The following is a 72,089-nucleotide window of genomic DNA, read 5'->3' as shown; positions in this document are numbered from 1 at the left end:
ATATATATATATATATATATATATATATATATATATATATATATATATATATATATATATATATATATATATATATATATATATATATATATGATAATAATAATACTAATACTAATACTAATAATAATAATGAGGACTTTGTATAGCGCTTTACAACATTAGGCAATACCTATAAGATAAAAACATATAATAATATTATTACAAAAACAAACACCATGAAATTAGAAAAACATTAAAAAATAAAAAACATGCTGAGAATATTTCAGGTAGGAAACATTAGGTCTTTAAGTTTGTTCTTGCAGTCGAAATAAGTGAGTTTTGAGAGCCTTCTTGAATGTGATCACTGTGTCTTTGTGTCTAAGTTCAGTGGGCAATTCATTCTACGTTGCCGGGCCCTGGTCTGCAAAAGAATGACTTTGTTTTCATAGTGGAAATAATGAGTATACGATTGTCAGAAGAGGAGTGTATGTGTCTTGCTGGTGTCTTCACATGGGTGAAGTTAGATAGATATGTTGGACTAGAGTCCGACAGTGAAACGTAGCACAGAGAACAAATTTTGTGTTTGATTCTGGATCGAATGGATAGCCAGTGTAGGGTACAGAGTAGCGGGGAGGTGTGCTCTGATCGTGGTACTCTAAGTATGATCCGAGCAGCTGTGTTTTAAACTTTTGGAAGTTTCTGGAGTAGATATTGAGATGAACCAGACAGAATTGAGTTACAATAGTCCAGTCTTGAAAGTACTAATGAAAACACAAGTGCTTTAGTGGTATCAACTGAAAGATATTTGCGAACTAAGCTGATGCGTCTCAGCTCAAGATATGCAGCCTTGCATATGTTCATGACATGTTGGTGCAATGTGAGAGTAATGTCCAGAGTAACTTCTAGGTTTCGTACTGATGGTGTGAATTTAATGTTGGCGTTGCTGATATTTACTGTCTGAGGTAAAGGATGTGAATGAGAAAGTTTTTTAGTTGTGATCAGAATGGCCTCAGTTTGATCATCATTCATCTGCAGCTTGTTACATGTCATCCATGATTTCACATCAGAAATGCACCTCTCGACACCTTGGATGGTAGCATCAACTTCATTTGGGTGGCTAGACTTGTATATTAGGGTGTCATCAGCGTACAGTTGGTGAGACACTTGATGATGATCTATGACACTTGAGAGCGACTGAGTGTACAGAACGAAGAGAACAGGTCCAAGAACAGACCCCTGTGGAACACCACATCATACATCAACTGGGCTGGAGTGTAATCCATTTGCAGCTACAATTTGTGTCCTGTTGACCTAGTAGGACTTGAACCACAGTACGGCTGTATCATGAATGCCAAATACATGCTGGAGACGGTGAAGTAATATATCATGGTCTATTGTGTCAAATGCTGCAGACAAATCAAGGAGGGTGAGGACTGTAATTTTTGAGCTATCCATTTATATATATATATATATATATATATATATATATATATATATATATATATATATATATATATATATATATATATATATATGTTGTTTTTCGTTATTCATAAAGCTGTATATATGAAAAAGGAATTAAATCAACCGCTCCGGTGGCCTAGTGGTTAGAGCGTTAGCCTTGGATGCGGGAGGTCGTGGGTTCGATCCCCGGCCGATCATACCAAAAACTTACAAAAATGGTACTAACAACTACCTCGCTTTGTGCGCAGCATCAAAAGGTTAGTGTTAGGACTTAGTCGGCCTGGTGTCAGGATAATGTGACAGGGTGGGACATCATGCTATATGTCTGCGGCATGATGCCCCAGTGCTTGACCACTATAAACTGCAACACTGCATACATTGTAGCGATATGACTGAACAATTGTTAAAGCTAAGTTTAAAAGTCCGGATCACACACACACACACACACACAGGAATTAAATCAGCACCTATTTTTTTTTAGTCATGTGTACCACATGTTAAGTCTAATACATGGTTTGACTCAATTGTAAGGTTTCTTTAGAGACATCTGTCAGTCAGATATAACCTTTTGCAGAAATAACTCTGGTAACTATGAAATGCGACCCTATGGAGCAATAGCAAAAAAAAAAACAAAAAAAAAAAACTTTGGACCCTTAGTATCGTCCAAATTATTCATTTTATGCAACAAGTCCCTTCAAGACCTTCCAACCTTTACAATAGTCTCTTAAGGAGTACATTCTGAAAACAGTGGCAGGTAGACTGCAAGCAACAACTTGGAATAAGCTTCAAAATAATGTATGACTCTCTGAGGCAATATTAATAATCCTTTCGACTTTTAATATCTGATAATATTCATTGTATTCATTTTATGTAGCAACTCCCTTCAAAAACCTATCTACCTTTAAAATAATCTTTTAAACACTGAATAAAAACTGGCATTCAGTCATGAAGCAACAACTTGGAATAAATATAATAACTTTGAAACATGACTATGTGGAGTGATTCTTACAGTCCTTTTAAGATCTTTAATATCTTCCACGTATTCTTTTCATGCAACAACTATCTTGAAGATCTTACCTACCTATAAAATGGTCTTTACTAGACTAAATTCCAACGATGACATAATGGCATTATGCCACAGCGTGGAATAACCATCATAATTTTGAAATATAATTCTAAGGGAATAGCAACAGTCCCCTTTAGTCCTTGAAGACTTTTCTTACCTTACAGAGTAGTCCTCTACGGATACAATCCTGATAATGGCATGCTGGAAGCACGAATAACTTAGAAACAACCTAATAACTGTGAAATATGGCTGTATGGGGTGATACATATTGGTCCCTTTGGATCCTGAATACCTTAAAATATATTTTTGTGTTGCTGATATTACTAATAAAATGGTATGAATTGATCAAGCAATAGCATGGAAAAAAACTTCATGACTGTGAATCATGGCTCTACGTACTGATAATAGCAATCTTTTAGCACCGAATAAATAATACCAAGAAAGAGATATGTACACTATATCTTTAACATAGTTCTTTTAGGTCACGCTTTCCAAAAAATGATAAGCAAACATAATGTAACAATTTGTTGTAGGTTTCATAACCGTGAAGCTTTAATTCCACGAGGAGAGAATAATAGCCCCTTTATATCTTCTATGCCTATAAACTATTCTTTTAAGGCGAAATTCCCTTGAAGTAGCATTCATATACTGTCAAATATGCCCTTGTCATCAGTAAACGTTTCTTCAGTGGTTGTCTATATATCAAAAATGGTTGTATGCAAAATTCTAAAACAATATGATTGATTATGTCTTTACCATAAACATTTTCAGACCGAAGTATATTTCAATAAACACAATAATAATGGATAAATATAACTAAGTAAATCAATCAATCAATCAATCAATCAATCAATCAATCAATCAATCAATCAAGACATATGTTATCTATCTGGCACTGCGGTCAACTTAGGAATTCCAACCCAATAATCAGCAGCTCAGCATGAAGGTATCCACAATGTCATTAGGTTTATAAAGCAACTCAGTAGAAGGTGTTCCATGCCAAAACAGATACATCAACAAGAAAATTACGTTATGCAATCTCATTGTTTATGTTCGGCGATAAGGTTATTATTTTTATAAATGCTTACATGTGGATTAAACTTCGAAGTGCCATATTTTCAAGGAATTCTTCAATTGATAGTAAACACAATGTTATAATAACTCATGGGACATACTTTAAACGACTTGTTCAAACAAGTTGCAATTTGTGCCCTATGAAAGGAGAAACAAGATCGTTTCCTGACAGTATGCGACAACATTGGTTTCCAATGGCAGACAATGAAACCCTTCCCCACAAAAATTATTTAAAAACAAGAATGTAATGCATTCATACAATCTAGTATTTGATTACAATCAACATCACCTTTAACAGTTAAAATACATTGCAGGTTCACTTGACTTGGTGACCTTTCTAATCTGTTTGAAGGATACATCGTTCTTCCTGCTAGATAATTAGATGACTTCGGAGTCAGAAGTCATCCAGTTTTTTAGCAGGAAAAACGATGTATCTGTGCGTTGTTGCCCTCGGCTGTGTGGATTGCAGTACAGTTGTAGGTTCATATAATTGTGTGGACTTTCGAATCTGACCTGGACATATATAAATAGCACGCTTCTGCAATTCTACCCAATCATTCTACAAGTTGAACTTGGTGGAGAACGCTTGCATCAATTGTCACAACATCAACCAAACCTTAGTTGAAATCGTAAACAGCAATATTCCAGAAAAATAAAATCATGCACCTGATTCGGAAATTTACACTTTCCTTCTCTTAAGTTAATCCCATATCTTGTTCAAGTTTACACAGCAAACTCGCCGATGCCATTTCTCGCCAACACTTTTTTCTAGGTTCAAGAATATGGTACCCTACCTGCAGTCACACAAAATTTAACTCTTCCAAACTTGCAAGGATAGAAAATCGAGTCGTAAACTAGGTTAGAAACATGCTAAACTCAGAAATACAGAGCACATCTAAATCGGACTGTACACTATACAAGGAGTTCACTTTAGATACCTCCACTGTTTTCTCTCTCTCAATTTGAGTAACCAAGCTGGTCATCTTCATACCTCACTTATTCAACAACAAATATTCAACTTCGTCTATTTCTACTTTTGTTGCCGCACTTGGCCATATGCATAAACTAAATAACCGTTCTTCCCATTTTCGAAGTGACTACATATCCATTCTCCCGTCGCTCATGCGTGTGAAAATGTCATTATGAGATAAGTTGCAAACATCGATAGGAAAATATGTTAGGAATACATTAAATGGATCATTAATAATCCAGAGTTGATTGTTAACTGTTTTGAGATGGGTATGTTTCTCTCATGTCAACTTACATTAAAACATTTTTCATACGTTGGAAGTATCTGGGTCAATTGGATCTGTTTTAATGTATGATATTTGTTTCTGTCATCGTTGTTTTCGATTTATTTCCTTCTTTCCTGTGATGTAGTTCTTTCTTACACTGTTAACGCAGAATCGTCAGCTTTAAAGATAACAGCTTTTGTTCGAATATGTATTCCGATAAGCAACATTGGGCTCAGGCATACGCATCATACCTTGAATGCCTACGGTTCGGACTATCTAAAGTATTTACGAAACAAGGATTGGCTACAAAGCTGGCGAAACATTGAACTTATTCAATCATAACTAGTCTGTGAATCCTACAACCAGAGTTATTGCAGAAATATTCGATTTAGTCTGTATAAATTGGGGTTTCTATTTTGCTGAGAAAATTTCTGCGATGAAATAAATCCGAAGCATATTTTTTTGTCTTGAAGAAAAAGCCGAGAATGTTTCGAATGCAGATTCCATGTGTACTATTTACTGAACTCGAAAACTACGTCGCCATTCTCTAATCTGAAAGTTTGATTTCGATTATCTATTTAAGCCCAAATATTTTACTTACAAGTTATAGGTCTGATACTTTTGCTTTTGCATGAACAACATTATCTTACAAGTCTTTTGAAATTTAGAGTAGAGCTATTTTAACATTGCATTTCCCTATGTCCCTCTACGTTTTTCAACATGGATGCTTAATATTAAATTCCCATTTTCCGTGTTGTGACCTATATGTCCCTAAAATTATGGGGACAATGAAATGTGGCATGCTGAGCACTAATATTACATTTCCCAAAAAGATGTAATGCATGTCAGACTAATGTTAATTTCCCATTAAGACCATAACGATCCATTGCATGGCAGAAAGTTTCACTGTCCCTGTATCGACACATTAAACTTGGCGGCTTAATGTTAAACTCCCATTTTCGCCATATCAGGCAACACTACTATTAGCGGGCATATATTTACAAATGGTCTTACAAAACTACAGGTTACTGAAGGTGTATATGCTTTCATCTTAATTATGTTTTTTTTAAAAAAAATGGAGCTTCCCTTATATCCTCTGGCTTTTGTGTAGTCACCCGTGGTGATATATATAACCGTTTGTTAAAATAAAAAATACTTCTTGTAAGTTAGTTTTATCTACATTTTTTATTAGGTATTTTTTCGTTTGCTTCTTGCCAGTATGCATTGATAATTAAGACATATGAACATCTCTCCATGCTGATTTAACCATTAAAACGGAGAAAAGACTCTTTTCCAATTAATACAAAAAGCTAATGAGCGACTTGTCTAACATTCGGACTATTTGAGAAAGTTACTACGTAACATATATGCCGTTCGATGAGTATTATTTGTTGCAACATTGCTCAGATTCCGTGCACATGCAGTTTTAGTAGGAAAGTATTTTAAATATGAAAATTGGAAAATGACTAAATGAAACCTTTACAAGATTATTAACTCTTTAAACAATAACACGTATGCAACACTTAGCATTACTCTTGAAAGTGTCCTTGCATAGGCTGATTTATACGGAGCAAATGTTATAACTTCAGTAGTAGTTAAGTGGGATACTATAGGGACAATGGGACTTATCATTAAAAACACCCCTGGGACAACATAGGGACTATGTAAATTTAACATGGGGAAAAATCGTGGGACAATATAGGGACAAGGGGAATTAACATGGGGAATAAATCGTGGGACTGTCTAGGGACAAGGGAAATTTAACATGGGAGAAAAAAACAATTCTAGGGACAAGGGGAATTGAACATGGGAATAGAGTTTGGGCTTGTCTAGGGACAAGGGGAATTTAACATGGGAGAAAAAGCTACTTTAGGGACAAGGGGGACTTAACATGGGATTTTCTTTTTAAAAAAATGAAATAAAAAAAGGGGTTGGCAATTAAAAGTCGATCTCTTTTCGAGAAATTGTAGTGGCCCTGAAAAGGGCCTTTGGATTTCTTCTTCTAATTTCTGCTATTTCTCCACCAACTTCTTATTTTCTGTCCTACACTTTTTCTCTTCTTTTCTTTCTTTTCTTCCTCCTTTTTCTCTTCTTTTGGCTTTTCCTCCTCTTCTTTCTTCCTCTTCTCATTTTCTTCTTCTTTTTCAATTTTTTCGTTCCATTCTCTCATCCTTATCCTTTCCTCTTCATCCTCCTTCTCCTCCTTTATTTCTTTCATCAGAGCACTGATCATGTCCTTTACTTTTCTTAAATTGTTGATCTCCATCTTCACTCGATGGGGACTATAAGAATAGTGATCCTCGTTTGGCCTCACTAACATTTGCTCCATCATACCCAAATTGTCCATGACGTCTTGCAATGTTTTCATTTTATCAAGTTGGTTTGAAGCCATCTTCTTTTTTATTCTCTGTAGAATGGTTTGAACGACGAATACTGTGGGTTCTTATAGTGAAAGCGCGGACGTGATGGAAAACGTCCCCCAAAAACAAAATTGATCTTACCTAGATCATGACCAAACAACACGCGAACGTGAAGGAAAACATCCCCTACTTTTCTCATTTCATATCATCTACTATCCACATACGTGAAGCAGCAATAAACAAACCAAAATCTACCATTCACACAAGCCAAGCATCAAAATCAAATCCTATTCAAATCCTAATCTACTATCCACACAATCGTACGTGAGCGGTTACAAAGCCCAAACTATACTCTCCACATACGCTAAGAAACAATAAACAAACCCATAATCTACTATTCACACAAACGTACGTGAGCACTTACAAACACAAACACACAAACACAAACACAAACACATACCCTCACACTAGGAAAGAAAAGAGTCAGTGTTTATATTCACACTAGTCTACATACACACATTGGCAAATAGATTACTATATCTTTTCTAGAGATTGGGGTAGCCCTGAAAAGGGCTGTTTGTTTTTTTTGAACTCCATGACACCTGGTTAATGATGGCACCTTCCAGGCCTGGCACTACACACACATCTTCTTCCCCAGTCTCTTTTCACTCTTTTTGGGGGGAGAGCAGAGGCGGGATAAGTGGCTTCAGAATCCCAATTTTCTGTCTCTGGGATTCTGAAATTTCCTCTCTCCTCTTCTTTGTTTCTTCTCTCCTCCTCTTTCATCCTTCCCTCTTCTACGATGGCCTCTGCAGCCAGCTCATTCACTATACGCCTGGCATATTCCAGGTGTACATGAAGTTCAAGCAGTTTAGCTAGTCTGGTGTTCATTCTGGTGGTGTTGATCAATCAACAAGGGTAGCTAGACTGCCGAACGATTTTTAATTTATACTGAAAGCGCGGACGTGATGGAAAACATACCCCTAAGACCAAAGTTATATTACCTAGATCATAACCAAACAAACGCGCGGACCTAAAAGAAACACTCACTCACTTTTTTATACTGCCCATCACTATTCTAAACAATTTTCATTAATCACTTCAATATACTATTCACATACGCAAAGCAATCCAATCAAACCAAAAATCTACTCTCCCCACATCTCAAACAGCAAAAAAAAAAAAACATCATCATAATCTACTATCCACACAAACGTACGTGAGTACTTACAAACACACAATCATATACACAAACACATACACTCACACTATAAAAAAAGAGTCAGTGTTTATATTCACACTACTCTGCATACACACATTGGCAAATGGATTACTATTTCTTTTCTAGAGTATTGGGTAGCCCTGAAAAGGGCTGTTTTTTTGTTTGCTATGGCAATCTTTTAGTTTCTAAGAATGCGATGTCCTCTGACGATAGACTTTCTGACGATAGGTCTGCTTCTTCGGAAAGAGAAGAAGAACTCTTTGGTGTCGATACGACAATCGACAAAGCCTCTGTCAGGTTCAGGTTGCTGCTGCTGTTGCTGCGCACTCTGCTGTTTCTGAAGTCTGTACTTCTCTGTCCATTCTTCTTTCTCCCTGTTCACTTCTTCGTTGAAGAGCTCTTCTATCAGGTCTTCAGTGACTTTTAACATTCTCACATTCTCTAACTCTTCTGGCTTCGGTATCAGACTGTGTCTGACCCAATGCAAATTCACGTAGGCTTCGTTTAGCTTAGCTAGTTTGGAGCACATCTTCGTAGGAGGATGACTCGACAATGGATGGTTAGACTGTAAACTACCCCGGCTTTAAAGTCAAAGCGCGGACGTGAAGGAAAACATCCCTCTACGGTTTTTGAGCCGCAACGTTCAATGAGTGTCATGAGAGGGATAGTAAGAAGTCAAAGAGCATGAATCAAGATTCCTATAGCCAAACAAAAGACAAAGGCATTTTTTTTCAAAACACAACATTTTTTTATTCAAAATCACTTAACACTAACAAACAACTATAACATTTTTAACAATAATCCAACAATATAACATCAAACATTTTTTTCAAATCACAAACATTTTTTCAATTAACACTCTACTTTAAACAGGGTTGACAATGTTGTGAATGAAATTGTGATTTCCACTGTTGGAAATCATTAGGCCATTGATGGACACTACGTTTCCTAGCTTGAGACAAAATATAAGCATATGGTCACCAAACCATTGATCTACTTTCACAACGTTTCTTGAAGAAGAACGAGGATCAAAATGAGTCACTAAATGTTCTAAGGAATAGCCCAGGCTGCGATGATGCAGAAAATACACACAGTACTGTCCACACACCAAAGAATATGTGCCTTGTAATTTCACATTATTGAATCGGGTGGTCTGAGCATTTCTTCTCATAAAGTCAATGATATCGTCTTCCAAAGGGGGCTATCCGTACGAATCGAAATATTCCACACATCCTTCTTGAGGAAAGTAGACGGCTACCCAGTGGGTTCCTGGGAGATGACTGTCGTCCGTGTTGATCACATAAGCTAGATGGTCTTGAGGTTTGCGATGAGGGAGTTCATCTTTAGCACATACGACAGGATTCCAAGAAGCCGTGTACGGACTGTGGTTCAAAAGATAATAAAGTTCCCAGGTATCCATGTTTTGTGTGGTTTTTTTTCTTCACAGGTAATAATAAGTCATCAATTCGATCCTGACTTTTTGCTTGAAAATGTCTGACAAATAACCGTTTCTTCGCTTCGTCTCCCCACTCTGATTCAGGAGAGCTTCGATACGATCGATCTCTTGAGTGTTAATGGTGGACAAGAATGTTCACGCAAGTCTTTATACCACTGATGCAACACGACTTCGTCCGAGATGAGACTCCAAGCTTCGTCCAGATATTCGTCCAATTTTTCTTCTTGACTCAGCATTAGGCATTTATCGTGTTGAATTTGACTGGGATGATCGTTTTGACATCCATAGCAATCTTTCTTGATCAATTCCGTCATTTTTTCGACCAAGTGTTTGGCAAAACAGGAGACTAAATAGGCTTCTTGTTCTGGCCATCTCGACTTCATCATGACAACTTCTACGTCTTTGTCTTGGGATTCTTCCACGGTCTCCTCACATTCCATGTCCAAAGTTTCTCAACTAGGTAAAGAGGGATAACAGTCTTCCATAGCTTCTAATAATCTAGAATGACTTCTCTCAAACTGTTGATTTCTATAGTATTATCAAATTCTGCATACGGGAGGACGTTCACCGTCTCTGTTAGATTTGTAATAAACTGAATTTCCACACGAATCTGGCCAGATTTTATAGGGTGGAAATGTCCCTCGTCACTGCCTTGGTCTGGAGTGAAATCAAAAGGCCACAAAGCGTAGCCTCCTGCATAATCCTCGTACGTAATCCCGTGACTGGTGTTGGTTCCTAACTGTCCGGTGGCTTCGTACAGGGACAAGTAAGATCTCAAGTAATTCTTCTTGTCAAAGTTAGGTTCGAAAGGTCGGGTACACAATGTCTTGCCATCGCGACTGACTTCGATCTTGGACATGCCAAAGGGTTCAAAGTAGAAAGGATTTTTAGCCAAAGCTCCGTTGAAGGCTGCATTCTCGACGATATCAAGGATCAAACGTTTGGGTAGCTGTCCTTGGAACAGATGATCTTCGATCATGGATCGTTGCCCCGTAGGAATGGTGAAGGTTTTCACTTCCACGCGTCGTATCGGATACTTAGCGGTCGTTCTGCTCAACGTCTGACTGATGTCGTTACCCACTTTAGGTAACACTTCCACGCGTCGTACGTAGAGCCTGGCTTCCTCGATGACAGTTTTGCAAGCAGTAGTACCTATCAAATGGAAAGCGGCACTGCTACGATTCAGTCTCAGGCGAACATTCACCCCATTCAGCAAATATTTCTCTTGCAACCACATGTCGAAATGCAAACGATCCATCAGTTCTAAACTCTGTCCGCCTTTGATTTTGTTTCTTCGTTCTACAAATCCCGCATTGTGTGTTTTTTTTGTATCAGTTTCGAATGTTTCAAATTCGCCCGCATCGTCAGCTTCCCATACCACACAGGCATTGAGATGGGTGTTCTTGGTGTCTATTCTGTACGTCAAGAGATTTTCCAGGTAGGTACGATAAGGGTAAGTATCCATGCTGCTACTGACTAGTTTGTTATTCAAGTACAAGTCCACTGCACTGAACAAGGAATGCATGAAATTGTTGACGGGAGCTATTACCTCATCGCCATCTAGGGGCGAATTGTCCTCATCGACAACTTTGACTTTCAGGTACAAGTAACTGCTATTCAGATCGATGTAATCTTCGGGCTGTCCTTTGATTTCAAACTCGATGGGAGCTGAGGCTGTAAAAGAGGAGACGGGGTGAAATTCCACCCACTGGGATTCTTGCATGGTCATCATGGTGGGGGGCATGGCAAACAGATCCAGTTCCGACTTGGAACAAGCGCAAGATTCTCGGTGCATCATTTTTTCTGTGTCTCAATACTTTAATAATCGAAAACGTTTAAGTCTCGAACGGTTCTTCTTTTCTTTGTCTTTCTAGCTTTAGAAGTGTGAAGTCAGGTGAAAGGGTGTTTTCTTCGTCGTCTCTTTCTGCCTTGTCCTTGCTGAATGCCTGACTCGGTAGCGTGCAGGGCATTAATAGGTGTTTCTCGTCGGCCCAAACGGTCTTTGCCCGTTTGCAGCAAGACATTTTGCCAGCCCTCATGAAGGCTTCTTTAGGGTTTTGTTTGTCGATGATGACATTTTGGAGAAATTCTTTGCCTTGCGTCAATGCCGCATCTTTCAATACGTGCAATCCGCGTGTCACCATCGGTTTCAAGACTGGGGCCACCGAACGAATGGCCGATTTTAACATATCTCCTAAACCGTGTCCTCGCTGTCGAGCAACCCCTCGGTACACTGGATACATGACTTACGAGTCGTGAGAGAACCGTTTTCGAAAATGGAGTTTCACCGTGACTTTTCCTTTGGTGAATGGAATATTTTGTCCCAAATCTCCTTTTATAGCAATGTTGACCGTGTCCAAATAAGACTTACTGACAGGCAGATAGTGAGGATTTACAAATTCGCGGTGGACGTGATAAGTGTTTCCACCTTCCTCGTCAGCGGTCGTGGCAGAATCCACTTTGAAAGGAATGACACGCAGTAACGGTACGGAGGTGTGTCCCACCACGTTGTACTCCACCACATCGGAGTACACAAACATCAAATTCAGTCCTTGGTTCAGTTCTACCGGGGTACGAAATAACTTGCTAAAAGACTCGTTGTCGTAAATGATTGGTAATTCGTTTTTCTTGATCATGGCCATTCCCATGTCCATGTCTCCGCCCAACATGTTAAACAATTCAGGACAAAATAAAATGGACAGGATTTTACTCCGTTCAAATTTCATCAAGAAGCGACGAGCTGCTTTGTGGTATTCCATAGTGACATTTTTTGATACTTTCCAAAGCTTTCAGAAACACGACATTAAAACTGGAGGCAATGGTGCTCACCAAATGTTGACCACTAAAATAATAGCCTGGGGGAATGAACAAGTGATAGGTGGTCCACTTTTGATTTTTTGTGCCAGGGGTTTTCTTGTCATATTTGCCATGGGTATCCAAGTACTGTTGCATTTGCTCGTCATAAACTTCCACATCAAAAAAGTTTTGATTGGGAAGGACATTGAGGACTTGGATCGCGTGAATGATTTCTACTAAAGCCACTTCCCAATGGGCTTCCTGATCTAATGGGATGGCCTGAGGTAATTTGGCCGTGTAACAGCACAACGTGTTCTTGGGAAACACCTCCATGGAACTGTCGCTTGGTAAGGTTAAGTAAAATTGGTTTTGGTGACTCATGATTCCAGAGTTCTGTGGATGTCCGATGGGTTACTGGACGTCAGAGGTGTGTCTCCGCCCAAAATGGGGTTGTTGTTGTTGTTATTGGAGTGGTGACTGGCACTGGCACTGGACACAAGGTTCCCGTTCGAGGAGAATTTCAGGGATTGATTGGGAAGCAGGTAACCGATGCAACTGCTCAATAAAATGGTCCACAATTGTTTGTCTCCATGTTGCAAACTCAAATTGGCGATGGCTGCCCCGATGACACAATACACCACGAAGATTTGGCAGAAAAAGACGATTTGCGTTTTAGGCACACGTTCTCCACACCACACCCACAAGGGTTGTTTTTGTAAATCTTGCACAGAAGAACTAGGTGAAGAAGGAGTGGTCGACGTAGCTGCGTCTGCTGTGTGAAAGGGCATGATGGTCACTTCTTTTTATAGTTGATGACTTGCGAAGCGTCGATCCAAGAATCAAAACTGGGCGGATATCCTTTCCAACGTACTTTGACTTCTTTGACACGTCGTTTGCCCACTTTACGGGTTCTGCGTTCGAGAATGCTTTCGATGTCGTACACGTCGTCTTCTTTTTTGGTGACACGTTGTAACTCGGGCAAATAAAACGTTCCTTTGAGCACTTCTCCGTTCATGTCTTCCAATTTATAGACGGCAGGATGACGGCCATGCACTCGTCCAGTGACGCGAAACAATTCGGTCGTCCAGTTAGGTAAGTAACCTTTGTCAAAAGTGCGTTTGGTTTTGCCAATGCGCACCCAATCTCCTAGGGCCAACTCTCCACTTTTCTTGAGGACAGACCTCGTCGGGGACGTACCAAACAGACGCTCAAACACCAGCACTTCGTTGTCGGGAGTCACGTCTTGCGGGGCACGTCCGATGCTTCGATGGTAAGATTGGTTGTACGCTTGCACCAGGTGCGGTAAGATGTCGATGTACTTCAGAGTGTGGTGATGCGTAAAATATTTCCACATGCGTTCTTTCAAAGTGCGTTGAAAACGTTCCACGATGCTGGCTTTGGTTTCGGGATTCTCGGTGGTAAAAAAAATGAATGTCACGTTTCTTTAATTCTTTTTGGAAAGCTTGGTTCAGAAATTCGGTGCCTTTGTCCGTTTGCCATCGAAGAGGGTGACGACCGCTTTTTTTCAACACCCGTTGCAGGGCTCGCACTAACTCGCTGCTGGATTTGGAAGTCAAGGGCACGACCCAGGCAAATTTGGAAAAGACGTCGATGACACAAAACAAATATTTGTAGCCACGATTGTAGCTGGCCAAATGAGAGACATCGGCTAAATCGGCTTGCCATTGATGATCGATGCCTTCCACTCGGGTGCGACTTCTGGCAAACTTGCGTCGAATGGGTTTGTGTAAAGTGTAGGTAGCTTGTTCTTGTAACCATCGTTGCACTTGAGGTAAACGGAGACTTTTCAGTCGCGTTTTGGCAGCACGATACAATTTTTGAACTCCTGCGTAACCTGCAGGATGCGAGGTATCGTAGTAAATGCTGGCTAAGACTTTTTCCATTTTTTTGTGTTTGTCTGTTAATAAGGCACCCACTCTTGGAGGATGCTATTCTTTTTCTCTTGGGGTATTTTCTTGGATTGCAATGCTTTGCGTGTGCGACCGGCAATAGGTGTTGAAGAGGAGGATGTCTGAGCGGGGGATATCGGTTCTTGTTTCACTTCTGTCTTCACTTTCTTTTTCTCTTGTGATGAAGAAGGGGTGACCATCATCTTTTTAATCCATCCAGTTCTGGAGGTAGGTGGTGTTGTTAACTTGCGTACTTTTTCTGGTGGAGTTTGAAACCCTTCTTCTTCTTCTTCTCCTTTTTCTGTCTTGGTCACTGGTACTGGTGGTACTGGTACTGGTACTGGTGATGGTGCTGGACTTTTCATCAAGGTCTTAAAATCTTTCAGAGCGGGTAGAGCTGTTTCGTCTAAAGCTTTCTGGTGAAAGAGTTGCAGTCGTTGCAAGAGTTGACCGTACTTTTGCGATTTTTCTGTTTCGGACAAATCTTGGCGATCCATCAAGGACTGCAATTCGTGTTGTAACTGGGACATCTCGCTCAAATGGGGATTGGGAGGTAAATGCGGGGTGCGTTGTTCTTGCCACCGATGGTATTCCATCCATCGTTTGTAAGGCACTAAAGCTAGTTTTCGTCCTTCCATGGGGTTGTCAGGGGTCGATTCTGAGATCTTGGGACTTCCGAGGGCCTTTTTATCTTGCTCCCACCAGTCCTCCCAACATGGTCCCCAAGACTCCTTTCAGTATGGGGCCTAACAAGAGAGGTAAAATACCTCCACGTTGCACTAACATCTTCTTTTTTTGACGAATGGGAATTTTCTTTTGAACCATTTGGCGAAGAACGTGACGATGTTTGCCTAAGCATTGTTTCTGGTGTTTGGACAAAGGGATCGTGCCTTTCAAAACGTTCAAACAACATTCGCACACGGTATCGATGACCTCTTTGGAGGCCGTTTGAATGAGTTTTATTCGTAGGGGTGGAGAAGCTTTGGACAGGACAGATAACATCTCCCCATGTTTGGCTAAACGTGGTGGCAGTCCTTTCCTTTTCTTTCCTTGGGGTTTTCTGGAGGGTGACATCTTTGAGTCTTCAGGAGCACCAAAAAAACACTGATACCCTACTTGGTCACAGGCCTTTTTTATACCGGAACGCGTCGCCACTGATTGTCTTTACGTCGTATCAGTTTGGGACAGGCATGACACGTCGTGCAAGGGTATGTAACGGACTAAATCGAGCCAGTTCTTGCTTGGACAAATCCAGTAAACTTTGTAACATGCCCGATCTTTCTTGGACTTTGATTTTGGGAGAAGGTACTTTGTGAGCAGCAGCCACTGCCACTAAATTGGAGGGTCCTGCCACTGGGGATGTTCTTTTGGGGGTCATCAACGGAGAAGTTTTTGGTGTGATCAACGTCTCCAAGTACTCTTCAGTTCTGGGTGTCATTAACGGAGAAGCAGATAAACGTGAGGCTGACGGAGACGCAGTCACCTCTGTGGCAGGTCGTGGTTTGCGAGTGTAAGGTTGCGTCCTGGCCGAAGTACCTCTCTTGCGACTAGTTTTCTTCTGTGGACTTTTCTTTTTCTGGGGACTTTTTTCTGTTTCTTTTTCTGGGGGCTTCTTTTCTTTTTCCGGGGTGGTGTCTGGTCAGAGGAGGGTCCTGCTACTGGAGAAGTTCTCCTTGGGGACCTGGTCTTTTTCTTCTTCTTGGGGCTTCGTTGGACTTTTTTCTTGGGTATAACTTTGGGGGCATTAAGATCCCATCTTAAGAGTGAGCGAATGATGACCCCTCCTAGAGTTCTGCTCCCTCCAGGTTTCAAAATGATTTGTTTTTTGGTTTGAGTGTCGATGCGGGGATCGGCCAGTTGGACCAAAGCGACTTTGTTTCGATCGAAAAAGCGTTTGGTTTGATGAGGAATCCGAATGATTCCTTGAAGTATTTGACGTGCCGTCACCGTGAACCATCGTAAGACTTCTTTGAGACTAGCTTCTAAGACACGGGCTCGTGTTTGTGGATTCTTTTCTCGACTGATGCCATACAAGGCACGAATCAATTTGACCGGAAGATGCGACTGAAGGGACGTCATGTTCACAATGTGTGAGACAGACGAGAAAGGGTCTGAGGTTTTTATAGATTTTTTTTATGGGGAGTGAAATGAAGTCGAGGACGGAGACGTGTACTTTCAATTGAATCAATCCTTGTATAGCCTTCAGGTACCAGTGGTTCAAACACCGGTGACGTAACGGATGCAATTGTTCTTTACGTTTCACATGTATTTTGACCAGCTCTCGGTAAATGCGTTCTCTCAACTCCACAGGCAAAGCACGAATGTTCTCTTGTAAAGTACCCATGAACAGATTATGGTAAGTTACTTCAATGTATCGGTCCCACTAAGGGTAAGTAATGACAATTCGGTGACCATCGAGCATGTTCTACGTAGGCCGAATCTTGCGGTTCCCAGTGGTGAAGTGACACACCGCAACTGAAGCACTTGACTTTATCTCCTTCGCCCAAGTAGAAGTCCTCCCAGATACTTAGGCCATTTTCCTTTGAACGATTGAAGACGATTTTCAAAGTCGCAGTATTCCGACAAACGCACAGGGAACGAATATTCGTCTTTCACAGGTTCGTTTCGATGAGGGTTGAGTGACATGGACAGGAGTTTGCTCAGGGCTGGATGACATCCGTAGGGGGGTAGACGTGAAGGTGAACATTCCCCTTTAAACCCAGTAAAGTGTCCAAGAGGACGAGCGGCATCACTTTCGCATCCCACAGGTTTGACACGCACAGCATCCCTTTCCATGATAGGGGTAGTGACACTATTGTTCCCATGATGCTTTACGGCATCGCTCAGGTCACAGCGTACAGCATCGTACCCATCGCAAGGCTCACAATCGCATTCCACTTCCGAAGCCTCACACTTGAATTGTGCCTTTCTAAACACCTTGTTCTGTGTTTCTCTGAAAGTAATCATCTTGTTCGCTCGGTCTTGGTAGTCACAATGAACTATCGATCTTGACCATAGCCCCTTTTTATACTAGTCGCAATGCAGTCTCTAGCTTGTACATCTTTCCTTTTTTACGTTTTTTTATGTCCTGTTCTGGAAGGTACCGTCTCTAAGGTACCGTCAACATTGTACCGTAGTGTGATGGGTGGGAAGGCCATAGAAAGGTAAGGGCAGTGCGGAGACCATCGAGTATGTTCCAGAATAGCTGAATCTTTATAGATACATAGATCCATTCGTAAGTTCAGTCCGCAAGCGAAACACTGTACCTCGTATCCCAATCCTGACTCAGGTCCCAAGTAGACAAATCCTGTTCTAGCTAAAACATCCTTCCCTATCCGTAGGCCATTTCTGAAACGTGTCCAATCGACGGGCACAATCACAATAGTCAGGTAAGAAGACTGGAAAATGGTAGGGTTTGAACTTGGAGTTCTCATCGGGTTTCTCACTCGATTCTTGCTGTGGCAAATTCATCTTTCTGGTGGGGTAACTATCCTCTTATAACCAATGTTTTATACCAACGTGTCCATACGGTAAGGTGAAATGATTGGGAAGTCGCACTCGCTTCTGGTACACGATTTGATAGACTTTTTCCAAGGGCCGACTGACGATGTGGTGAGTGGGTAAACGTACAATCTTGTTCGGTTGATAGGTGGTCACTTTAAAGTTTCCATCCTCTCCCGATTGCAAGGCTTCTTTCAATACCCCAAAGTTGACCACTCGACTGGTACGATAATTCAGAGTCAGTCCTTTCACTTTGCACGTCGTGTGCACTTCTCCTTGTTTGTCCCGGTATTCGTAGCCGTAATTTTTGGGACCACCACTGACGAAACTTAGAATCTTGTCGTCGGGATGCTCGTCTGTCCAGGCTCCTAAATGGTCTCCTTCGATGTTAGGGTGCTGTTGACTCGGGTGATGGATGTAAATGCAACTGTCCGTGTCAAAGTACAGGACGCGTTCCCCTAACAGTTCTAAAGCTTCGTACAATTTTAAGCGAGCATGAGCTGTCACGTAAGCCGCAATGATGACATTTCCAAAAGGGTGGTCTTGTACAAAGTCCAGATCTTCTTCGTAATTGACCAAGATCAAATTCTCTCGAACGACGTCCACGTGTTTCATGTATTTGGTTTTGTCGTGAATCATCTGGAAGTAGCGGGAAGGTTCTGTCAAATATTCCGTCTTGGGTAAACACGGTCGTTGTGCCATTTTACCCCATAAGCAATTTAACATCACTTTGGCAAACGATCGCCTGCCTTCGTTTTTCTCGATGTGGTCTAAAGTGATGTCTTCTTGTTCGTAGTATTTCTCTTTGAATTGTATTTGGTCTTCGGGAGTGTGACACCAGGAAGGATAGCCGCTGGCTTCTTGCTTCAGTTTCAAAAAGGTATCCACGTAGTCAGCGAAAATGCCTTTCTGACTGGGATCACCCTTGTGGTATTGTTGTGTCTTGGGAAAGTGGCAAATGTCGTACACTTCTAACAGTTGGTATCCCATGTCCAGAGCTTTGAACAATTCTACGCTGACCCAGGTTCCCGTCAAGACACGTTCTTCCTGGGTGTGCTGACAAGGCTGGTCCTAGTTGCACGTTTCGGCACAAGTACGGCACAAGGGAAACATCAGTTTGCCTTGACAATGGTGAGGTAAGACGGGATGGTATAGGTTCGTGGGAGGCAAAACTTTACACTTGATCAAGCCTTCGTATTGTCGAATGTTTTTCAGGTCGATGTGTTCCGTGAACAATTGCGGGTGCCCTACAGGAAAGCGACAATATTTGCACACGTAGGGATACAGCGAACACACGTCCAAGTATTTGATTTCTTCTCCTTTCTCTTCGTCGGCTTGGTACAGCAAACAGGTGGCATTGGTCCTTCCTCCGTACAAACTATCCCTCGGGTTCAGCGGGTCCATGAACTGGTAACTTTCCACGAGGCGTTTAAACTCGGGATCGGTTTTCATACGGTGATCGTACTCGTGTTCCCACATTTCCACCACTTGGTATCCTTGCTGTTCTAACTTTAGGCGCCGCTGACAAGTGTCCTGGTACAAGTCTTCCATGGTTCGTTGCAAAAACTGATTTCTAGTGCCACGGTCAGGGTAACAGACGGGACATCCGTGAAATAAGCAGCCGTTAAACTCGTAACCAGCGTAGGGCTTTGACCGAGTATTGACGCTTGACATAGTGGGTCGTTTGTGGACTGATGACAGCTACGGTGTTTTCAGGCATGAATCGTTGTCGGTACACTAAGGAACACGCTTTGGCAATGGTGCAAGCTTCTTTCAAAGGATCGACCCCTCCGTGTTCCATGAACAGTTCTCGAAATTTTCCACAGCAACGTCGTAAAATGTCCACGTCGGAACGACAATACTTTAGCATTTCTTCCTGAAAGTCGAAAGGGTCGGAGGCGTGAGCCTGGTACCAAGCGTAGAAAGCTTCTCGTTGTTCGGTACGCATGTTGTCGGGGTCGTAATAGTGAGCCTCAGGCAAATGGGGTAGAACGGCGTGTTGATTGGCTTCCGTATTGAAAAAGTGTGGAAAGTACCCTTTAGCCATTTCTGTCATTCCAAACGTTTTAAGCATTCGACTCAAAGGCATGGCCAAATAGCTCATCGAATCTTTAAACTGCACTTGTCCCACTTGCATGAAAATGATTTTGGCTCCGTTCAAAGTCACTTTAGGACGTTCGGTGCCTTGTTCCGTATAGTATCTCAAAAGAAACTGTCCATCGTATCCGGAGAAATTGTGAGCCATCACCGTGGCATGACGATGACAATCTCCGTAACGTTCGATGTCCTCTTGGCTCCACGTCTTGTCGATGGGGTCTAAGACCCATCGAGCGAAATCGGCTAGCGTGTTCGGTCCCCGAAAGATTTGTTCACGCCCTCCAGGAATCTTGCTGCAGTGAGGGCAATGACTGAAGATAGGTTCTTGAATGCACTTCTCGCACGCTCGATGAGCCACGCAGAAATTAGGAATGGGAATGCCGGTCTCTTGCATGCATTCGAAATCCAAAAAGATGAAATTGCCTTTCTTCTTGTGACCGTCCTTTTTCTCTGGTGGGGGTTGGTATTTTTGCACGTAGCATTGGTGTTCCAAGTCCACGATGTGGTGACAAATGTGACATTTTTTCTTTCCTCGACATACGTGTGCCTTCGCAGTATTGGTACATATGCTTTGTCCACAGGTAGGGCACAATCTCAGGAGTTGACAAGTACATTTCTTCTGTGAACCTTGCGATTTCAAATGTTGTTGGTAACAGGTAGGGCTGACAAACGTGCGCAGACAAGTTGAACAAGGCACTGGTTCTTCGCTCAGACAGGGTGGAGAGGCCAAACATCCTGGGCATTTCATTCCACAATGCTTGTGTTGTTCTCGATTGTTATAACCATAATCACATTTCTCACAGTAATATCTGTATCCCAGGAATCCAGTGATGGTGGTAATGGTATCGAAATGGTCATCGTGATAATAAACATGAATGTATTTTCCGTCCTTAAAATCTTGGCCACGAAACAACAGAGGCCCGCGCATTTCTTGAGGGTGCACTTTCAAGGTGTAGCGTGGAGCTAGGACATCTTGCAATGTTTGCATCTCAGGAATGCCACAGGGTGCGTCTTTAGACAGGCCAGTTTGTTGCAACAGGAGTTCTGCTTCGTTTCGTTGTTTGGCTCGATGGGAACGTTGAATAGTGTTCCAGGTTCTTTTCCATTCTACCGTGTCGTTCTTGTTGGCATAGGTTCGTCCCAAAACGATGGCACGAGCTAAACACATCTGGTCATGAGTGTTGTTAATTCGGACGAGACTCGTTTTGGTGTTGCGAAGGTCGTCCACCAATAACATCTTTTTGCGTCCAGTTCCTTGAGGAGGAGAGACGTGGGTCATGTCCAGTGTGGCTTTTCCATCGGTGATGTCAAACTGATCATTAGATTGTTGTACGTGCTGAATCTTGTCCATGACTTTGGAAGCAGTCAATTCTGCAGGGGTGCTAAACTCGATCCAAACAGGGGATTTCAAACCGTCGTGTTGTATGGAAAGTCTCAAGCGATCGTCTTCTTTGGGTTGACATTGTCGCTTGAGTGTAGTGAGCAAAGAATCCCACACCCCAGTGATAAACACTTCTGCTTTCTCTAACGGCACTTCAGCCTTGAAATCTTTAAACTTCACCGTGTATTTGTAAGCCGTGGTTCTAAATTTTCTAGAGGAGCGCTTTTCCGTCTCTCGAATGGAATAGTACTTTTCAGGGTTGACTAAGGGTGGTGAACTTGGTTTAGAGGTTTCAAATTCTGGTTCACTCATGCCCTCTTCAAAATCACTGGCATGAATTTGTGCCAAGATTTCAGCCCTGGTACGAGACGATAGATCACGTTTCTGCCTCTTACTTTCTTCTTCTTTCTTCTCGAATGAATAGGATCGTTTCATCTTGAGTGCAAAACGTCAAATGACTCGAGTTTAAACACCATAGACTAATTTATAGTCATGGCAGACCAGCGTATATAAAAGGGTGTGTGTCTTGTCCTTTCACTATTCATTTCACTCTCAAGCCGAGTACAACGATGGAAGAGACTAACCAAATCGAACGTTTCGTCAGAGCTTTGCGAGGGGTCATTAGAAAATTCTCTTCAGACCAGCCGACGGACTACTCTCCTTCCTTTCGAGATAAAAGTCAAGATACTTGCTATATCTGTCAGAAGAAAGGGTATTGGTCTTCAGAGTGTCCAGACCGTCAAAAAAGAAAAAAAACAGGGGCTAAAAAAGACAAATGTCAAGATACCTGTTATTATTGTAAAGAAAAAGGACATTGGTCTCCAGATTGCCCAAAAAAGAAACAAGAGGAATCAGAAGAAAAGAGGAATTCTTCAGAAGAAGAGAGGGATTCTTCAGAGGAAGAGAGGGACTCTTCTGAGGAAGAAAGAAGACAGGTGAAGAAAAAGAAACAGGAGAAGAAAAGAAGAAGGGAAGAAAGCGAGGAGGAAGAAGAGGAAAAGAGTGTGACGGTGAAGAAATTCAAAAAACAGAGAGACTAAAAAAGGAGAAAGAAAAAGTCAATGAACTTTTAATTAAAGTGTTCTGTTGTGAATTGTGAATTGGATTGTAAAAAAATGGAGAAAAGAATAAATTAATTATACAAGGTAAGTGTCTTTGAGTTTTGATTTTAAAATAAGAAGCTACACTCACGCACTCATACACAGACACGTACTATAAGGGTAAAATGAGTGGGGTTTTTGAGTTATTGGCAAATTGAAATTGTATTTCTTTTCGAGAAATGTGGGTGTCCCTGAAAAAGGCCTTTTTATTTTGGTGTAGGGGTGAGTTTAACCAATCAACGTTAACTGCCTTAAGCCTTTGCCACGACCAAGGCCTACTTCTGGACTGCGTCATGTTGATGATGATGATGATTGGGTTGAAATCACTAAGGGTGGTACGGTAGGCTTAGTCACAGGGTTAACGTGTTTAGCTCGGGAAGGTCGTATTCTCTTCGGTCGTAATAAAGAAGTCTGATACATTTGTTTCAGACTTCTTAACTCCGCTAAAATGTCCAACAGTACCGTGACCGTTTGATTTTCACCCTCTTGTTTCTTTGCTGATACTTCTTCTTGCTGTTGTTGCTGTTGTTTTTTTCTTACCTCTTCTTCTTGCTGCTGTTGCTGTAGGAGAAAAGCTTGTTCCGCTTCCTTTTGTCGTTGTATAAATTTCTCCAATTCTTCTTTCTGTCTCTGTCTAAAATTCTCCACTTGCGGTAATGAAGAAGGTAACGAAGGTTCCGGAACAAATTCTTGCGAGGAGAGAAAATCCACAAAATCCCATTTCACCTCTTCTGAAAGTAAGTCCGGGTTCCCTTGTTCAGTCTCCCCTGCTGGTGCACCCCAATGGATCGTTTTCTGAGTTTCCGTCATGTTGAATCACTGTCGCATAGATTGACTGCACACAAGCGCTAACGAATCTATATAGACCACGTGACGTCACAGACTGTTCTCTTCGGATTGGATGCGAGCTGACTGAATTTTGTAACGCGTGTTTGGATTGGTGAATGAACTCAATCCGTTTCAATCCTACCTCTACCTATAAATAAGCGCAGTTCACTGCATTGATTCACCTGTTCTCGTCGCTTCAAGATGTGGACCACAGTTGAGTCATCCACCCTTGTGTCTTCCATGATGTTTAGGACGGACATGCTCATGTATGTCCGATCCAAGTGGACCGTTGTCCACAGGACAAACACCAGTCTGTGGATACGTAGGATCTACGTTGAAAGACAAGGATGCCTGAAAAGAGTGCTGATTTACGGGCCAACAGTGAGACGCAGCCTAAGAACAAGAAGAAGACCAATGCGGTGCCATTTATGTTAATGAATACATTAACATAAACCCAAAGGCCCTTTTCAGGGCCAGCCATATTTCTCGAAAAGAGAATGACTTTTCAATTGCCTACCCTTTTAAAAAAAAAATCCCATGTTAAATTCCCCTTGTACGTAAAATGACCCACAATTTATTCCCATGTTAATTCCCCTTGTACGTAAAGTGGCACACGATTTTTCGCCATGTTAAATTTCCATTGTACGTAAAGTGGCCCAGGGGTCTCTGTAATGTTATTTTGCATTGTACGTAAGGTGGCCCTATTCACTACTTACAGCACTGTTCAGTATACAGGAGAATGAGAAACAGTCTGCTGAATTGAATTGTGAGCGACATATTTACTTCTTGCAAGGCCTTTGAAATCCCTCATCCATTGTTCGTTACCTCTGTCATATACTAGTAAGCTTTACAAATTATCTCTACTTATCATTTGTTTTTAAATAATTACACTTCATTGAAATATTCTCAGTACATTCTCTCATTTAGCGAATACAGCATAACTATCTAAATATGCTACAAAAAGAAGGCATGTAAGCAGTCGTTACGGACGCATTGTATGCGGCAGAAATTACGAATGTAAATAGCGGATGTAAATATCAACACTAAACGGTAATAGACTCATTTATGGCTCAACCCACACCGGAACGATTATCCTATGACACTAAGAAAAAGATACGGTTTAGTGCAAGCCAAAGAATGACGACATTATCTGTGTGCGTTTCTATTTTTTTCTTTGGCCGTATTTATGTTCGTGTTTCAGATTGAAACATTTCTTTTTTCTCTTAAGAAGAGTCGAGTTATACATTGTCGTAAATTTTTCTGATAGATGATAACGCGCTAAACTACATTGCTACCTCAAACTATATAGGTGCGATAGCTAAAATTCATGAAAGTCACTGTACACCGCTTTTATGACAATTTGCGTGTGAGAATAGCTTTACATTCAGTAAGTAAATGTTATATTATAAATTTGTAAGTTATACAATCTTTTATTTTAACAAAGAACTATTTTTTAAACAAGTTACAGGCTGGGTTTATAAATATCTGGTTTAGATAGAATACCGCCTAGTAACTTGTTCAAAGAGTTAACGTTTGAGCAATGATAAATGGTAACTCAATACTAAATTGTTTATCTATATGAGAAATTGAAGCACTATATGACCTATATCTCCTAAAACATGATCATCGGTTCAATATAGTGATCATCAATTCAATATAGTAATCACAATGTGCACACGTAATGTGTCATTGTTTTAATATGGATGTGGATGACATATGCAGGATTATAGAAAAATAATTATTTCAAACGGCCAATCCTGAAAGTAAAAGAAATATGCAAATGAAAAGCATCTGCGATATGCTCAAACCTTGCTAAGGATAATTACTTTTTAGAAAGGGCTTGATAGAGACTGAACCGCTATAAAATCTACCAAACTTTATATTAATCAAACCATTTACAACATTTCATCCAACATATCTGAATAGGTTGATTAACAGTCTTACATGTCGACGGACTTTGAAAATAGACGAGTAAGAGTGATAAGTTTGCTACTCCGTTATTTTGGTTTTGAACCTAATTTTGCCGTCTATTTCTATGATATGCATGAAACAGTCTACTGATAAAATGCATTGTGAAACATTTTATTTAATTTTTATCTGATTCACATTTTACTGCCAGACAGAGTTTGGACTCATTCAGTCTAAGATGAAAAGCAGGGATCACACATCCTGTCTTTCAATACCGTATCGAAAACAATCGGCAAGTATTGAAAGCAACCTTCCTGATTAGCCATTGAACTAAATAAGGCCTTTCCAGAAACCAACTACGGATACTTACGCAAATAACGAAGATCGAAGATGTTATTAATAAATTACAGTATCAGTTCGTAGACGACAGAACAAATCCCAGTTATCGCGTGAAGGAACACTAAATCGTTACAATTAGGATCGATTACTGTAAATAATACGGCCTGTAGTTATTGCGTTTGTGTGGTTTGTTTCCAAAATGTTATTATTATATTTTATATTCAAAAGTCTTCTTGAATGATTATGTTTTGTGTCGCTGCTAGATCACTCTACAACAGCTATGCCTAAAATGCAAAAGTGTATCCGAATAATACAATTTCAGTTGACTTCTTCGGATGAGTGATAATTTTTCAAACATTATAACGCAATTATGTCTGACTAATAGAGAAGATGAGAAAGTTAACACAGGTACCTGATTGGTAAACGTGTGACCATCTTTTGCTTGAGGAAAGAGAACACCTCAACATCTCTTACATGAGTGACTGGCAGCAATATATTTCACACATTCCCTCCCCCTTTCTCTCTCTCTCTCTCTCTCTCTCTCTCTCTCTCTCTCTCTGTATATTCTTAAAGAAATTAAGGACTTCAAACTATTTCCAGATAATATTGGTGTGTGTGTGTGTGTGTGTGTGTGTGTGTGTGCGATAAAGAGAGAGAGAGAGAGAGAGAGAGAGAGAGAGAGAGAGAAGTCGTATGTTGATTGAGAAAGGTAAGATGTTAACAACCAGATTTATAAAAAATGACTAACGAAAATGAAATGATTCAAATTATTCGGTACCTTCTGAGTAAACTGAATATGATACAAACGCCACCGTAAGTTCTCTGTGGATCGTAACAACCACCACAATAGTCGTTACTCTGATAAAAAGGAAGCGAGTAAAGCCGACATATCAGCTAATTTTTGAAACGCATGTACGTCAGTCTTTCTAAAACTACCAAAGATTCTGCCTCTGCACCAAAAGACACAAGTTATATCATTTTTAATACCATTGACTTCGTCGGTGTTTTTATATATTTACTAGAAAATGTTTGGATGGAAACTCAAGGTTTTCCGATTAATTTACACTGAGGCTGGACAAATTGTAGCAATGTATAAGAAAGGCTACCATGCAGTGGAGAAGCGACCGACTTACCTTGCACATACTTTTCTAGGGAAACGAACTCTGGAACTTAATCTAGCAAACCAGGTATTTAGTCTTTCTGTTTGGACGCATGAACTTCGCGGTCATGAAATCAGCAGTGTACAATACTTGCACACTATTATTGTGATACCATCTCCTCCTCAGTGAAGAGAAGGCTGGGCGATTTTACAAAATATGTTGATATACACTTTCTCTGAACTATTGAGTAGAATATATAGTATGATACCATCTTTTGAAAGAGATTTGCTCAAGACCAGATGCTTGGATAACTACCAAAGCCACGTTTACATAAAACAAAGTATGTAAATAGTTTGACTAACTGTTTTACATGCCTACAATGAGTGTTTGGGCATTCGACGCGGAAAACACGTAGAAGTGATTCCACAGGTATGTCAGATCTGGATCCTTGGTAGGACTTTATCATCTGCTGCTAGACTAGACTGTATGTCAATAATCCACTGGAAGCAGTAAAGTTAACTTTATCAGTGTTACATTTTACTGCCATAGTGTGTTTCCAATGATTTTGCAGAAGATAGTGCACACTTTACGTACTGCTTATATATGAGTATAGCAGCAATGATCTTGATAAATATCAGAAAGGACTTCAAAAGACAGCGAGAAATGAAAGTAGATTATTGTTTATCTTCCTAAGTAAAATATCTGGCATTATGTGTGATCCCATAACAATTCCCAGCCCTTGAGTCACCAGGTGTATAATGATCATTACTTTATATCTACCTACACGGATTTCGGTTATCAACAGCTACTTTTATCTACCTTGATATATAGACTCGGACAAAGACTACGACATAATGTATAGAGATATTGATTTTGGATAATGCATGAATTGTTAAGAGCGTACCTGCACGTTTGTCACTGTCATTCAAGGAGACATTTTTAAGTGACAATAGCGTGTTCTTTTAGTACATGCATGCTGGATAAACATTGGTAAGTATTTAAAAATATTATCTCAATTTGAAATTCATATATTCAAAAGAATAACATAATGCTACGCATCATAAGTTATTCCATCAAACAATGACTTACATAGTTCTTAAGAGTCTCGTGATTGAACACATGAGGCAAATTTGTGCTATATAAGTTGAAATATTCATTGATCTTTTGCTGTACACCCGCTTTTCTATACATTTTCTCTTGGAAACCATAAGACCATCCGTTGAACATTTTCGTTTCTGATACTAAGAGACCCGATGTGCAGTCGACAACAGCGGGATTGTATATAGTATGTACTCGCTTTTCATATGGAAAATACATGTATGTTGTTTTTATAATGTATAATATCAGTATTACATGGAATATAGAATCAAGTGTATGTCTAAATATTATCTGAAATATTCAAATATCATTTTTATAGATCTGCTTTCAAGTAATAATCAGAAAAATGATGCGAAATTTAGCAATTTTAAGGTTTGGATCCTTTTAATGTCACAATGACATTTGAAGTCTGCATCATAATCCATTAACTTATTACACACATAATAAAACACACAACCTCAACCATCGTAAGCATACAAAATGATGCGATACAAGATGATAATTATAAACTGTTGCATTTGTGTTGGTTTCACTGTTTCAGTTGTTGATAATGTTCTTCCTTTATCCTTTTCTTTCTAATGTGATTGTATGTATTATTTCTTTGGTTTATTTTGTCATCTCAGTGTTGCTTGTCATTTATTCTGTTGTAATAAAAAAACAAAGAGTCTGATGCATACGTCGAAGATTTTGAATGATTATTAATTTATGTTGTTTATTGTTTAATATTCGTCTGTCATTACTTCGTTCTGGTATTAACTACTTTGCATATTTATATTTGTAAATGTCTATAGGAGAAAATGCAATACAGTTTCTTTGCGATTATAATTGCTATTTTGTAATCACCTTGTAACACCGTGTGGGTAGTGGCGGCGCAATCGGAGTCGGTTCGGTGGGAGGGGGCAATTGCCCCCATGCGCTAGGCGAAAGGGACGCCGTAGTGAGTTTTGTTTTTCCTGTTCTATTTTGCGGGTGAAATATTCATAGTATTTCACTTTCACCTTAGTCAAACCGGGTCAATTTATCACAAATCCTATATTGATGGGTTGACTTTCGCAGCTGAAATAAAAACTGTTCTCCGAGTGCAAAGTGGGGGGCTACTAAAGAACACACCCCTCCCGACGACTCGATAAGGGTGCAACCAAAAACTTGACCCCCAGATGGCCTGAACACTTGCGCCGCCACTGTGCGTGGGTCGTACGTGACAGCCCTCCTTCGAGCATTTAATTCATATCTTTTCATTTGATTTCGCTTATATATCGACCTGCTTATGGCTTGATGATTTTCATACACTCCAAATTGATAAGAGTAGAAATTTTGCTCTGTAGAGGGTATGAATTTACCGGAATCATCATGAACATGATATTGTGAAAGGACTAAACGGAGATATATGACGTTTACCAAATAAATCAGGACATCATGATTTGTAAAGCGACAAACAAATGTAGTATTTGCAGTGAACTGTAATTGATTAGATATGAAATTTCAAGTATCCTACTTTTACATACACTCTACACACCATATATGAATATGTCCATGCACACAAGATAGATATCTATATAATGATGTTGTTATTCAAGAATTGTTGGAAGTTGTGACCTTAATCGATTGTCCTAAAGTATTCCGTGGGCAAGTATCCAAGGCGCACGTATTTCTCAATCACTTTCTGTTTACTTATACGTTTCTTTAGAAAAGCATGTTTCAATGATTGTATAGACCGTGCTTTGAACCTTTGCAGTCTGAGGTGTATTCAAATGAAAAACCTATTATCAGGCCTATTTTTTTGTTAGTAGTTGTGACCTTAATCGATTGTTTCAAAGTATTCCGTGGGCAAGTATCCAAGGCGCACGTATTATTTAATCACTTTGTGTTTACGTGATGCGTTTCTAAAATGAGCAGATTTCAATCGATAGCGTAGACGGTACTTTGAACCTTTGCAGTTTGGGGTGTATTCAGATGAAAAGGCTATTATCAGTCCTGTGCACAACACTAGATCGAAAGATATTTACTGTGGAGGGCTGAAGCTATGCACCCCACGCGGTGTTACCACATGGAACCATTCAAGTACCAATTATATAATTGGTCACATTGTTCTATATAATTCTGTATTATCGCCGACCTCGACAGGAATACTATAAATTGTGCAATCTTGACAAAATATATAAATGTAATCTGAGTGATCATCTCCCTCTTTATAGGCACACACACACACACACACTGAAAATCGATACGAAGTTATTGTTAATTAGAAGCAGGACTAATTAGTACATGCGGAATGTGTTGTTTAATATTTTCAACAATTAGACGCCGCTTTTTAAAATACTTTCAATTATGAAAATATGGCCTATTGGTTAGAGCGTCTGCTTCGGATGCGGGAGGTCGTGTGTTCGTACCAAAGACTTACAAAAATGGCACTAACAGATGCCTATCTTGGCGCTCAGCATTAAGAAGTTAGTGTTAGGACTGGTCGGCTTGGTGCCAGGATAATATGACTGGGTGGGACATCATGCTACATGTCTGCGGCATGATGCTCCAGTGCTAGACATTACTATAAACTGTCACACTGCAGACATCGTAGCGATATACGCTAAACATCCCAGTCACACACACACAAACACACACACAGACACAAACACACAATTACGACGGTTTTCGCCTGCTAGGGATAGTTATTTACTAAATGATGACAGATTTAAGGAATATGTCTGAATAGGGTGAAATGAAAACACACTGGAAGGTCTTTAAAAGTCTGGTTCAACACATATTTCGCATAAATTGTTTTTATTGAAAAGAAAATCCAGTGCACCCATATGAAATGTTTATCTACTCAAGATACACGTTCTTAATAAAGTAAATATGATAGTAAATGCCTGTATGTAAGGTCCTTGGTTTACAGAAATGGTACCAGAAGTGTGTATGTAAGGTCCCTGGTCTGAAGAAATGATATCATAATTTTGTTTATGTAAGGACACTAGTCTATAGGAATGAAATCAGGAGTGTGTATATGTAAAGTATTCATTCTGCATGATAAAGGTGAAAGTGGTTGCTTTGTATATTTAATTTGCATTGTTTGTTAGTTAGATTTTAACTTTTCTATTTCATTTTATGCTGTGGTTTGTGTAAAGGTGTATTTTGTTGATGACCTTGTCCAAAATCAAGTTCATTTTCGACCTGACCTGAATCAATATTTTTTATATATTCTGTTAACAACTAATACATAGTTAATATTTTCTCTGTGGATTTGGGTTTAATATTAGGATCATTATTAAATGAAGTTAACAACGTTTATCTTAGTTTGGGTCAGGGACATTGTGTTTCCATGTTCATTATTATACCTTTAGTAACAGACCCAATACTTACAACTGAGATTTTATCTTGTAAACATTTGGGACCTTCAATAAGGTTATTTTCCATTAGGTAATAGTTTTGTTTGGAAAAATGGTAATCGTGATCTAGGTCAGGTAAAGTAGTATAAAATCGTGTTACTAGAAAAGAGTATTTATTCGTGCTATATGATCTGGAGGCAGAATCATTGTTTTGTCATTTGGGTTTTAATATATTTATTCAAATTATTTATTCACTGGAAATACAAAGTGTTCGTCGTGTAAAATTATTATCGTGGAAAGATACATTAACCTGGAATTAGAGTGAAAATAAAATAAGGATATATTCTTGGGTTGTATTGTCGTAATTTAGCAAATTACAGTTCGTACATGACTTCGACACGGGCCACCACAAGCAAAACAACACTTCCAAAGTTGTATTTATTTTGGATTACCACTAAAGTTTATTCATAATTTTAATCATTAGGACTTGTTTCAGAAATTCTAGGATTATTTGGGATTTATTTCGCAATACCGTAAATTCCATTTTTACCTTTTCATTTTCTATTCTAGGGAAATAGATTATTTATTGAATTTTACAACGTTTGTTGCTTTGCACTCTTTTTTATTACTTATTTAAGATCAAAGAGTGGTGATAGTTAGTCTCCATCTTAGCCCTGTGGATAGTATAAACATCATAATCCAACTTTATCATGAAATCCTCCACTATTCAAAGATCATGTATTGCTTCTTGTCATATTTTCATGACGTTTATCTGATTACTTGCCATCTTCTTAGATTATTCCGTGTAGAATGGTGCGCAGGACGGAAGCTTGACTTTAATTGTTTCAAGCAGGGACGTGAAAGAAAACATCCCTTACACTCACTTTACATATTATCTACTATCCACACAAACGTACGCGAACGCATACAAACTCTAAATATACTATCCACACACACACACACACACACACACACACACACACATATATTAGGAAAGGAGTGAGTATTATAATCACACTATTCCACATTCACACCAATTGGCAACTTGAATAGTCTCTTTTCTAGAGTTTTGGTTAGCCCTGAGAAGGGCTGTTTTTTTGTCGAACTCGTAATGCACCTTTCTTAATGTTGTCACCTCCCAGGCCTGGCACCACAAAACACAACGGCGGTTCCAGTCATCGTCCCAAATGACTGTAGATGATGGGAGTGCGGAGGCAGCTCGAGTGGCCTCATCATCCCATGCTTCAGTTTGCAGGACCCGGAAGTCTCCTTCCCTTACAATTATTCGTCCTGCTTGTGGATGCTGCTGTGGTATCCTTACTTGTGGGGACGCTGCTGTTTTACAACTCCTCCTTCCAGTTTTCCATTCTGGAGGATCACGGGTCTTGGTAGTGGTTGTGGCACTTGCTGTAGCTGACGTGTATGTGGTGGTGCTACTATTGCCTGTGGAGGTGTCCTCACCGTGCGTTTGATTTCGCTGGTCTGTCACTGGATGAGGTGAGATAAGATTTGCCTTTTCTTTTCCTCCTCCTCTTTCTTCTTTCTCTCTCACTCTCTCCTTCTCTTCCTCCTCTTCTATCCTGTCACTTTCCTGAATCGCCTTCATGGCCCGCTCGTTCAGGAGGCGCCTAGCGTACTCCAGGTGCATTTGGAGTTCTTAGAGTTTTGAAATCCTGCTCATCTTCTTTTAGCTGATGAATCAACGACGGGTAGCTAGACTGATGATGATGCATAGTGCATGCGCGACAATTTAAATTCCACAATAGGGGTCTAATTAATTGTTCGAGGGGGGCGGAAAATGAGCCTCATCCCCTAACGCTTTAATCCACACAAAGTGTGCTACTTAATTGACCTGATTATAGAACTCGTCTTTAGATGTCCGTGCAGGCAAGAGAAGAGGGTCTCGTAGGAGTGGTCTAAACGCTGCCTCATTTCTCTTCTATGTGTCGGTCTACATGGGGGCGCATTTCTCCAATTTCTTCTATTGGCAACTCTCCAATTGTATCTGCTATCTTCTTCCCATATCAGCAAAAGCTTGGTTCGTTTTGCTTGAGCACGAAGACTCTATCCTGTGGCAACTTGGAGGCTTAACCTCCTTATTGCGTTCATGGCTTGTATATGGAAAATGGCTTTTATCGCTGACTCTCTTAGTAATTCACCTGCTGCTTACTGCTTCGTTAGTCGTTTCTGAAACTTACAAGAACCATATTATCACAAAAAGATTGGAATGCGCGGACCTAAAAGAAAGACTCACTATTTTACATAGAAACACTCACTACAAACAAAATCACACAGACTATTTGACAAGCTACGGAGTGCTTATAGACACACTTCTATTTTTTACATTAAACAAAGAAATAAAGTGCTTATAGACATACTTCTTTTTTTAAACTTACTTACATACAATTGCCATTAAACTAGTATGTCTTTTCTAGAGCATTGGGGTAGCCCTGAAAAGGGGTGTTTTTGTTGACGGAGAGTTATGGCAATCTTTAATGGTCTAAGATTGCGTCCCCGTCTGGTGACAGGCTTTCCCACAGGATAAGGTCTGCTTCTTCGGAAAGAGAAGGAGAACTCTTTTGTATCTACACAGCAATCGACAAAACCTTGGTCTGGTTCCTGCTGTTGTTGCTGCTGATGCTGTTGCTGCTGCTGCTCTCTGCTCTCTCTGCTTCTGAAGTCTGTTCTTCTCCATTCCATTCTTCTTTCTCCTTCTTGATTTTCTCTCTGAAGAGCTCTTCCATCAGGTCTTTGGTCACTTTCAAAATTATGGCATTCTCTATCTCTTCAGGTTTGGATATCAGGCTTTGCCTGACACGATAAAAAGTCAAGTAAGCTTTCTTCAGCTTGGCTAGTCTTGAACATATCTTCATAGGAGAATGAGTCAACAGTGGATGGTCAAACTGGAGACTGCTTCGCCTTATATGGTTCAAGTGCGGGCGCGATAGAAAACATCATTACGATTTTTTGTTTGGTCGGAACGCTATGATAATTGATTTTAGGGTGAGGGATAGAGAGAAGTCAAAGAGCATGTATAATGATAAAAATTGAAAACAAACGACAGACATAGTTTTTCAAAATACAACATTTTTTATTCAAACAACTAATAACAAAAATTAACAAGAAAACAAAAAAAAAATTCAAACAAATAAACTATTTTTACAAGGTTGACAATGTTGTGAAGTGAAGTGAGATTTCCACGAATGGAAGTCTTGGGCCATTGATGTACACTACGTTTCCTAGCTAAAGACAAACGATAGCCATAATGGTCACTAAACCATCGATCTACATTGTCATCGTTTCTAGAAGAGTGACGATCAAAATAAGTCACTAAATCTTCGAAAGAATATCCAATATTGCGTTGATGAGGAAAATACACATAATATTGTCCACATACCATGGAATCTGTGCCTTGTAATGTCACATTATTTAGTCGTGTCGTCTGGGCATTTCTTATCATCAAGTCGATGATAACGTCTTCTAAAGGTAACAATCCATACGAATCAAATTAATCCACACATCCATCACAGGAAAAGTAAACGGCTACCCAGTGGGTTCCTGGGAGATGATTGTCGTCCGTGTTGATGATATAAGCTTGATGGTCTTGAGGTTTGCGATAAGGAAGTTCATCTTTAACACATACCACAGGATTCCATGAAGCAGAGTACGAACTGTGGTTCAAAAGGTAATAAGGTTCCCAAGTATCCATCTTTTGTGTTGCTTTTTCTACTTTTTTCATAGGTTATCAAATTCAATCCGAAATATTTGCTTGAGAATCTCTGACAAGTAGCCTTTTCTTTGATTCGTCTCCGCACCCTGAGCCAAGAGGGCTTCGATGTGATGGACATTCAGTGAAGAGATGAATGATCACGCAAGTCTTTATGCCACTGATGCAACACGTCTTCTTCCGAGATGAGACCTCAAGCGTCCTCCAGATACTCGTCCTATTTTTCTTCCTGACTCATCATCAGAAATTTATCGTGTTGAATTTGACTGGGATGATCGTTTTGACATCCATAGCAATCTTTCTTGATCAATTCCGTAATTTTATCCTGCCAGTTGTTTGGCAAAACAGGAGGCTAAATGTTGTTCTTGTTCTTGCCATCTGGACTTCATCACTATTACCTCTTCGTTTTTGTCTTGGGGTTTTCCACGGTATCCTTCCATTCCATATCCAAAGATTCTCCACTATTCAAAGAAGGATAACAGGCTTCCATAGTTTCTAATAGTCTAGAATGGCTTCTCTAAAAGTGCTGATTTCTATGGTATTGTCACATTCGGCATACAAGATGACGTTCAAAGTGTTGTTTACGGGTATTGGCTTTGCAAACGTAAGTCCACACGAATCTGGCTGGATTTTATAGGGTGGAACTGTCCCTCGCCACTTCCTTGGTCTAGAGTGAAATCAAAGGTCCACAAAGTGTAACCTTCTGCATAATCCTCGTACGTAATGTCGTGACTGGTATTTGTTCCTAACTGTCCGGTGGCTTCGTACAGGACAAGTACGAACTAAAGTTAGCCTTCTTCTCGCCACTAAAGTCAGGTTTTAAAGGCCTGGTACACAAGGTATTGCCATCTCGACTGACTTCGATCTTGGACGCGTTGTAATGCTGAAACTCAAAAGGATTTTCCTCGAAGGTTCCATTGAAGGCGGTATTTTTGACGACACCAATGATCAAATGTTTTGGTAACTGTCCTTGGAACAGATGATTAATCTTCAGCGGGAATGGTAGAAGTTTTCGTTTCCACGCGTCTTATCGGGTACTTTGCGGTCGTTCTGCTCAAGGTGTGACTGATGTCGTTTCCAACGACCGTTGTATTCCACACTGTGATCTGGGTTCTTTATCTGTAATCAAATCGGTATCGTTGAATTTGCTGCTGTGTCAGGTTTCCATACCACATAAGCATCCAAGTGGGTGTTCGTGGCTTCTTTTCCTTGCGTCAAGAGATTTTCCAGGTACGCTTGGTAAGGTTAAGTGTCCATGCTGCTACTGACCAGTTTGGTATTCAAGTACATATTAACTCCACTGAACAAGGAATGCATGAAATTGTTGACGAGGGCTACTTTATCTTCGTCATTTGTATCAGGACCGTCCGTCGATGTGTCGATCACTTTCACTTTCAAATACAAGTAACTGCTATTCAGATCAATGTAATCTTCGGGCTGTCCTTTGATTTCAAGCTCGAATGGAGCTTATCCCGAGTCCTTGACGGAGGAGACGGGATGAAATTCGACCCAATGGGACTCTTGTATCGTCATCATGGTGGGTGGCATGGCAGACAGATCCAGTTCCGACTTGGAACAGGCGCAAGACTCTCTTTGCATCATTTTCTTTCTTTTTTTATTCTCTCTGTTTTTTAAGAATCAAAAGCTCTAAGTCTCGGACGGTTTTTCTTTTCTTGGTCTTTCTAGCGCTTGGGGTGTAAAGTCCTCTGGAGGGGTGTCTTCGTCGTCCCTTTCTGCCCTGTCCTTGCTGTTGCGTTAGTAAAACAGGAATACTTGACTCGGTAGCGTCCAGGGCATTTATAGGAGTTTCTCGTCGGCCCAAAATGTCTTTACCTGTTTGAAGCAAAACATTTTTGCCTGCTCTCAAGAACGTTTCTTTGGGGTTTTGTTTGTTGATGACATTTTGGAGAAATTCTTTGCCATGCCTCAATGCGGCATCTTTCAAAGCATGCAATCCTCGTGTCACCATCGGTTTTAAAACGGGTGCCGCCGATCGAAAGGCCCATTTCAGCATATCTCCTAAACCATGTCCTAGCTGTCGAGCGATGCCTCGGTACACTGGATACATGACCTACAACTCGTTAGAGAATCGTTTTCGAAAATGGAGTTTTACCGTGACTTACCCTTTGGAGAATGAAATATTTTGTCGAGATCTCCTTTTTTTAGCAATGTTGACAGTGTCAAAATACGACTTACTGACGGTAAATAGTGAGGATGTACAAATTTGTGGTGAACGTGATAGGTGTTTCCACCTTCCTGGCCATTGGTCTTGGCAGAATCCACTTTGAAAGGAATGACACGTAGTAACGATACTGATGTGTGTCCCACTACGTTGTATTCCACAACATCGGAATACACAAAGATCAAATTGAGTCCTTCGTTCAGTTCTACAGGGGATCCAAAAGCCTTGTAAAAATCAATATTAATGTTGATCTTCGGGATTAGATTCTGTGCTACCTTATGTGGATGTCCACCCAAAACTTCAAACAAACTTCTATTAAACCTGATGAACAACGTTTCAGTATCCTGAAAGTTCATGAGCAGGCGACGAGCCACTTTATGATACTCAATCTAAGCACTTTTCTTTAGCTTTGTTCAGGGCTTTGCGAAACGCTGCCTCGAACCTGTCAGCAATTGTGTATATGTTCACCGCTAAAGTAAAAGCCTGGCTGAATTTTCAACGTGTAGATGCTGAATGATGAATGGCTCGTTAACTTTGTGTCTCCTGAAAACCCAATTTATTCATCTTTTCTTGCAATTGGACGTTCAGAATTTCGACCTGGAAAGTATTTTGAGTTTTATTGATGTTTTTGACTTGGGTAGGATAAATTATTTCCACCAATGCCACTTCCCGATGGGCTTCGTGATCCAATTTGATGGCCTGAGGTAATTTGGTCGTGTAGCAACACAAAGTATTGTTGGGAAAAACTTCCATGGAACTATCACTGGGTAACGTTAAGTAAAATTGGTTGTTTTTGTTCATACCCGAGTGGTCACTGGAAGTCAAAGGAGTGTCTAAAAGAGGATTGCTGTTGTGGGGATTGTTGGAGTCTTGACTGACATTGGACGCAAGGAACCTGTTGTTTCCGTTTGAGGAGTATTTCAGACAATGATTGGAAGAAGGTAACCGATGCAACTGCTCAGTAAAATGGTCCACACTTTTTTGTCTCCTTGTTTCAAACTCAAATTGGCATCGGCCGCACCGATGACATAATACACCACAAAGATTTGGCAGAAAAAGACAATTTGTCTTTCAGACACACGTTCTCCACACCACACCCACAAGGTTTGCTTTTGTAGATCTTGCAGAGAGGAAGTGGGTGAAGGAGTGGTCACTATAGTGGTAGCGGTTTAGGCTGTGTTGAAGGGCATAATGGTCACTTCCTTTATAGTCGATGACTTGCGAAGCGTCGATTCAAGACTCAAATCTGGGAGGGCATCCTTTCCAACGTACATTGATTTCTTTGACACGTCGTTTTCCCACTTTTCAGGTTCTTCCCTCGAGAAGGCTTCGTCTTCGTTTTTGGTCACGCGTTCTACCTCGGGCAAGTAAACGGTTCCTTTCAACACTTCCCCGTTCATGTCTTCTAATTTATAGACGGCAGGATGACGACCACGCACTCGTCCAGTGACAGGAAACCATTCGGTGGTCCAGTTGGGTAAGTAACCTTTGTCGAATGTGCGTTAGGCTTTGTCAATGCGCACCCAATCTCTGCTGCCAACACTCCACCCTTCCTGTGGACAGTCACTGTTGGGGACGTACCGAACAGGCCCTTAAAAACAATCACTTCTTTCTCAGGAGTCACTTCTTGTGGGGCACATCCGATGCTTCGATGGTAAAATTGGTTGTACTCTTGGACCAGGTGCGGTAAGATGTCGATGTACTTGAGAGTGTGTTGACGCGTAAAATATTTCCACATGCGTTCTTTCAAGGTGCGCTGAAAACGTTACACTATGCTGACTTTCGTTTCTCGGTGGTGAAAAAATGATTGTCACGTTTCTTCAAATCTTTTTGGAAAGCTTGTTTCAGAAATTCGGTGCCTTTGTCGGTTTCCCATCAAAGAGGGTGACGACCACTTTGTTTCAGCACCAGTTTGAGGGCTCACACTAACTCACTGCTCGATTCAGAAGTCAATGGCATGACCCAAGCAAATTTGGAAAAAAAGTTTATGACATTAAAAAAATATTTGTAGCGACAATTGTAAGTGGCCAAATAAGAGACATCGGTTAAATCGGGTTGCCATTGAGTGATCGTCCTCCACTCGGGTGCGACTTCTGGACAATTTTCATCGAATGGGTTTGTGTAAAGTGTACTCTTGGTGTTCGTGTAACCATCATTGCACTTGAGGTAAACGGACGCTATTCAGTCGCGTTTTGGCAGCACTATAAATTCCTGAACTCATCCGTAACCTGCAGGATATGATGGATCGTAGTAAATGATAGCTAACACGCTCTCCATTTTTAATAAGTGACTCACTCTTCACTGATGCTACCTTGGATGGGGTGAGATGGTGGTTTGGAAACGGCTTTACGTGTCCCACGTGCCACGGGAGTAGACGTAGAGGGTAGTGGTGTCGGTGGGGTGGTAATGAGATGGCTTTGGTCTTCTTTTCATTTTCACTTCTGGTTTCCCTTCTTTCTTTTTCACTCCTAACGAAGGAGAAATGGGCATCATCTTTTTAACCCAAGCTTTGAGTTCTTCTCGTTGGGGAGTGGGGAAGGGGTCAACAAAGATACTGCAATCTTACTAGGGACGGCAGCTGCTGACGATGTTTGAAAGATTTCTCATCATTCTTCTTCCTCTGTATCCGTAAGGCTGAGACTGTCTTGGCCGCAGGTGGTGGTGGTGGTGGTGATGGACTTTTTTCAGGGTCTTAAAATCTTTCAGAGATGGTATAGCATTTTCCTCTAAAGATTTCTGGTGAAAGAGTTGCAGTCGTTGCAACATTCCGATTTTTCCGTTTCGAAGAAATCGTTGCAATCCATCAACGACTGCAGTTCATGTTGTAGCAGGGATACCTCGGTCAAATGAGGATTTGGAGATAAATGCTGGTTTCGTTGCTCTTAGCGATGAAATTTCATCCATCGTTTGTAAGGCACTACAGCCAGTGTTCGTCCTTCCATCAGATTCCAAAGGTCACGTCTGAGATTTTTTGACCCAGACGTCCCTTTTATCTTCTTGGTCCTTTTTTAACCTTGGTCCCATGAGTCCTCCCAGTGTGTTCCCAATACTCCTTTCAGCAAGGATCCTAACAACGTCGGAAATATTCCTCCGGTATCGACGGCGTCTTTGGATGATGTTTAAATGAGTTATTTTTGCATGGATGGAGGGGATTTGGACAGGACTGACAACACGTCCCAATCTTTGGCTAAACGGGGAGGAAGTCTTTCCTTTTCTTTCCTTTGGGGTTAGAAGAGGGATGGCTTCTGGGGGTTGACATCTTTGGGTGTTCAGGTGCACAAAAACACTGATTCTTATTATTAACCTCAGGCCATTTTTATACTGGAATGCGTCACCATTGATTGTCTTTACGTCGTATCAACTTGATGACAGGCATCACACGTAGTAGAGGGTTCGCAAAGGACTAAAGCGTGACAGTCCTTGCTTGGACAAATCCAGTAAACTCTGTAACATGCCCGATCTCTCTTGGACTTTGATTTAGGGGGCTGGTACTTTGTGAGAAGCTGCCACTGCAGCTAAAGAGGAAGCTGGGTCTCCGCAGAAGGAGAAGTTCTTGGAGACGCGGGTTTTCATTGTTTCATAAAATGAGGAAGAACTGCTGACAAATTGAGTTTGGCAGGCATCATCAGCAACGGAGAAGTGGAAGAACCTGATGCTACAGGAGACGCAGTCACTTTCGCTGCAGGTCGTGGTTTGCGAATGTAAGGTTGTGTCCTGGCCGAAGTGCCTCTCTTTCGGGTAGAAGCTGTTTTCTGGGGCCTTTTCTTTTTCTTTTTCTGTGGGCTTTTCTTTCTCTGGGGCTGTGATCTGGTCTTGACACCATTGTACGTTTTCTTTTGAGTCCACTTGGCTATTATGGGAGTGGCGTTTTTCCTAGGGAGGATTTTGGGGGCATTAGGATCCCATTTTAAGAGAGAGCAAATGATGACACCTTCTAGAGAACCGCTACCTCCAGGTTTCAAAATGATTTGATTTTTGGTTTGAGTGTCGATGTGGGGATCTGCCATTTTCGACAAGGCTACTTTGTTTCTGACAAAAAAGCGTTTGGTTTGATGTGGAATGTGAATGATGCCTTGCGGCAATTGACGTGATGTCACCCTAAACCAACGTAAGACTTCTTTGAGACTGGCTTCTAAGACACGAGCACGTATTTGTGGATTTTATTCGCGACCGATGCCGTACAAGGCACGAATCAATTTGACGGGAAGATGAGACTGAAGGGACGTCATGTTGACTCTGTGTGAGACAGACCCTAAGTGTCAGAGGTTTTAATAGATTTTTTTTAAGTCGACGGCAGGGACGTGTAGACGAAAATCTCACCGTCTTGGCACCAGTGGTGAAACAGATATGTACGACGACGAAAATAATTGGGGGTGGTATGTTTTGAATCCACGAGTAAATATGCACTGTCACTTACACAGGTTTAAAAGTTACCTTTTTTACTGGACGTTTGAATTTAGGACCACAACTCTTGGTCCAAGCCTTGAAGCTCCAAATTTTACAGTCACGTACATCTGTCCAGTGATGGTGTAAGTCACAAGCTACATACATATCGTTTTACACATCTTCAGTACCTAAAAACTGACGAATCTTTTCTTCCCGTAAAGGTCGAGAAGATGACAACGCAAGGCTTGTAACAAAATGAGTTTCTCGTGGACATTTAATGAACCACTTTCATGTTTTATTTGGTGGTAAGTACTATTCGTAAAGAGTCCACAAGGAATCGGCTGGCAAACGAAATCCCAGAAAGAAATTCGCTAACACACAAACCACACGGCCACCCCAACTCAGTGGACACAGTCCTCGTAATAAGTGTTGATAATCCTCCACCGTTTGAATACTCTTATTGATTTCCTTCCACGGAATCTGTCGTATCACCACTGATAAAGGTCATGGCATGGTACCCCGTTTTTATTCCTCTTTTTGTCGGCGGCAATAAGTGTACTTTCTGCACAGAGATGATCGTACTCCAGAAGCGAATTTAAATGCTTTAGTCACTAACTTGCACATCACTCCGTTCAGAAGTTTCGTTTTGTTTACATCCTGTAAAAGATTTTGGTAATCATCTAACTCCGCTTCTAGAATTAGTTGCAGCATGTCTACCTTGTAGTAAAACAAATGAGTCACAACAAACCAATCATTCTCGCCCACGTCACGTTTAACAATGTCTGACCACTGGAACACGTTCATCTGAATCAGTCCTCTTATAGCATTCAAGTACCAGTGGTTTAAACATCGGTGACGTAACGGATGCAATTGTTCTTTGCGTTCTTTGCGTTTCAATGGTATTTTGACCAGCTCTGGCAAACCACGAATGTTCTCTTGTAAAGTATCTATGATCATGTCAGTTAGTATTATACCCAGGTTAGGGTCAGTTCTAATTGTCCTTATTTTATTTAAAATCTTCTCCTGGAGCGAAAGTATGGATATAGTGGGCAATTTCTGACCACTGACATTCAGGATAACGGTCAAGAATGGTAATAAAATCTTCTGATGTAAACTGTCTAAAGCGAAATAATCGGATGAACGCATCCAGAAAAGCTGACGAGTTGGCTGACTTTTGTCAATCCTCTTGTGAATTTCTCGACACAAACGTTCCTCAGTCACCAACTGAGATTTTGCTATGGCAAGTCCCTGCCAAACATTCGTTGGCAACGGTGAGATAAAACGGGATGTATCAAGTCCGTGGGAGGCAAAACTTTGCACTTGATCAATCCTTCGTATTATCGAATGTTGTCCACGTAGATGTGTTCCGTCAGCAATTCCGTCTTATCGAACCAAGATGTCAAGAATCGATACAAAACTATACTTAACCTATTCAATGCTTCTTTATTCTTCAGTATTCGTGAATAATTGTTAATCGTCTGCTGTCTTATTCTATCAGTGAAGAAGTTATATGAGACAGAAATAGAAGGTGCGTGCAGTGATTTACGCCAGCAGCAATGTAAATCTAATGACCAGACCCACTCGCCTTCTACAAATTAGTAAACACATGGTGACTAACTCATGGTTTGAAATTTGCCCTTCCACACCAGTTCCATGCTGATGTTTTCATCGCGTCAGCATGCTCAGCCACTGATAACATAAATCAACGTGAAGAAGGCATTCCATATATTTTCACTCCGTATGATGTAAATAATCTATTGTTCATATACTGCACTTTTACGCGAAGTTTCGCAATCGCTTCACGTCTTGGGTACTTATATTGGTGGTTTTTGTTTGTTGAAGTCCAGAGTAAAATAATAACCACAAATCATAATTAATTGTAGCTAATTAATACAGACACATTACAACATAGAAACTTCCGGCAAAACTGACTATTAAATGTTCTGTAAAGTACTTAAATCGTGCATGGGAACAAGTTTGGAATGTCTCCTTTTATGATGATATATGTAATAAGCGACTGAATGTGCCCACTGGATGAAATAAAATAGCACATAATCAGCATGGTGAGGGTTATCTTGTTAATTTATTGAAGAGGCGTGGATGTTGCTAATAATTTTTTTCCACTGTTATAAACGAGTGCTTGTTTCCACGACAGTTGTTTGACAGCTGCAGAAAGTTAGTCATCTCCGGTTCTATAACTCAGACTTGTTCTAGATAAGATTTTCATTGCATGGTGAAATTGCACTATTTCTTCTGTTTTGTAGACAACACCCTGATACTTTCCAAAGTTTTGTCAAGACATGAAATTGGTAATACAATGTTTTAAAAACATTCACGCAGTGCAAACAGAAGTGTGTGATAACCAAGACGAGTCGTGCGCGTGATAGAATGGAGTAGCATGAAATGACCTTAAAGATTCGAATAAAAATCATTGACACCTAACAGACAGTTTGTCTGGAGGCATTTTTTATCTTGTCAGTGAGGAGAATGGCATATGAATAGATGATAAGAATGTGTCTGCCGCCAATCTGCATGCAATAAATACAACCAATATGTCAGCACACTTAAAAGAACACCACCCTTCCAATGGTAGTATTCAATAAATCAACATTGGACAACATTGGAAAATACTTGCACAGCACCATAGTCATCCCATCGGAACCTCAGTAAAAAGGAGATTATGTGGATTTTAGACGGAGAAGGTCTTGGTAATTAGACTAGTAGATCAAAATAAGATCTTGATAACGGGTCCTAATTTATATGTCGCTGCTAAAAGAGACTATCCGTCTAAAGATACACTGTGGAACAACATATTTCTCTTTATCGATTGTACATTTTACTGTCAGATTGTGTTTCCAATGGTTTTAAAGCAGACAGCACACGCTTTCCATTCTGCTTGATTTTGAGTATTTCAGAAATATGCTCGGCTAGTATTAAAAAGTGATATTCCTGATTCGTCAAATTTACGAGGGTTTGTTTAACAAAATAACGCCTTAGTAAATACAGGCTTCACAAGGCAAAAGAAAAGTCAACATAGATTATTGCTATTCCTTCTAAGTAATCGATGCAGTATTACTTAGCAGATCACACAAGAAAAAGTACTTGAGTCAATGATATATACTTTGCATCTATCTGATGTATTATCTTAAGGATCGACGGATGGAAAATTGTAGAGTGTATCATTCAGTGCTATATTGTTAAATGTCAACAGCTTGGTCTTGAAGACAAAATGCTAGAAAATAATATGCAAAATATTTTAACACAGTATCTCTGTGAGCACATTATTAATATGAATAGATAATATAGCGATATGGGGACAAACATTACTCTTGGGAACCAACGAGATTCAACAGACGGTTGTCATTTTGACAATATGGCTTTGTGGCGACGCTTAAAATTATAATGTTTAAGTATACTGACTGACCAACGTCAATAGGGGTACATCTAGATGCAGTCAATCAATTCGACGACGGAAACAGAGCGTCTAACATTAGGTTTCAGATGCAGCTCCATCTCGAGTCTTCTGGTTCTTCTCTCTGCCGTAGCATCTGCTGGACCCACACCCACTTTTCAAAGATGTGCCTCTGCTGCCTCATCCACTTCTCTGTCAATCCCGTTCCCCCTTCTGTTCCTCCTGAAGGGCTGCTGTATTTAGAGGCAATTTTGAGACTTCTGTATATTTTCATAGATAAGAAATTGTGAAGCTACAGTCAAAGAATTTAAACTGGATGGATACTCTTTCCAACGGATTTTGACTTCTTGGATACGACGTTTTCCCATCTTACGTCTTCTTAGATCGAGAGTGCGTTCGATATTGTATCTTCTTTATCTTTCTTGATCACTTGTTGTAACACGCGCAAGTAAAAGGTCCATTTTAACACTTCACTGTTAATATATTATAATTTATAGACAGGTAGGTCATGTGCATACACCCATTTTATCGCACGAAACAATTCTGTCATCCCATTCGGTAAATAACATTTGCTAAAACTGAGGAGTTTTTTTTCAATGCGAACCTAATCTCCGGTGTTTAAGACTTCTTTCTTTTGATGTTTCAAACAATCGATCAAACACAATCACTTCATTTGAGGCCAGTTATTTTAAAAATCTTTTAAATCCACAACTATGTTTGCCTGTATAATTTCAAACAAGTGCAGTATTTCTTACATTTCATCATTTCTTTATGCATATTTTGTTTTCCGGACATCAATTTTGTTTCCTCTAGATATTTTGCATCCGTGAAATCGTCTGATTTTCTTTATATTACTTTGTGTGTTTCTATATCAACACTATTCACATTGCATCCTTTTTATATTTCTTATATAAGATGAAATAATAATAATATTTAACTATTCATTCGTTTTAATAAGTACTGTTTAAAGCTTTGTTTAATTGTTTTCTATTTATTCTCATTTTCATCATTAAATTAAATATTTCTCTTAAAAAAATTAGTTTTCTTGCAAAAATTATAACTTCTTCCAAATCTGTTTCGATAATTGTATTGCTCCCTGTGTATAACGGTTACCCCTAAAGTCCAACCTAAATATCTAGAAAATCAAGTTCTCCTTTTTGTGCAGCAACATAACTAATTGAATACGTTTTATTTGGCTTACTTCTTAAAGAAATCGCGTTAACCCTTTGTCTATTTCATAGTAACTCAATGTTCCCTCAATGACGAAAAAAAATGAACCTTAATTAGTTTATATTGATCTTCATCTCCTTATATTCTATAATTAATACGTTCTTTGTATGCATCAACTATATATGTAACTGGTTGTATAGGAGTTTTAATCAATTATCTGATAAATCGTTTAACAAAGGTTCATTAATTATTGCATTCATAGTTTAATTATCACAGTATAAATAATACCAAAGTATTGTCAAATGATGTGGCACAGTTTTAGCAACATTTAAACTGAGCATAAATAGCTTGAAAACAAAAATGAGGTTTTGAAGAGAATAAAAAATACGTACAGATGCTAATGATTAGAAAAAACTGGAAATACAATGAAACAATTGTAGCTCAAAATAATGGGTAGAAAACAAATATAGAAAGCATACGAAAGTTTTGTAAATGCAAGCTTGGTAAAACATATACATCACTGTAGCGCTAGCAACACCAAGAGTAATATTTCTGGTAGGTAAATGTCTTGCAAGGAGCCGAAATAAGATAAAATGAAAAGAATGTCGAAACAAGAGAATCTCGAAAGGTTGGAATAAAGCTAAAAGAAGAAATGACAGGAAGCAATTGTTTAGGGCTGCACTGTAAATAATAGCAATTTATGACTGCAACGAATTTCGATGATATACACTCTTAGATATGTAATGGACACATTTTGTTCCTCTAATTATGGATGTACAAATGTAACTGGAACCATTATGCATGTTTACTACATTCTTAAATATCTAAAATGAACATTAACAAGGATATGAAAGAAAACAAATGCTACACATAATTTATTTACAATTTGTTTAATAAAAAAAAGTTAAGATCTCAAAACATTCTACTTTTTATTGAGTGTGTTTCATTTTTCTTTAGACGGCATTTTATAATTTTGTGACCTGATGTATGTGACAAATTGTATAATATTTGATGTTTTGCGTTCTTTTATGTACAAATCAAAGTCTTGGTGCGATATTATATGGTTTCCGTTGTTGTGGGATTTGAGTTTGTGTTATTTATTACTTGTCTGCTATTATCTTCTGAACATTTTAAAACAGCTTTCATTTTTTTTTGTCTTCATTCGTTAAAATATAGTTATGAGAAGTCTAAAAATAGAGACAGGGAGGCATATCAGGATAGAGGGAAATAATAGGTATTGTGAACTATTCCGGATAAATAATGTTTATTTGTATGAAGATGAATTCCATTTTGTTTGTATGTCCAGCTAACGACCATAATAAAGAAATACTTCAAGGATGTTTATTATCTCTTTCCGTCTGCAGAAAAAATTGTATTCCTAATGAGTCATAGCAGTATATTAATTATAAGAAATCTTTCTTACTACATCAATTTGGCTATCTGTCTTAGACAATCTTTCATAACTCAATAGGAAATTACGTATCTATACTCACGATGAACACCATATTTAACTTCTTAAACCATGGCGCACCTTATTTTTACTTGTATTATACTTTGTAATATGCGTTGGTGGCCTAAATTACTGTATAAATTATTATTATTATTATTATTATTATTACAAGGCTAAAAATAGCATTATTTGTTTATCTTAGTAACTATCATTGGTGCTGTATTTTGGGAATGTTTTGCTCCGATTTGTTTTTTTTTTGCTTAATTAAATTGTATCACTAAACTTGTATGAATGTTGTGTTTTCAAATTAATTCTAAAACCAGTTCAAGTTAAAAATTCTCGGACTAAAGGTGCCGCTAATAAATTTGCAATACCATATTTATGTTAACTGTAAATTTTGCTCTTAAGTAAATGGAACATAGGGACAACGACAATGACGAAATTTGCGAGGTTGACAAATTACCATTGAAGGTAACACAAATGAAAAAAGGGTCCACCAGAGACGAATTTGGAAAACAAGCTGGACAGCTATAAAGTACAGTTTAAAAATATTAAATACTGTAATGCATTTATTCAAAGAACCTCATAAAACGATTATATGCAGTATTACACATTAGCAAAAGACAATGTTTGTACCTGATTTAATCAAAGCAGTATATATAAACTCTTTTTATTATTTTCTCATCGTCTGTGAAGATTTACGAACAGTAAGACCTACACAAGAAATTTACTTTTAATAGACGTTAATAGAATTTTCAAATATAATTAGTATTTACCGATGGGGGTGTGATTACTTATTTGTGATAAACGATTCTGATACTTTTAAAAACAGCATATTATTTTCTAAAATTATTTTCAATAGCAATTACTCCTTTTGACTAAAGTTCTCTCCGTTACGGATCACTACCATCTCACCTCTGTCTGCATGGGTTCGAGTCTCGGATTCGGCCAATGTGGGTATGTGAGAAAGATTGCCAGTAGCTTCTCGAGGGTCGGTGGTTCTTTCCGGGGTTTTCCCGGATTCTTCCTCCACCATTAGTACTGGCCGCCATGTATAGCCTATCGTGTGCTGAAAAATGGCGTTAAACCCCACAACAACAACAACTTCTTTTGACGATCGTCTCGAGGAAAATGCAACATTTTACTTAAGTCTAATAAGAGGGATCTCGTAATAAAATCCATTTTAATAAATTGATCTTCGTACAAAAAGCAGTACATTTATCAAAAAGGAAGAAAATATCGATATTAAAAACTTGTCGTATAATTTATTTCAGAAAGCATGAGAAATGGATGAAGAAGAAAAGCAGTTCCAAGAAAAATTCCTCAGATTACCGTCATCATTTACCCTTGAAATTGAAGACCTTACCAAAAGCAAACAAATAGAGTTAAACAAGAAAAAGCTAGAGCACATGTGTACGGCTAATGAATTTGAATCGAATACAGAGGCGACGAGAGTTTATAACTTGCTTTGTTTTCTACACTGGAAGGCAGATGAAAGAGATAAAGCATATGAACATAACAGTAAAGTTTTGGAGCTGGAGAAAAATAATATTGTCTCGCTTTGCAATCGTGCTTGGATGCGACGAAAAGATGGCCAATTGACTGAAGCGAATGAATATCTGACTGAAGTGGAGATCTTGGCGGAATCTAATAAAAAATCTTCTACTGCAAGGAAAAGCAGAAATAGCTTACTCCTATTCTGTTTTCGGTCCAGGATATTTCTCGCAGTCAGTAGATATGTACAATCAGTTACTTGATGAAGCAAGTGACACGGATATTTGTGCGAAGGATGTGCAGCTTTGGAAATTAGACTTGGGGATTATTTATAGGAAATATTGTAATCCCGCAAACATGCTGCCTAAACAAGATTGGAAAGATAGAAACATAGGTGAGTTCGTTAAAAAAGCTGCTTCACTGTTTTATGACGTGGCTAGTTCTAATTGTCCAGCTAGATGGAAAGGTAGGTGTTATGCTTCGCTCGCGGAGCTTTCATATTCCATGTACACTGGAGTAACAGTTACAACAAGTCAAGAAGAGTTGTTTCCAAAGGAAATTGCAGACAAAGACGTCGAATATTTTCTTGATTCGGCCCTTAACTCATTTATGGAAGATTCGCATATTCTTAAAGTATGTGGAAAACATTTTAAATACTTGCAGAAACTAGACAAAGCAGAAGAAGTAATGAGGAAATCATTAAGCATTAGGGAAACTTCATATGGCCATCACCATCTGGCTCTTATCTTAACCAAAAGATTGAAAGGCAAAATTCTTAAAGAAAGAAGAAGATGCGAAGCAAATAATATAGAGATGAGCTCCTCAAGCAACGCCTGTGTAAGGAACGATGCGTCCATATGTAATGAACAACCGCAACTGGGGGGAGAGAGACAAATATCTAGAGAAAAAGAACATAAATATTCAAATCATTCCTTCCAAATGAGTAATGAAAATGGAAATTGTAGGAAGGAATCTGAAAATAGCGGTTTGGAGAAAGTTGTAGCAGATACATCGCAGGATGAACATTGCGAGCAGCATGAACATTTATCTAAGGGGCGTTATCTTCCAATGAACACAGATAAACCTCAAATACCCCATGGACAATACCAAACTATGAAGAAGGCACAAGCAAAGGGTTGCAGTGGCTTGTTTAGTATACCGGATTCTGAACAGGAGGCTGTGAAAGAAATTATGGATCATTTGGATAAAGCTATCGAATTTGGCAATGAATGGGCTTCATTGGACAAGGGCATATTGCTTCGGCAGGTAAACGAGCCTAAGAAGGCGTTTGAAACATTTGTGCGGACTTTAGACTTGAAAGTATTAAGCACAACGATGATAACTGTGTCTTGTTATGAAAATATGGGTGCATGTTGCAGAGATATGGCGAAGAATGAATTAGATCCAGAGAAGAAGAGAATATGGGACTCAGATGCTATTAAATATTTTCGAAAAGCAATAGTAACCCTAGCATATAAAGCTAGTAAACAACTAGACAACTTGAAAGATGCATGGATGTCATATCCAACCCTAAAAGACATGTTTCAGCCACAAGATAGAAATATTGGAAAGCTGAGAGAACTGGTTGAGCTCAGCAAAATGCTCAAACTATATGGTGAAACCCATGATTTCATTAAACAAATTAAGGAAATGAACGAGGAACAGGTTAAGGACCCTCAAATAATTCGTGGAGAAATTCAAATTTTATTGGCAAAAAGACAATTTGAAGAAGCGGCGGTTTTGTTAGACCTGCAAAAATGTACAAATGAAAAGGACAAAATGGATAAAGAGTTTTGCAAGTTGGTATACCTTGAATGTGCTTTTCACTTGGCAAATGAGAACGAGAAAGAAACCTCAGGTCAAAGATTTCAACAAGCATTTGTCTTTGACCTTGTGGACCATCAAAAGGAAAATTGTATGTTTGACATATTTCTTCTTTTTGACGAGGAAACATACCCTAGTCATAATGAAAACCCAAGATCTGCTGTCCTTCTGGCAAAGAAATTAGAAGATTTTGTGTCCGAATACTCAGGGTTAAGGATCAGTTGCAACAGTGATAAGGTTCAAGCCGGTAAATGGAGGAATGAAGAGCAAACGAAGCAGATGGCGTCGAGCATGCATATTATTTTGATACTGGAAACAAACGAAAAACCCAGTGGTGATTTTGAATACTTCATTAAGATAGCTCATGAAATTTACATGCAGAAGAAGTCCAAGTTGAGTGTAATAATTGTTGATGAGTGTGATTGTCGACTAGAGTTCACTGTATTTCAGAAAATCAATTTCGAGACGGAGGCTCTTAAGAAGGATGATTATTTTATGTGTTGGGTTCGACGGTTTTTCTTTGCCTTGTTATGTGTTAAAGAGATTGAATATTAGGTAGACGAGTTTCACTAACAAGAATACTATATCTAAGATAAACATTTTATAAGTAGCAAATCACGTGGGCTGATACCGTCTTAAATGTTTTTGGTAAGTCTAAGAGCTACCTTTTCGAAAATCATGCAGCTTACTCTTATTGATAAAATATCATAATGTTTCAAATAACGTGATAAAAGTGATGGTGTTGTAAGGAGCTACCAAACAGTATCTGTATTTCGTCAGTCACATTTATTAGTTATAAATTTATGTCTTATGTTTCACATGCGGTTTCAAACATGCGAAACGGCATTCTGTGACAATGTTTACGTCCAAATACACTAAGTGTATCAAATCTATAGCAACCATCTAATAAAGCAAACACAAAATATCAGATAGTAATGCCATGGATCAGTGGTCCCAGTCATTTCGAGTATGAGGACCCCTTCTTAACTTTAAAATATATTTCACGTACCCCTACATGCTGATAGGCATATCTTTAGGCTCCATTGGCTTGGAACAACCCGACGGTTTCTCCGAGTTATCAGCTACTGTCATAGATAATAGCCTTTTGATGATATACACGAAAGAGATTTTCACATTTACTGACCAAAAGTCTAGCTAGAGCCATGGTGGGTTGCATTCGCTCGATTTAAAAGTTATTATATTAAACCACCAGTGATGAGTGGCACAGTACAACTAATAATTTGATATATTTTTGTCTACTACATGTTTAGCAAAGAGAAATCAACTTGCTTCTGTGTAAAATATACTGTAAAGATGGGAAACAAATCTTGAACTGAAGTCGTTTGCCATCAAACTGTAATTTGTTTCTTTTAATTCAGTCACAAGAAAATAATATAAAAGATATCTTTAAATTAGGAAACCTTTTAAAGAATGTTAAGCTGGGTTTGGTGATTTGTTAATCGTGTATAACACACTAAGATGTACAATTTTCGCATGAATACATATCGTTTTTACAAAAATAGTTTACCCATCTGTTTTACTTATGTATAGTCATGAGTATATCATTCTGATAGTTACCTCTGACTTGAGAAAGACTTCGATTCATTAGAGAGAACGTGTTGCCAAGGATGTCGATGCTGAAATACAATTCAAAATATAATATATTAGTGTTCAGAATTTATGGCATGTGACAAAGCAAACTAAAAGAAATAATGGTAACGTATCAAAATTCATGGTATATGATTCGTTCAATAAAACCTCTTGATGACCGTATAAAACAAGATGTTTCGTAATGATTCGGATTTGACTATGAAAATGAAACCCACATTTGACAAATATTGTTAAATGCGTCTAGCAATTAAAGTATAGGCGTACAGTTGAATGTGCTTCCCTCAGTTAAAATGACAAATATTTGCTTGAAGGTAATAATTGGAAATTATCTACATACTGATACATGTCATTTAATGTTTTTCTCGTCTGCGAATAGCAATAGATATCATTTTCCCGGTGGTGGCGGAAATAGTTTAAGGTTCCATATTAACTTCTCTGAAATGCCTGAATCCTCTGTATTATTTGTTGTATTCAAATGAACCTATGCCATGAATATGTACCCTTATATATCAGGATTACATGTGTTTCACTGAGTCAACATGAAGCTATGCCAACACAGAGACGCTCATAGTAGCATTCCTCACAACACGTGTCGTATATATGTTATTCTAGAGGAAATTTGATTTAGTGCGTGGTGATTACTATTTGGTTAATTTTGTGCTCAAAACATTGAACTACTTTTCTTCTGGCTTGACATACTTTTATAGATTACATTTTCGTATTCGCTTTATGTTTTAGTATGTACGCATGATAGTTTGTATTTAATATGATTTTCATTTACGTATGACACTGATCCCATCTGTAGAGTATTAAAGAAATCATTATGATAATGAGTATAGAAAGTAAGGTTGACTATATCGAAGTTAAGCAGGCATAGACTGAATGCTGTAATCGTGTGTTTGTGTCTGTGTATGTATGTATGTATGTATGTGTATGTGTGTGTATGTGTGTGTGTATGTATGTATGTATGTATGTATGTATGTGTGTATGTGTGTGTGTGTGTTACATATTAGGTAAATCAATTTTAATTGTATATGTCCAAATCTAAAAATGTTGTTGTTTTCTTTTGCCACCAAATTTAAAATTTAAATGTCTCAAGCTCAAATAACACCTTTTATTTATATTTACTATGAACACTTTCTAATTTGTCTAATCAGCGTTATATTTTGAAGGAACTGGCTTACATGTGAGGCACCGTTTTAGTTTATTCAGAAAAGTTGAAGAGCTAACTAAAGCAATATAACTCTGTCTCTAGTTATGCTCTCAAAAATGTTAAGGTTGACTACATAAACAGCAATATTCCTTCTGCAGAAAAGGTGGCTGTTATTTTACGCATTCGTTAATTCCATGAATCTATAGCTGAAAAAATATTCCTTTTATGTTATCTTTGTAATACAGTTGTAATAATATTTGATCCTTTCAATTATGATTTTACTATTAATTCCAGTTTTATACATTTTTCCTTCCATGCTCACTAAACATGCATTATTATTTCATCGTATTTATTTGTTTCAATCTTCATTGTTGTATGTATCTATAGAGTCTAATGTATTGTAATGTTTGTTTGTAATATTTATATAGATTTACTTGCTATACTAAAATTCAATTTTCTTATTTGTTTACTCTTGAGTCTATATCAAATACATGATTATATAATTCACTGACATTTTTAATTCTCCAAAGTAATATATTCTGAAATGTCATTAACATTTTAGACGTTTAACAGAAAACTCTGATAGATTTTTAAAATAAGAATTTAGTTACGTCATGTTTTCAGTGTATTATATGTGTGCTGTTTTAATTAATTGCTTTTGTTTCATTTACGACATGACATAAGATTATGACACTGCTCTATTGTTTAATGAGTTTCATATCAACATCATTTCATATTAACTAAGAAATTATAGATTGCAGCTAAAGTACTTATATCTGAATTTAAGATACAAATCGATCTGGTACATTAAAACTAAATCTGAGTTGTAATTGTTCCATCAAATGTCTCTGCGTATTGTAGAATGTTTAGTTGAACTTTTAACGATGAATATTTTTGAATGTTGATTTTGACTGTTCGCATTGACTTGAAATTGTTTAAGTACAATTAGAGAGAAATAAATGGAGTAATTAAAGATTGTTGTCAAATACTACAAAGAGAACAATCAAAGAAGGATAGGTCGATAAATATAAGAAATAAGTATCGAACTTCAGCTGAAGTATTTTATGTAACCCTGCAGATGACCATATAAAGTAAGTTTTGAAAATCCTTCAAATAATGGATACCACTGCATTCATGATAGTCTTAAATGCACGTACAATCATGTCCGTGATGTATAATTGTACATATATTAGTCGATTTCAGTGATAAATATTTGCTAAAAAAAATAATATTCATTATTATTTACAAATTATCTGTTAAGATAATGACTATAAGTAATGAATATATCGATTCATCGTAATTAATGACGATAGAGTTTTGAGTGCATCTTTGGCGAGGATCAAATTTATTCTATATTTGAGTGCAGTTATTTCTTGTTCCGAATAATACCGCGTTCTACACTTTCTGGCAGAGACGAATGTGACCTATTTTTAATAGTGTCAAGACGATATTGTCCTTGTATAGAGATGCTTCCTGTGTAATTGTCACGTTTATCATGTGCATTCTGTCTTATTAGGTTTGCTTGTAAAAAAAAATTACAGTCCAGAATTCATAAATAATTTCTCTTTTTCTCTGATTGTTACGTCCCGGGTAGGAAATAGTCGAAAATACCTTTTAATGCCGGACCCAGCAAAAACGGACAGTTGTAGGATGAAGACAACTCCAAATAAAATAAGCAAAGCAAATAGTAGCTAAAGAAAAATCTATGGTTCTTAATAATAGATAGTTTACATTTTCTCCCAAAGCATGGAATTAATGATCACCCACTTTATTTTCAACCGTGCCAGTTTTAGTTGCTTAGAAAAGAAAGGGTTGTATCAGTTTTGCTGGTTACTCGCAAATTGCAAATTACATCGAGCATTGCTGATGCTAGATAATATTATGGATGTACATTCAAGGCAAAAACAAAACGAAAGTAACTCCTGTAATGTTTTCCTTTTCTTTTTTCAATGCAGAAATATTTGAAACAAAGAAAAATGCTAATAGCTGGATCTATACTTGATGGATTTAGTTTAATCATCACACCGTGACATATAAAATATATATGCAAGGAGCGTTAGTTTATAGGTGTCAAACACAATTTTGCTATTTTAGGAAATAGTCTCTGACAGTCATATCACTTGTTAGCTTAACCTCAAAATTTCGTAGCTGCATTTGTCGATTGCCTTAACTGGCAAGACATGAATTTACAGTCACGCTTCTCTCTTCTGCAACCTAGTTGTCGTAGTAGTGAAGGATCTCCAGTGAAAATGCAAATTTTTCATCTTAATAATAATGATAATCATAATAATAGATCAAGTTCAGATAGAATACATGGTTTCATGTGGTGAATTAATGACCTATTTCATAAACTGGGTATAAATGCGTACATTTGTTTTACACAAAAGATGAAATATATCCGCAATTCATGAGGAACAAGCAAATGGGCACAACTGTAAGATTACGGATTCAAAGGGAATTTAACATTTGTTTTCGATATAACACTCGCAAGTACACTTGGCGGTCTTTAATGTTATATTAGTCAATAGGTTTCACATTAGTATGATACGGTGGGTACAAGATGGGTGGTAACGATAAAGTTTAATATAAATTTCTATTCGTTCTTACACATTCATTTACAAAACGGATGCTATGATTACATGTGTATTCTTAAAAATTAACATGAAATCTTCCTTGGTACACATATATGTTGCTTTATTATTATTATTATTATTATTATTATTATTATTATTATCATTTCGTTACAATAATATGGTCATAAATAAATTAATACAAGGAAACGAAACCAACAAATTTTGTAAACTTAACAAATAATCTAATTACCAAACTTGTAAAATGAAAATTGAAGAGCGACCTACAGCATTATGAGTTAAATCCAAAATAACTTTTAAAAGTTCTAAACAAGTCCAAAAGAATAGAGTGCTCAGAATAAATTCCAGATTCTCAAATGTGCTGGTCGGCCAACAGTCTTGGTATTGCAATGGCATTGTCAAAAACTCCTTTGAATAAATTCAAAATAATCCCAGAATAATATTTTAGTCTAGAGTAACATGAGCTCTTTGAAAATTCAGTGAATGATGAAATCAAATGTTTTCTCTCAAAATATATCTAAACACATCACTTAACACATCTGCAGACTGGTATCAAAACAAGAACATTTGAAATAAGAATAATATGATTAAATTGTACACTCCTTATATATATATATATATATATATATATATATATATATATATATATATATATATATATATATATATATATATATATATATATATATATATATATATATATATATATATCTGTATATATGTATATATATATGTATATATATATATATACATATATATATATACATATAAATATAAAATGTATATGTATATATATATATATATATATATATATATATATATATATATATATATATATATATATATATATATATATATATATATATATATATATATATATAAATATAAAATACCTAAAGAGGGCAAAATCAGAACATCGCCTAATTCCCCTACTTCATGCATTTTGTAATACTTCATACGGGGCAATCCTCATATATCCACCAAATGTCTCGCCCATCCAACCATAATATTTAACAAACTCATAAACATGCCTATTATTAATAGTTAGGATCATAAAAACCTATTTATAGCCTCTATACAATCTACAGACATGTACCAAAATTTAGACAACAAATAAATATACATACAAATGTATCGATTTATTTATTTTAAATTTCTTTAACAATTGTATTACTATTTTGTGGGAGGGGGAGAGTACAAATTTGGCATAATGGGTACAAGGGAATAATAATGTTAAAAATAAATTTACTGACCATCAACCACACTTGCTAGTCAATAGGCCATTAGACTGACCAATACATACATATCACCCATGTATGCTAACAACGGAAAAGGGTAACAGTGCTTAACCCTACACAGATATTCAATCCGTATACTAGGGCTAAGGTATATATAAAGACGATATCATCATAAAAATGTTAGTGTGCAAAGTCACACACAAATTAATGAAAAGGGAATTGGTACTTATACACATACATACTTATGTACTCTCCCACACAAAGCACAAAGCCAATGCGTGCTGACACAAGCAAAACATTTGCGAAAAGCATGGAATATGTATATATATATATATATATATATATATATATATATATATATATATATATATATATATATATATATATATATATATATATATATATATATATACACATCTGTGCGTGTGTGTGCATGTGGATGTGTGTGTGTGTGTGCATGTGTGTGTGTGTGTGTGTGTGTGTGTGTGTGTGTGTGAGCGTTTCTTTAAAAGTTTTAAATGGTCAGGCTAGGGTGAGTTGAGTTTAACTTTTAACACGTCTGAATTATAAACATTGGCTTCGCATGCGCCTAACGTAGACACTTATTATACTCGGAGTAATATATAACATAAACTCGAAACTAATGAACACCATTAAAAACGTGTACGACAAGGCGAATAGCGTTTTTCTCGTCAATTGCAATATAAGAGATTGGTTCCAAACTACAGCAGGAGTCAGAGAGGGATGCCTTTTCTTATCCATTCTCTTCAACATCTACCTGGAAAGGAGCATGTCAGATGCATTGGAAGACCATCAAGCCAGTGTTGGAGTTGGATGCAGAACAATTACCAACCTGCTCCTCGCTGATAACATCGATGGCTTAGCAGGAGATAAACAAGAACTAGAAACGTTAGTGAACCGCCTCAACGAACCATAACTAAGGTAGGGGATGGAGATGAGCGCCTAAAAGACAATGCTAATGTCAAACAGCCCAGGAGGCATCAAAAAAGAAAATATGGATGAATTTACAAAAGCTGGGCACGGTGACAAGCTTCAGGTATCTAGGTGCAATAATCTCTGATGAAGGTTCAAAACCTAAGGTTCTTTCCGGGTTTGCACAGACTACAACTGCACTAGCTAAGCTGAAACCTATTTGGAAGGACAGCAACACTAAGTTTGTTTCGTAACACTGGACTTTATTAGTCTGCATATTGGTTATATTGTTTCCTCAGTTTAGTTACATACCTCACTAAAATGACCCATGATGTTGAAAGTAGTAAAATTTTGTTTCTAGTTTCTGTAAACTGGTTCAGTATGACTGGACAGTAATTACCGGTATGTTTTTCTTTCATTATTTGCGCGGTTTGGTTCCGCATCAACTACACTGAGTCACGATTTTCAGGAACTAAATATATATTTTGTTTTTAACCAACGGGTTCGGTATCTCTGGAAAGATATGATCATCGCATATTTGTTTCATTATTGTGCAGTTTGGTGACCCGATAAAAGTGCGCAAAAGAAATGTGTGCCGACATAAGCGCGGTGTCGAAAGCGCGCTGCGAAAAATGCGCACAGGACCTAATGGCGGAGACATAAGCGCGCCTAAGAACATGTGAACAAATGTTCCTACACTATAATGCATTAAATAAATAAAACATAAATTTGCTATAAAAAAAATATGTTAGTTACGTAGAATGTTTATTACTCTATACACGGAGGGCGCACTATACACACTAGCAGCAGGGAGGGCGAACCATACAAACTTTAGAAGGTTCCAAATGCCGAAATAAGATCTCCACAAGGAGGGGTTTCAACCCGAAATAACGTCGACTACGTTTCAAGAGGAACTCTCATAGAGATGAGCCTCTTTGGGAGGTCCTCCTGAGTTCGTCCAAATGTGGTTTCTGGTTGAAAAACCCATTAATGGCGCTTCGATTACAAAAAATGAACCAACTCGTTGTTGTCGCCCTCCCTGTTGCTATTATCCAAAAAATTTATCCAACCCGATTCGATACCGTGCTCGAGGATCAAGTAAGTTTATTGTTACAAATCCTTGCGGAGTAACATGCGCTCGTAAAAAGAAATTTTTAAATTTATTTATATCCATATCACCGCTACACCAGGTCTGATAAATATTTCTCAGTGTATGTGTATCAACTCCGTTAAACATGGCAAGAATATTGCAGTTATCCCTGATCACTTTAGGAATTTGTGTATATCTTTGAGTAACATAAATCACATCAGCGTTTTTGTGCCTGCCTCGTAAAAATATCCTGGCAGGATTTGATTGTTTGTCCAGCATCACATCATCGTACACGACTAAATTATTAATTGACCCGTCAAGATCATCTACGGATGGCGCTTCATTAACATCAGTAATAAATTCAACAACGTCATCACCGTTTTCATTTAACAATTTTGCACTTTCATTAAAATCCTTTAACACGTTATAGCATCGTTGATCGTCCACAGATGGAGCTACCAAATACAACTTATCCCACTTCATCCACTTCATTATCAAGTTAAGTAACAGCTGTGTTTTACCACTTCCAGATGGACCAATAATAATCATTCGAATATAATTTGGTAACGCAGCAATATGCTTAACTGATTCTCGTTTCCTTGTAGCAGAAAAGTCAGTGATTTTTGTCCCAGACAAGTGTGGCAGGTCTCATAACATTAATCCGATGCTTTTTCCTGACGTTGTTGTAAGAACTCTTCGATGGTCGGTATTGCTCTGTTCTTTCTGGCGCAGTATTCAGCCATTGATCGGTATGTTGCCCCTCCACAATCCGTACAGAGTTGGAATTTACCTCTAACGCCTTTATTACAACTTATGAAGGGTTTCGGCCCATCTGATTTTGATTTTCTTGCAAATATCATATGAATACCGCAGTATTCCCTGTAACTGTTTTTACCACACACCGAAGAAGCGCCTTGTGGAAGCCATTTGCATTTATTTATGGCTAATGACGGACTTGGAATTATATATCTTCTGTTTTAAATTCAAAATTAAATATAACTATTAATTAGACAATATATCTAAGTTATGTTATGGAAGATAAAAATATCGAGGCGATTATAGACCAGCCGAGCGACAATGATACGATACCCTATACTTGGAGCAAAAGTTTAAATCGATACACCGACGACGACTTCGTTGAGAATTTAGGACCGGGGCAATCTTATATTAAGTGTTGTCCAGATAGTTTTTTTGTAGCTCCAAAATCCTGGCATGATCTCCTCGAGTATTATTCATGCGGTTTAGGATCTTTTGTGCGCGTTACAAGTAAACAAGCAGCTATTGATCTATTAACGTGTCACGACTATTTGTTGCAGGGAATTATAATTCAGCGGTTTGGTGAGTTTTACGTGTTTGTGTCCGACGAGGATTTTAACTGCGTTGCTAGTTAGTTCGCGAGACAATGTTCAGTCACTGAAATTATTCCTAAGCACCGAGAAAGATATCCTATATTCGATCTTGACACGAAATGTATTGACGCTGATGAGATCATCAAATAATTTACTCGGTTGTGTGATTGTCGGCTCGACCAAACAAACAGTGGTTATCATGTGCTTGTCAAGTCAACTCCGGTGAGTTTTAACGAGCACAAGTCGCTATTGAATAGCGCCGCCGCAGACAATCCCAGCTGGGCTGTTGATGTGAATGCTGGTCTGTACAGCATCAAACTTCCAACAACAAGATCATACAAATCCGGCAAGAACACTGATTGTAAGACACTCGTTCGAGGAAGAGCACAACTCCCATCCGAGCTGCTTGCCTGTCCCGTATTGATTCAGCGTAAATATATCCGTGTCGAGGAGACTGTCACGGATAAACCCGTGGATGTGGATGCTGATGTCCCCATAGACAAAATCTCTATTGCACTGACAAATGAACCCGACCAGATCACGGGCATCACTGGCACAGGAGGAATTGTGACGTTATCAAGGCGCCCCGGACATTTTTGTAATGTCTGCGCGCGGCGACATGGTTATGATAGTTTTCACGATGTGGTCCAATCGAAGTGTATCGATTGTTATGTCACGTGTTTCTCGGATGTTTTTGTGATTGGATGCTTTCGATGTCCGGGCAAAAAAATAACAATCACACGCCGAGCAAGGTTCCTCGTGAATATCGCAGATATTTAGCAAGATCAAAATACCGCCGTGTCGGTCATCCGGGTCACTTTGTTAATAGAACTCCCGACTACAAATACACTGCGGCACCGTTACACAAGACAGGTCCTGGTTGTAGGATTATTTCTGACGGTGATTATCTTGGTGGATCAGCTTGTGGAATGGGGAAATCAGAATCAACTTGGAAATCAATCCAGGCGCATTGTCACGGAATGGTGTAAATGTTGTTAATTAAATACATGTACTCGGGTTTCGTTTCTTTTCTCTGTACAACGATACCCGAGGGTGATTATAATATGGTCTATGTATTTCGAAATCGTGAGTACGATTCGTCCTGTGCCACACGTGCAAGGTGCCTTTGATAAAGAATAACGAAAATTCTAAAGGTATAAATACGTTACTACATGTAAAGGACCTTTACAATACTAATGGTTTTGTCAGCAAGCGGCCTGCTAAAAGGATTTGCACAACTCCAGCTGTAGGGGTAGGTAATGTTTTGGGTTTTAAGTGATAACTAGTGTATTACCATATTTGCCTTTGCATGTTTGTTATAGTTTTCTTTACATACCATAATGCGTGCATTTTTTATTCTTGTTGCGATGTAGATTTATATTGGTAATGTAAAGCTACATTTTTTAAAAGAATTGTTTACTATTGTCTTATCAAGCAGGGTTAGGTTTACTATTGAACCTCTGTTTTGTAATTGCCATTATAATATAATCTTTTTAACTTACCATGTATAACGTCCTTACGTTATGTCTGTATCAAGTTTAGTACACTGTATCGGGTATATTTTCAGCTGAGTGAGTGAGTGTTTGATGGTAGGAATATCCGGGGTGTCCGGTGTTGTCAGAGGGTAGAAACGTCCGTGTGTCCGGAGCGTTTAAGGTGCCGGAGCGTCTAATGTCTAGCGTCCGGAGTGTCCAGAGGGACTAAGGTGACCCAGCTGTAGAGCCGTCAAAGGACCAGGGGGTCCGGAGGGTCTAGTATTTCAAGTATCCGGAGGGTCTAATATTTCAAGTGATCATAGTATTCCGAGGGTCCGGAGTCTATATTGGTTGTGAAATTGATTCGGAGGAGCTGTGGAGAGGATATGGTGCACGGGTGACGGAGTGCATCTCCACGCATGTATTTTTAGCTGTATGCTAATTTTGGGTTAGTAAGACCCAGTGTATTATTCAGGACTGGAAGGATAGATTGTATATCCGTTCTTGTTTAGTGACATAATTTCGCTACCTGAGCGAATACATTTTTTACTATGGGTAAAGACTTACATTGTTTACTATTTGAGTGAACTATATTCATCTTTCCATTATTGAATCATTTGTGAAATCATTTATCCTGTGTTTTAGGGTTACTGAACTAAATTTATTTGTATATTTTTTCCATCTTTGAAACTGTGCGTTTTATGTTAAATAGATCCAATATTTGGATTATAAATACGCACACATCTTCATAATCCACTACTCATATAAATCGCCACATTAAATCATATATATGTGTCGTCAAAACGTGTTCTGTTGTTAATCCGAAATATCCCACCCGGTTATCTTGTTACAAATGGTGTCAGAAGTGGGATCATTTCGGATATAACAGAGCACTGAAATTGTTTTATTATATTTGTATGCTTTTTGTGTTTCAGATGCGTTTGACAAAGCACCAAGGTTAGGTAGATACCTAATATTACTTTATTTTTTGTATTTAATATTTTTGTGGCATTTCGTGAAAGAAAATACGGTTTGTGGTAATTACGTGTTTTTTATAAAACTGCACTTTAAGATTGGTCACCACCAAACTTTTGAAATGACTTCTATGAAAGAACTGGTAGAACTGGGGAAACAGTTTGGTTATGAGGGGGAGTCCCTTAGAAATTTCGTTCGTGAAGAACAAGCCCGGGAGAGGGACCAAAGATTAAAGGAGAGGGAATTAGAAAGGGAAAAAATGGAAACCCAGAAGGAAATGATAGAACTAGAGAAACAGGCTGGGAGGGAATTAGAAAGGGAAAAAAGGGAAACCCAGAAGGAAATGATAGAATTAGAGAAGGGTAAGATAGAACTAGAGAAACAGGCTGAGAGGGAAAGGATAGAATGGGAAAGGGAAGCAGACAGGGAGAAGTTAGAAAGGGAAAAACAGGTAAGGTTAGAAACTTTAGAGATGGAAGATAGAAATCGGGAGAGGGAACATCTAAGAAATTCTGAGCTTTTGCAAGCTAAAAAAGAGGGGGAACATGATGTTAAACTGAGAGGTCCAAAATTGCCCCCATTTGAAGACGATAAAGATAATATGGATAGTTATCTAAATAGGTTTGAGAGGTATGCTACGGTACAAAAATGGAAGAAAGACGATTGGCCACTCCATCTTAGCGCGTTATTGAAAGGTAAAGCGTTAGACGTGTATTCGCGTTTATCCACGGCCGATTCGCTCAATTACCCCGTGTTGAAAGAGGCACTTCTCAAGAAATATGAACTTACCGAGCAAGGGTTTCGCAAGAAGTTTAAGTATAGTAAACCAGAGAGGCGAAACATTCACACAGTTCGTCAGTAGGACTTGCAATTATTTGCAGCGATGGGTGGAATGTGGTAAAGTCGTCAAGACATTTGAGGGTCTTGTCGATTTCTTGCTTCGTGACCAATTGTTAACTTGTGGCAAGGAGTTATATTCATTCTTGAAGGAAAGATCCTTCACAAATGTACATGAAATGGCCACACAGGCGGATTTGTTCGCCGAAGCTCGGGGAGGTTCGCAGAATGTCATCACGCGAGATGTCAAAGGTGGGAATCAAGTCAACGACAGAAAACCCAGGGAACCTGAAAAATCTGGTAGGAGTAACCAGGGGAAGCGGAGTGACATGCAATGTTTCATTTGCAAGGAAGTGGGTCATATCTCCCACTATTGTCCTAAGCGGAAGGGACCAGTCCAGAAAGTAGCGGTAGCCATTAGAGGCAGAAGATCGGTAAATGGAAAACTTAATGTTTCCCAGCAAGTTAAGCGGAAAGCGGTGCGTGAACCGGTGGTGCGTTCAGAGATCAGTCGCGATGTGATCCAATCAATCGGCACGTGTATTTTTCCAGAGGCACGGGTGCCGACCGCAAACGGCACTGTTAACGGACAAGAAGTCACCGTTCTACGAGACACTGGATGCACTACTGTAGTCGTGAAACGGAGCTTAGTCCGCGATGATCAATTACTTGGGTTTAAATCACCTTGCATGTTGCTTGACCAGACAATCGACCACGTTCCAGTTGCAAGGATAATGATAGATACACCTTTTTTGACCGGGACTGTGGAAGCTTTATGCGTAGCCAACCCGATCTATGAACTGACGATTGGCAACGTACCGGGTTCTAGACTTCCAACCATAGCAGATTTCCGACTCCCTATCATCCAGGCAGTGCAAACTAGGGCTCAGGTAAAGGAGGAAAATAAACCTTTGCGTAAGTTAAAAGTACCGGAAGCCATTACTGATATATCCCGCGAAGAATTCCAAAATGAGCAAAAACGTGACGCGTCTTTACGTGCAACCTCTGAGAAGGCATTAACGGGTACCGTGAGAAAATGTAAGAACCGGGGTTCCTCTAAATTCCTTGTTCGAAAGGGTTTAATGTACAGGGAATACTCTACATCGGATAGGAAGTTCTTGCAATTAGTGGTTCCCCAGAAATTTAGGGCACATGTATTAAAGGTCGCGCACGAGTCGAGTATGGCAGGTCATTTAGGCGTAAAGAAAACAACGGATAGGGTATTAAGAGAATTTTATTGGCCTGGCGTCAATAGCGACATAGCGCGGTTCTGTCGCTCGTGCGACGTTTGCCAGAAGACGATCTCTAAAGGCAGGGTAACTAGAGTACCGTTAGGTCAGATGCCCTTGATAGATACTCCGTTCAAACGAGTAGCCATCGACATTGTAGGACCAATATTTCCGCATACAGATCGGAAAAACCGATACATCTTGACACTGGTAGATTACGCTACCAGATACCCAGAAGCCATAGCTTTGCCATCAATTGAAACCGAACGTGTAGCCGAAGCGCTCGTAGACATGTTCAGCAGGGTCGGAGTGCCCGAAGAGGTTCTTACGGATTGTGGAGCGCAATTCACCTCAGATCTTATGGCAGAAATTAGTAGGTTGTTGTCCCTTAAACAGTTACGCACAACACCTTACCATCCTATGTGCAATGGATTGGTCGAGAAATTCAATGGCACATTGAAGCAAATGTTGCGGAGAATGTGTGCGGAAAGACCGAAGGATTGGGATAGATATATGAACGCCCTTCTGTTCGCATATCGTGAGGTTCCTCAGGAAAGCTTGGGTTTCTCCCCGTTTGAACTATTGTACGGTAGGACAGTTCGTGGTCCTATGCGCATACTTCGTGAACTGTGGACAGACGAGGTCGCGGACGAAGAAGTTAAGACCACATACCATTACGTAGTTGATTTGCGCGAAAGATTAGAAAGTACTTGTCAAATGGCGCAAGACGAACTCGCGAAATCTAGTCGTAGGTACGCCAAGTACTACAACCGAGGAACTCGGAGTAAAAAATTTGACGTAGGCGATCAAGTGTTGGTGCTTCTCCCAACGAATAACAACAAGCTGCTAGTCCAATGGAAAGGGCCATATGAAGTCAGACAGGTGAAAGGCGAAATGGATTATATCATTGATATGGAAGGGAAATCCAAGACATTTCATGCCAATATGCTTAAACTCTACGTAGCGAGACCTGGACAAACGATTGATAAAGGGATTTTGAATGTAGTATGCGTTGCGGTGATAGAGGATAGGTCTGGTGACGAAGCGGAATTCGTCCCCAGCACAGAAATACCCCTTGAATACCCCATGGACGTTGGTAAAGAAAGTATTGACCAGATAAATGTATGCCCTGAGTTATCGGAGGGTCAACGTACACAGATTATGGAGGTTTTGTCCAAATATCCAGATGTGTTCACGGACAGACCAGGCTGTACGGGTCTAATTCGACACGAGATCAAATTGAATACCACTGAGCCTATCAGGATTAAAGGATATCCGATACCCTTTAATGCACGGGAGACAATCAGCGAAGAAGTGATGAAAATGTTAGACCAGGGAGTGATCGAACCTTCAAACTCCCTATACTCGTCCCCCGTGGTGTTAGTCAGAAAGAAAGACGGGACCAACCGGTTTTGCATCGACTTTCGGCAATTAAACAAGATCACCGTATTTGATGCAGAACCAATGCCAGATATGGAAAGTGTATTTTCAAAATTGGCAGGTCATAAATACATTTCCAAATTAGATCTAAGCAAGGGATATTGGCAGATACCCATCGCCGATAATGCCCGCGAGTTAACGGCATTCGCGACTCCCAAAGGACTGTTTCAATTTAAAGTTGCCTTTCGGTTTAGTCAACGCCGGTGCGTCGTGCGTTCGTCTCATGCGCAAATTATTAAACGGAACGGAAAACGTCGACAGCTTCGTAGACGACATCTTTGTTTACACGCATACATGGGATGAACATGTTAAGGTATTACGGGATCTGTTCGATAGACTTCACATTGCAAATCTTTCAGTTAGGCCTACTAAGTGTAGCATAGGGTATTCCAATCTGGAATGTTTGGGACATCTGGTAAGTGGACTAGGCCAGTTGCAACCTCATCCAGATAAAATAGGAGCAATCAGGGATGCCCCTAGACCAGAGACAAAAAAACAAGTAAGGTCTTTCCTAGGTCTAATCGGGTTCTACAGGAAATTCGTCCCCAACTTTTCGGCTATTGCCAGCCCATTAACGGATTTGACTCGGAAGGGGCAACCGAATAAAGTTTCATGGGGTGTATGCCAGGAAAAAGCGTTTAACACTCTAAAACACAAACTGGTAAGTGCACCAATTTTAAAGTTGCCGGAAATAGATAAACCTTTTGTACTGAGGACTGATGCGTCCGATACGGGTCTTGGGGCTGTTTTGCTACAGAAGCAAGGGGGGATGAAATTGCCCATTGCTTATGCAAGTAGGAAATTGCTCCCTAGAGAGGAAAAGTACTCCGTGATTGAAAAGGAGTGCCTAGGTTTAGTATGGGGAATAGGAAAATTCCATACATATCTTTTTGGGAGGGAGTTTACCTTGCAAACGGACCATCAGCCGCTTTTATATTTGAATAAAGCAAAGGTCACCAATGCCAGATTGATGCGTTGGGCGTTGTCTTTGCAACCATACAGTTTTCGAATCGAGGCAATTCGAGGGTCAGAAAATGTGGGAGCTGATTTTTTAAGTAGGGTGTAATTAGCAAATCATTTCGTTCGGTCTGAAAATTGGAAGTTTTAATAATGATTCATTGTTCACATTCCGTGATTGTTCTAAAAGTGATACCACTTTTTTTTAGGGGGGAGGTATTGTCACGGAATGGTGTAAATGTTGTTAATTAAATACATGTACTCGGGTTTCGTTTCTTTCCTCTGTACAACGATACCCGAGGGTGATTATAATATGGTCTATGTATTTCGAAATCGTGAGTACGATTCGTCCTGTGCCACACGTGCAAGGTGCCTTTGATAAAGAATAACGAAAATTCTAAAGGTATAAATACGTTACTACATGTAAAGGACCTTTACAATACTAATGGTTTTGTCAGCAAGCGGCCTGCTAAAAGGATTTGCACAACTCCAGCTGTAGGGGTAGGTAATGTTTTGGGTTTTAAGTGATAACTAGTGTATTACCATATTTGCCTTTGCATGTTTGTTATAGTTTTCTTTACATACCATAATGCGTGCATTTTTTATTCTTGTTGCGATGTAGATTTATACTGGTAATGTAAAGCTACATTTTTTAAAAGAATTGTTTACTATTGTCTTATCAAGCAGGGTTAGGTTTACTATTGAACCTCTGTTTTGTAATTGCCATTATAATATAATCTTTTTAACTTACCATGTATAACGTCCTTACGTTATGTCTGTATCAAGTTTAGTACACTGTATCGGGTATATTTTCAGCTGAGTGAGTGAGTGTTTGATGGTAGGAATATCCGGGGTGTCCGGTGTTGTCAGAGGGTAGAAACGTCCGTGTGTCCGGAGCGTTTAAGGTGCCGGAGCGTCTAATGTCTAGCGTCCGGAGTGTCCAGAGGGACTAAGGTGACCCAGCTGTAGAGCCGTCAAAGGACCAGGGGGTCCGGAGGGTCTAGTATTTCAAGTATCCGGAGGGTCTAATATTTCAAGTGATCATAGTATTCCGAGGGTCCGGAGTCTATATTGGTTGTGAAATTGATTCGGAGGAGCTGTGGAGAGGATATGGTGCACGGGTGACGGAGTGCATCTCCACGCATGTATTTTTAGCTGTATGCTAATTTTGGGTTAGTAAGACCCAGTGTATTATTCAGGACTGGAAGGATAGATTGTATATCCGTTCTTGTTTAGTGACATAATTTCGCTACCTGAGCGAATACATTTTTTACTATGGGTAAAGACTTACATTGTTTACTATTTGAGTGAACTATATTCATCTTTCCATTATTGAATCATTTGTGAAATCATTTATCCTGTGTTTTAGGGTTACTGAACTAAATTTATTTGTATATTTTTTCCATCTTTGAAACTGTGCGTTTTTATGTTAAATAGATCCAATATTTGGATTATAAATACGCACACATCTTCATAATCCACTACTCATATCAATCGCCACATTAAATCATATATATGTGTCGTCAAAACGTGTTCTGTTGTTAATCCGAAATATCCCACCCGGTTATCTTGTTACACGCATCAATCTGTGTTGTATATCTCATATAGAAAAACCTTCACAGAGAAAATCAATCCGATTACAACATTGAATCGTACAACGATATTACCGGCAATATTATTTTTGAACCAGGACGTGGTAGAAGAGTTATCGTGCAAATGGAATCACTTTACCGCGTCAAGGGACGTCCAGATGTGGTTATTGTTGATGAGTGCCATGGAATTCGCAGGCAAATCTTTTCAACGGTGAATTATTCAAGATCACGCTGGACTAACTTTGTTAGGTTGATAACGGTGCCTTCTCGCGTAATTGTTCTTGATGCAGATGCTGACAATGATGACCTAACGCTGTTCCGAGATATTCTTGGTCGGATCTCAATGAAGTTTATCATCAACGACTATGAGATTGATCGCGGTAAGAAGTTCACGGTGAGTTATCTCATAAAGATAACTACGCAGACTTAACAAAAACTCTTGAGGCAAGAAATTCTGTTGCGGTTTTCACGCACAATAAATCAGGTGGAAATTACTCAGTTGAGAGTCTCGCGCGACAATTATAATATTTGGGATACCGTGTGAGGTATTATCACGCGGACACTGATCTGACGCAGAAACAACAAGATTTCTCTGACGTTAATAACGCGTATAATGACATGGATGTTGTGATTTTTAATCTTACACTCGATACTGGGGTTAGTATCGTTGATCAATTCAAACAATTATTTGTGTTTTCGGAGGAATTGGGATCTGTTAAAGCAACCAAACAAGCACTGCATCGGTTCCGATGTGTTTCAGAGATTCATTATTCTGCGGTGTCACATTGTTGTAAGGACCTTCCAGGGACACGTGATGAGATTATTGAAGCAATAATAGACAACGAAGTCAATTTACCAAAACAAGCTCTACCGTTTCGGGCACCTGATCCTGGTGAGATTAGATCCGATTACGGGTTTGCGTTTATCAACAACATCATCGATGAGAGTAATTCTAGATTGTATTTTACCCAGCGGTTAGTCGCAATGATGCGAAATACTGGATACGAAATCACAGACAATCCCGGACGAATATGAACTATGGCTGGCAAAACAACAGAAGAAAATAAATCACACAACAAGAAATTAACGACGATGTGGCTGTCGATGAATTTTTAACAACCAGAATCGGTGCTCGGTTAAAACAATCTATGAAAATCCCTGTGAAAAAATCTAACCCCGAAGAATCCCTCAAAGAATTTCTCAAAGAAGTCTTCAAAGAAATCCCTGGAGATGAAATCTCTGAGGATGAAATCCCTCGGCGTTATAAATACGATCCTGAAGAGCAACTACAACAGTATCATAAAAAATTGAAACATCTCAATGCGGCGTTTCAATGTGATGTGAGTCAGTTAGATGTGGATGTCATTGAATCCCTCTACAAGAAATCCTCACAAATGACACGATCACAACAATTACCGTGAATAGATTTAATAACGGTAAAGCTGTAGTAACAATAGTGTTTAGACCCGACAAGATCTCTCCACAACAAGCACTAAAAATCGTCAGAGATGTTCTTTACATGTTGAAACTCCCTGATGTTGCCCCGGATGATCTGAGCAAGATCACGGTGAAGATAATCCGAGAAAAACTTGTGGTGGAAATCGAATTAATAATGCGAAATCCTGATCAGCTGTAAAAATATAACACGTTAATGAAACACTTCACTGAAATCTTTCCTGAAGTAAGATTTCGAAGAGGCAACTTAACCGTGAAGAATATTATCGAGAAGATCAAATTGATCTATAAACGATTCGGCGCAGAGTTAAAACCTGATAATAGTAGAAACGCAGAGCGAGGTGATTACACACTACACTATCCTGAATGGCCAAAATCAGATTTTATCAACAACAAGAAATGGTTAAATACTGTTATACCTGATCAGGGATTTTACGGTGGTAATGATATAACTGCAGTTGATGATCACACAACGTTATTGAAATTTCATATCTGGAGCATCAATAACTGGTTTAGTCGATACGATGCTTCAGATTGTTAATATAAACCCTGCATCAAGTTTGTGGAAAGTGTCATATTTGTATATAATATATATATTTATGACACTTTCCACATTTTAGAGATTTTTAAGGTCATTTTCCAATCTGAGGTTTCCTACAATAATAATAATACAAAGTTTAGATTGGGAATTTAAGACCTGTATCTGTTTGAAGCAACTATCATAATTGTATATAATTATTTTTTATAGTTGCTTCCGATCAGGGATTTTACAGTGGTAAAAATATAGCTGCGACAGATGACCACACTCGCTGAGTTAAAATTTCATGTTTGAAGTTAATAAAATGGTTTAGTCGATACGATACCCTGACAAGGTCAGGATTGTTAATCTAAGACCTCTATCAAGTTTTTGGAAAGTCATAACTGTATATATATATATATATATATATATATATATATATATATATATATATATATATATATATATATATGACACTTTCCACATTTAGAGATTTTTAAGGTCATTTTCCGATCTGAGGGTTCCTACAACAGCAATGATATAAGGCTCAGATCATCTAAACCCTCCATAGAACTGTGTTTGACATTTCCATCACATTCATAAATTGTGTTTGGACCCCACATATTTCAGCCAAAACATTAAAAAATATAAATTTTCCCTAAATATAATGCCTGGGAAAAAGATTCCAGAGGGTGATTTGCTTATCCGTACAACCCCACAGGGAGATCTACCTCGAGACGAGGCTGCTCGACGGCGATTGAAATA

General features: G+C 38.9%; 1 protein-coding gene across 1 annotated transcript; it reads left to right on the top strand.

Annotated features, from left to right (window-relative positions):
• The first annotated feature begins 27,146 nt into the window (after positions 1–27,146).
• LOC149786310 (uncharacterized) lies at positions 27,147–55,540 on the top strand. Its single transcript, XM_089976696.1, has 2 exons — positions 27,147–27,806; positions 48,839–55,540. Exon 2 carries the CDS (start codon positions 49,302–49,304, stop codon positions 51,435–51,437), a length of 2,136 nt encoding a protein of 711 aa, XP_089832822.1. The 5' UTR covers positions 27,147–27,806; positions 48,839–49,301; the 3' UTR covers positions 51,438–55,540.
• Positions 55,541–72,089: the final 16,549 nt, after the last annotated feature.

The sequence above is a fragment of the Sinohyriopsis cumingii genome, chromosome 12, assembly GCF_028554795.1.
Source record: "Sinohyriopsis cumingii isolate HCF-2022 chromosome 12, ASM2855479v2, whole genome shotgun sequence".
Classification (NCBI taxonomy): Eukaryota; Metazoa; Mollusca; class Bivalvia; order Unionida; family Unionidae; genus Sinohyriopsis; species Sinohyriopsis cumingii.
This window is presented reverse-complemented; position numbering and strand designations above follow the sequence as displayed.

Coding starts and splice junctions, on each gene's coding strand:
- LOC149786310 (XM_089976696.1), top strand. CDS start 49,302: ATGTACAATCAGTTACTTGATGAAGCAAGTGACACGGATATTTGTGCG.